This window comes from Phragmites australis, chromosome 20, assembly GCF_958298935.1.
Source record: "Phragmites australis chromosome 20, lpPhrAust1.1, whole genome shotgun sequence".
NCBI lineage: Eukaryota > Viridiplantae > Streptophyta > Magnoliopsida > Poales > Poaceae > Phragmites > Phragmites australis.
The window spans coordinates 5,548,304-5,620,045 of record NC_084940.1 but is presented as its reverse complement, the minus strand read 5'-3'; the positions used below and the strand labels follow the sequence as shown (position 1 = coordinate 5,620,045).

The window sequence follows — 71,742 nt, the reverse complement described above, 5'->3', positions numbered from 1 at the left end:
GCTGTCCAGCACGCGCGCGCGAGAAGGCAAGGCACAAGCCTAGCGCCCGCTCATCTCTGAGACCAGCGCTTCTGTTTTTCTGACCAGCCATTGAATCCCGCGTGCGTTCGTTCAGTCGTCGCTGCGGCGATGATGCGGCGGCCTCCGTTGTCGCGACGGGGCAGAGTCCGCCCTGGAGCTTGCATACATTTTCGGCAATGGGCGGACAGGGCAGCGACGCGTCCAGCCTGGTTGGGATGTCGTCTTGCGCGGCGGTGTGTGGGAGACTTGGCATGATTGCCCTGTGTCCTGTCTCCTGTGTGCCGCAACTAACCACCTACTCCTGCCACTCCGGCTGGTTGCTCTCAGGACAAAAAGATCGAAAGAAAGAATCGAAAAACTCTGTCCGGTTCTCAGAGATGGGATCTTTGTGTGCGTGCATCTGTGATCTACTAGAACGGCGCTGCCACCCGTAGTGCTCCCGAGATGAGGTGCTAGAACGGCACTGCATGCCACTCCTCTTCTGGAAAGAGGAAAAGAGAGCCAAGGGGATTATGTTCCTGTAGTGATGGAATCATGGAAGAACAGTTGATCCCTCCTTTCTTCTTAAAACAAATTCAAACAAAAGAAAAGGGAGCCAGGCAATCAATTGCGATCTGTGTAGCTTTGGAATGGCTATGATTTGCTCTGGCTGGGTCCTTCCGTTCGAGCAATCATAAAAAGTCAGAGAACTATATATATTTCAGTAACATTATTTGCTCTACAGGAGTACTGTGATAGCTACTGTAGTAGTTAACGAGGAGGGGGGGAGGTAGGCCAGCTTTGTTCTGGGCTCCAAAACAATTTGGGTTGTAGGCCGACTTTAGCATGATCAGCGCCCTTGGTTAGAGTTGAGGCTGGCGGCAACGTACTCATCCGCGGAGCATCCAGTGCGCCGCGCCTGCACGCACGGTCCATTCGGTGCCTCCTCGCATTACCACGGATTCGCCGGCCGTGCTCCGTCGGCAGTATCCTCGTCGTGCTAGTGCGTTCGCGAAGAGTGCGCGGGAGCTGGCCCGGTAGCCGCAGGCGATTGCCCAGACGTTGTTGCATTGGTAGAGAAGATTTTTTTTATTTTTCAATATTTGCAAAAATACATGTTGCTTTTAAAATATTGCATATCTAGCCTATCGTTAGCCGTTGGAAGAGCGACGATAAGATGTCGTAGGCTCACAGCAGGGGTGGAATTAGGATTGGATGATAGGGGGCTGAGCAGAGACAAATTTTAATTGATTCTAGAAATTATTAAATTGATCCTTATAAAAAAGCATATTTTTTTCTTAATGTTGGTTAATATATTTTCTATTTTTAGAAAAACATAATAAATGTGTTGCAATAAATCCATATTATATGATTGGTCTATAACATTTTTTTCTTATTTATACACAAATTCGCTCGTAGTAACAAATGTATGGTCTTTCCTATAATAGATGATGATATCTATCCATTATACATCTCGATATTACTTTTTCTAGTTGATATTGGTATACCATAGAAGTTGCTAAGAATATCTATAATATAAAATAACTATAACTTAGATCAATAAAGAGTAGAACAATAAAAAAAATAAATTATAGCCATTAAGAATAAACACTTTAAAATTGATAAAGTTTAGTAAGAAAAAAAATGCTTGGATATATATATATATATATATATATATATATATATATGTGGGGGGGGGGGCAGCCCCTGGTCTCCACCCCTTTAGAAAAATAAAAAAAATAATGTGTTCTATTATAATTAAAATTTAAAATACTATTGAAATAGTCATAAAAAATCCGAAAACTTATATGCTGTAGAGGATGCTACGATCTTGCTCTGAACAAAATTCAAACAAAATATGCTACAATGACAAACAAAAAGGACAACTTTCATTGTACAGACTGTGTACAATAAAATTTATCTTTTTTACTATAAAATTTGTATTTTTTTATTTCTCATACCATAAAATTTGTACAGACTCTGCAACATATATTTTTTTAGAATTTTTCATGACTATTCTGGTAGTATTTTGAATTTTGAGAGCAATGAAACATAATATTTTTTTTTGTTTTTTAGTTGCCATCTATTGAAAGAGCGATATCTTTATTTTTTTTTGGTGTCATTTGTTGGAAGCATAATACCTTGTTGTGCAATATTTTAAAATGGGAATGTATTTTTGCAAATATTAAAAAATAAAAATAAAAAATTGGTGGAGGAGCAGTCCGGCCAGGTTCAAGAGGTGAAATCTGTCGTGCCCGACTCGTCGTTCACGCAGAGCATCAGGCGGTTGTTGGCGCAAGTGATTTGGGGGCCTGACAAGAGCAGTAGAGCAGTTCGGCCCCAAAAAGGGACATTTCGGCCTATCCTTGAATCGGTTTATGGTCGTTTCAAACGAGCTTTGGCACGTGGCATAATACTTGAAAGTGTAAGAGCAGTAGAGCAGTTTGGCCCAAAAGGGGACATTTCAGCCTGTCCTTGGATCGGTTTAAGGCCGGTTCAAACAGGCTTCGGCTTATGACAGAACACTTGAAAGAGTTTTAAAAGTCCGGGCCGGATGTTGCCAGCCTAACGGTTTCAGACCCGTTTGGATAGAATGTGGTTTTAGAGTTTTTGCTAGCTGAGAAAGCGATTGTGACTGTTAAATTTTGCTTGTTGATTTTTATAATAAATTTTTAGTTTTTTATATACCAAAAGTCAGAAAAACTTTTCTCAACTTGTTTCTCAACTTTAGTTCATTTCAATCACAGTCTCATCCTTGATCAGTCAAAAACCACCAGAAACTAAGATAAAGAAACCAGTCGTTTAGATAACTTCTTTCTTTTTTCAAAGAAAAACTAGAAGAAAAAACTATTTCGCAGCTCTCTTAGATAACCTCAGCTGAAGAGCTGCTGCAGTGCTTTCGCAGCTCTCGGACTCCTCGCCATTTCTCTCTGCGAGTAGCATCTCGAGGGAGGCCGGAGGCGAATGAGCACCTGAAAAAGACGTTTCCGTCTCCGGAGCTACCTCAAATCTTCATCCTCAAAATACTATTACAGCATCCCCTATCACTATTACAGCATCCCCTATCCCTAACACTGTAGCAGTACTGTATCACTGAATACAGATTCTGTTGGAGACGAATTTCTAGTGCTACAGTACCCCGCAAAGTACTGTAGCACTGGAATCCTCAAATTTGCCATACCTGTTGTCCGGAGGGAGGACCGGTGCGACGTCCGAGCCCCATCATGCCACTAGTTTCACGTCCAACAGCAATTCCTGAGTGCTATCTATCGCATTAGCGCTTGTGACATTGTTGTCAACGACTTTGCAGCCATGGTATGATCGGCACGAGGCGTTGTGTCGAGTGAAAGAAAAACCTGATCCTTCCATGATGGCGCACCACGGCCTGTGCCATCGAGCAACAAGTGAAAATGCGTTGGCAACAACGGCACGAACAGCGTTGGCAGACATGCACAATTGCACAAGAAAGCAATCATTTCTAGGTTTCACCGCGCACTTTAGAATACGTACGTACCTAAGATCTCCCTACTACGTTTTCGTTCGCTCAAGAACTTTTTTTTTCTTTTTTGAATTGCATTCGCTCAAGAACTAAGATCGAGAGGAAGGTTCATGGAAAGAGTTGATGGGTCCAATACTGCCCCAGATGCTGATCTGTCCACTACTATTCCAATCAGTGTTTGGCACTGACGCACGCAACGCAAGAAAGGAAACCGGTCCCCAAGCTTTAGCTTCGCAACGGGATGGAGCCCGTAAGAAACAGAAAATTCCAACGAGCTTCTTCACAAGGGAGGACGAGACCGGTCGACGAGTACCGTCCGGCTGACATGAGCAAACCAGCTCGAACCGTACGTGCCGCAAGGGCAAACACATCTCTCTGACTCGCCCGCCGTGTCCCCGGCCGGCATGAGGCATGCATGCATTAAAAGAAGACCGGGGCGCTGGGAGCATGCTGGGGGCCGGCGGCGATGCGGCATGCAGGCGCCGGCACAAGCAGATGCATGCACAACACAGCACAGCCCTTCGAGAAAGGAGCAGGCACACGCAGCGTCACATGGTTTTGCTTCTCGCTTTGCCGATGGAATGATGGATGGACCAGCTGCTAGCAAGCAACTCGATCGTAAATGATCGTCGATTCGATTTCAGACTTCCAATTCGCTGTATGTGATCCATAGCTTTCTGCTCACCAAACATTGATTTTTCGTTGTCAACACCTTCCTGATCTCTTATGCATGCGTTTATTGGGAACTGGTAGCATGTGCGCCATTGCCAGCTTGGGTAGCCTAGTAGTAACATAGTTGAACTGCATCTTAGTTCTGATTTTTGAGCAATGCATGAGATATAGTAGTCAGGCATCGATCTGCTGCTGCTGTCGCTCTTCAATTCCAGATGCAGATAGAGTGGCTGCGACTCGTTTCGTAGGAAAGCATAATGGATAGCGAATGAGCCTTTACCAAAGCTAAGCTATATCTCAGTGGGGACCTAGGCATCATACAAGAAGCGTTTGGATCCGGGGTTGCTTTTGACTGCTGGACTTGGGACAGTAGTTCCATTCGATTCAGACCACAACCTTCCTTTTCATATGTTCAGATTAGTACACTTACCTGCTCTTTTTCACTGTGCTATTGCTTTTCCATGTGTTCAAGTCATCAGGTGAGATCTAAGAAAAAGGTGAGGTGCCAAGATATATCCAACTTCATATGTTGCCTCCATTGTTGATTATCCAAGCCTAACACGTGATCGAGCTAGTTATCTGTTCAATGCATAGAAAGGCGATGCAGAGACACGGTTCGGTAAGACCGTAGGAGTCGATCTTACCACGAGCAGTATCTACCTTAACTAGGTAGGGTTCGGGTACTAAGGGTACCGTGCTCGATGAATGCGAACATAGGTACGGGTCTTAGATCTTACTCATGGGTACAACAGATCGATACTCGTGAAATCACAAGTCGGGCACGGGTATTACAATCAGCCACAAATATACTTGTGAAGCACAACAAACGGCCCAGGCGTCCAGCCCAATTACCGTAAGGTATGTAACCCTAGGTGTATATTCTCTGACCCGCTCAGCCACTCCCTAACCACACCGTGCACTCACAAATCTCACACCCTAGCTGCTGCAGACTATAGTATCGCATGTGCCGTCCATAGCCGACCTGCTGACATCGTCCCTGGGTGTAACACCCTATACCCAGGATCTCCTATGCCTCATATATCAGTCCTTAAATCAACTAGTTGATACGTATAGTATAAAATCATGGCATCATAGTTAAACTTCATACATAAGGTATTAAGATTGAGAATACAAAAGATTTACAAACCATATGGTATATTACAAACTTGGCCAACGGCCAACAAAAGCACAACGGAAATAACTACCCGAGACACAGGCAGTTAGAGTGCGAACGCGACTTCTAACTCTACTCTTCATCCGCGTCTCCATCCACGACGTAGTCGATAGTGGCTTACTCATATAAATGATAGCAAAAGTGAGTACATAAGGTATTCAGTAAACCCTATACTACTTCAAATGGTTTATAGATGTATAAAGAGTATTTCAAGAATAAGACTGTATGGTTTAGTTTTAAGCTGTTGAAACCGCTAACCCCAAACAAAGAAGGCCTTCGTTCCAGGGGAAAGCCAAAGGCTCCTGGGTATGACACGTGTGTAGCATCTAGGCCCCTAGATAAGTGGTAAGAGTTTCAGTGATTAATGACAACCATATCATTGTGACTAACATATGTGTTTTGAACGGTATCAAAGAAAAAGAAAAAACTTAGTTCACAATGATGCTTTGATACTCTTTGCCCTTTAAGCGCTTATATGGACGATCAAAGGACATGTGCATGAAGATTAAGGATCTTCTAGTTCTAAGTGTCACAAGGAGATGAATGACACTTAGAGTAGTATAGGTTCTATTTCTTTTTAGTCTTTTGACCGTACTATATAGGGGGGGTTAAGAGTTGTAGCTTGACCTAGGTGAGTCTAGACATAGTTGATGCACACTTGTGAAGTTCTAGAGCTAGGTAGCTCATACAAGCTTTTGATTGAGTGTCCAAGAAGTTAGAACTCAAGATTGTTTGAATTGGATGAATTCAACGAAAATTCAACACACCGGATGATCCTCTGTATGACGAGTGTACTCACCGGAGTTTATTTTGATCGAGGACAGCAAAATTCTTAAGCTTGGTCAGGATGGTCCGGCGCCAAAATTATTGTCAGCACCGGAGCAATTTCCTAAGAGCTCTGTGTTGAAAAATTGTTGAAGTCCACGCCGGATGGTCCGGCGTTCGAGTGGTGAGATCGCCGGAGCAATCTTTGCAGTGCAGTCTCGGTGTGTTTCTACACGCTGGATGGTCCGGCATATGGTCGGATAAACGCCGGATGTTTTTATACAGAAAGGTTGCAAACTATCATCTGGCCGATTTCAATGCGCCGGATGATCCGGCGTTAGTTCGGATGAAACGACGGATCTTTAACGGCTAATGGAACAGTTAACGGCTATTCTGTCAGAGGTATTAGCACCGGATATTCCTATGTGGAGAGAGTTATTCACACCGGACCTTCCGGCGTTAAGAAAAATTCTGGGTTGTTAGGCAACGGCTAATTCTTGATCCTTAGCCTATAAATACCTACTCATTTGGTCTCATATGGTGCTCTTGCGACCCTGTAGCAGCTCATACACTTGGTGTGTCATTTAGAAGTAAGAGAGAGCACTTGTGTTAATTCTAAGTTCTTAGTTGAAGATTAAGGATATTTTTAGTGCTTGGAGAGTAACAAGTGTGCATCTAGCTGTTGTCTAGGCTTGGTCTTTGTCAAGTAAAGCTTAAAGCTTGTTACTCTTGGTGGTTGGCAACACCTAGACGGTCTTGGTGATCGAAAGTGTTCTCGGTGAGCTCTTGGAGGACTTGTGGGAGCCCCGGGAAGAGATGATATACTTGGTTTGATGCCCGCCAATCCGGAGATGGAGAAGGGGCAATCAAGAGGGAGCACTTGAGTCTTGGTGACTCAAGGGGGAGCTACATCCTTGGTGGATGCTCCAACGAGGACTAGGGGGAAATGCCAATTTCTCGAAACCTCGGAAAAAAATTGGTGTTCTCTTCTCCAACTATTTACATTCCCGTATTTTACTTTGAGTATCTTTGTTGTTGCAAGTCTTTCTTTATCGTTCTCTCTCTTAGTTATCTTGTTTGTTTAGTTGCCTTGTCCTATTTTAAATCGCGTAGTTGCATTTACTTTTATATAGGCTAAGATTGTTATTTGTTTTAAAAAGCGGTAGAAGTTTTAATTAGCGCCCAATTCACCCCCCCTCTTGGGCCATTCGATCCTTTCAACATGTTATGGGTAAATAATCTTGATTTCTCCCGTCACTTTAGGTACAGTACGACCCTATTTATAGCTCGTACCCAACCACCTCACGCTAGAATTTACAGTTTAACCCTCTCAACTGCCACATTCCAAGCATATTTAGGGGTATTATGGTACAATCAAGTACATTTATATAATTACAACTGTACCCTAGGCAGCTAAGTGAGCCTCGACGTCCATTTGTGGTCTTCGGCCAGTCTCATGACTGCGCTACAGGCCTCTCTCCGGCTTCCAACCGAAGGTTCACCACGACCTTCACTCCTACCATTCGACGCCATGGGCTGACCTTCGGTCTCTGACCGAAGACACGCCAGTACCTTCGCCCGCTTCGGTGACTGGAATCGCCAGTCAACCTTCGGCTTCCGACCGAAGGCCTGCAGTGGCCTTTGCCTACGCGGGCGGCAGAGGTCGCAGACCCACCTTCAGGCTCCAACCGAAGGTCCGCCGTGGTCTTCGCCTGCACGGATGGGGGAGGTTGCAGGCCAACGTTCGGGCTCCAACTGAAGGTCTGCCATGGCCTTCGCCTTCATTTCCTGAAACGCCACTGCAATACCCATCAGTGCTCAGCCACTGGTAGATTTCGACTTGCCATACGAAGGGGGGGGGGAGAGATCTTCCCTAACATAAGCGTTAAGCAATTTTATACAGTCATTCAGTTATATCTCTACTGGTAGCTTTAAAATAGTTTGAAGTAGTTCAAAACTAGGTAACAAGTTGTATCTGGGTGATTTTTCGATCTTGGGAGCGGCTACACCTCACTCCGCAGTCCCTATCATCACATTTGATATACCTCAAATACTACACAGATCCTGACGGATTGAGCTAGCAACACGGACATCACATCATCACATCTAGTATACCTCGTCACACAGACATCTAGTCCACACACTCACTCATCAAGACACATTCACCCGGAGTATAATCAAGACGGTTACTACTTTTGCATATCTATGACCGTGGACACGACTAGTCGAATAGTTTTACACTCTGCAGATGTTATACACTGTACCCACATGATATGCTCAGCCTCCATCCGTTGTGAGCAGAGGAGCGAATCATACCAAGACATTTCAATCATCTTTCCTGCCGGGATTTTCTACAAGATACCCTAAGTATTAGAGGTCTTGTACCGAATGTCAGCCCCCTTTTAAAGCCATTAGCTAGTTCTCAAAACATTCAAACAGAGGGATAGATGTTCACTTGACCCCTCGCTGCTTCCCAGCATCCTAGTATGATGCCCAACCTAGCCTAATGAAAGAAAAGTCAAGTTCTGCCTATACAGGACATATAGTTCCACTAATGTGGCTAAACATGACGGCACAATGACTCGGTCCTTAAGCGACTAGAGCAGGCATCTTTTAGCAATATATACCACAAAGATAACTCAAGCCCCGAAGAGCATCCACGTCTAGAGTACTACTCTACCTGTCCTCGCCAAAATATTTTTCACCCATTTTTACACGTCACCCTCCATATCCCACACGACGTCAAGGATTTCACAACCATCACGAAATTCGCAACCATCTATGATTCATGGTATATGAGTTAATTTGATAAAGAGTGAAGCGATATCTTTGAAGAGATGCATTTCAAGGTGATGTCTCCGAGGAGACATATTCAATTCTAAGCATGATAGATATTATAGCGTCGTCCGACATTAATATAGTTAACGAGAGGTAATTCCTAAGGTGATATGTATTCTGAATGATAACATTTAAGACATGACAATTGTTTTAAAGAAAACGCAATACATATTATATGCGATAATAAGTCCAATTTTAGTTGATCTTGTAGATTATTTGAAAACATAGGTTTAATATGATCAAGGAGATAGACTTGTCTTCTCTAATGATTTCCTCTATGTCTTGGTCGTAATCAGGATCCTCCTCGGTCATGATGCTTTGTACTCAGCACTCGCAAAACTCAATTGGTTCTACAACATGACTACGATTAATATCGAGCTATAATAGAGATGAATCAATTAACACCAAATGAAAAGCCATATGATCCATAATAGGTCACATTGTGATAGATAGGTAGATCTCGATTTTAGATGTATTTCGGCAAAATCAAAGCCAGAATGGAGAAGTTATGACTCTTGAAAGATTTAACCTAAAATTAGATCAGAAAAATATGAAATTGTACTATTCATAGGTGAGACCCATAGGTGGGGCTCATTGAATAGTAGCCATGGCCACTGAACAGTAACCAGTGGGACCCACATGCATAGCACTCGGTTGGGTCGAAATGGGCTCGGATTGGGCAGGGCCTGAGCCACACAGTGTTGGGTTGCACAATGGTCAGCCCACTCGGGTCGAACCGACTGGTTTGCGGGCTATGGAAGCTGGGCCGACCCATTGGGTTATGACCTTCTGGTGGTTGGGCTGGGCTGGCAGGTATGCTGCTATCATGCTGAACCGCGGCCTATTCGGCCAGGCCGTGCGGCGTGGCAGGGTCCGGCCACACGCTCACGGACGTGCAAGCGCACGACGGAGTGGAGCAGTGAAGGGGATCGGCGACGAGCGATTGCGGTGGCGTGACGCTGGAGAGCTCGCCGGAGCGGGGTTTCTGCCGGAGTTTGATGATCTCGAATACATGCCAGGCATCTACATGCGACGTGGATTCTATTTGGGGGCTTATTGATGGTGGCCTGTGGCCAGAGCGGTGTCAGTCGGTGACCGACGTTTGACCAAAGCGGCGGAGCAAGGCTAGGCAGCAGATTTTAACTACCCACGCGCGATTGATACCCACAACCTACGTCTACGACTGCTATGCAGCATAACAGCGTGAAGGCCAGCTCAGAAGGGTGGCTAAGAGGTCACTGATGGCGACCTTAGCGCGGCGGTGGGGGAAAAACTTGTGGTCGCACGCTGCTAGGCGACGGAAGGGTTCTAGGACAGCAACATGCTAGCTAGGAGGGTGCGCGAGGGGATGGGGATGCTCACCGAGCTCGAAGACGGTGAGAAGTTGGACGACGGCTCATGATGCGACGGAGCGATGGCGGTGGAGTGGCTCAGCTTTCAGCATGAGTAGGCTCCACTCAGGCTCCTGGCGGTGGACGACAGCACTGGGATGACGACGAGTTCATGGTACTCCTTGGTAGCTCATGGGGGAGAAATAGTGATGGCGAAGCAATGGCGCGACGACGGTGCTGTGGTGGTGGCACGGTGGGGAAACAAAGAAATAGAGGATGAACTGCTCTATTTATAGAAGGAGAGGGAGCACAGTAAGGCGGCAAGGAGTGAGACGTGGCACCGAGAGGCGGCAGTGGCGAGAAGGTGTGACGTGACTTTTCTGTGGTGGTGGTAGGACTGTGCAGGCCTTGCGCGTGAGGTCGCAGAAGTCAAGTGGTGGCAGGTCCTCATGCGAAGTGCTGTGAGGGCAGAGATAGTGGGGAGAGAGCAAGAGCATGGAGGGACAAGCATGAAAGTCGTCGGCGCATTGAATGCGCTGGCGAGGAAGAAGGCACGATGACGGGCCGTCGAATGGCGACACGTGGATGGCGTGGCTCGCGCGCGTGGGCGCAATAGAGCGGGCAGGCCAGCACATGGGCGAACGGGCCAGGGAGGCGTGCTGGTGGGCCGAGCGTAGGAAGAGGAGAAGAAGGCCAGGCTGGCTGGGCCACACAAGGAGAAAGGAGAGAGGGATTAGGCCCGGATGGAAAAAGCAAAAAGGAAAAGGATTTGGGTTTAATTTCAAGTATAGTTTTTGAATTTGGATTTGACTTTGGACTTGACATAAATTCAAACATGTATATTTGAATTATGCAAAGGTAGAAAATATCTTAGATTTGGAACATGATTTGAATCCAAAAGATTTGATTTTAACTTAGATTTGAGATGAAAGGAAACTAAGAATAGATTTAAAATTGAGAGACATTCAATTCCAATCTCCTCTCAAAGAACCATAATACAATAAACCAAATGCACATGAATTAATTAATGTATAGAGAACTTTAGATTTTAATTTAGTGCATTTTGAAATGCTTAGCCAATTTAATATTTATGAATATATACATATAGGTATATATACATATACATATTTCCTTGATTTTATATGGATTAATTAATTACAAAAAATTTGGGAGTGATTTTTGCTATAATCTATAGACTAAACTCAGGATGTTACATCGGGCATCACCCCTAGCCGGCTGTTGCTCCCAGTCTGGCGTCGTCCTCAGCGTTGTCCCCCGCCGACTATCACCTCTAGTCAGTCGTCATTCATATCCTACCCGTTGAGCGCCGATCGCTGTCCTAGGGTGCTGTCCATAGTCGACCCGCCAACCGCCGTCCATGGAGGAATCCGATGCTTCTGGCACATCGACAGTAGGAGGCAATATAGGATTGTATCCTTATGTTCCATTCTATAATGCTATTATGTTGTTTGACACTTGAGAGTTAGAGATTTCCCTTGGGACTTGTTATTATGTTGTTTGACTTGTTATTATGCTGTAATGATTAATGAAGTATTGTAATGTTGACTTGTTGAGAAATTGAGTTGTTGTAAATATGTACTGTTGTTGGTTGCTGTTGCCTTGCTTTTGTTGTTGGGTTTCTGAAATTCTGATTTGCTGCTGCTATCAAATATCTATGGGCGATCCGTAGGTTTCATGTACCCGACGCGTATGGATACAATATTCTACCATCAGCTTTGCGGGCACGGATCAGATAACCTGATTCGGGTCTCAAGTCGAACATGGTTCTGCTTGGCTCGCATTTGACTAGTTGTCCTCTCTAAGACCATTCCCAACCATATTCCCTTTACTTCATTCTCTTCTCGATTCCTTTTTTCTTTCTTATTCTCTTTATTTTCTCTCATCTCCAACAGCTTCCATTTGAGGAGAATCGCGAAGGGAAAGGAGAGAGAATCCTGTCCTGAAGGGAATGACCCTGAGAATCCCGTCGTGAAGGAAATCGTGAAGTGAAACCGTTAGAACGCTGCAGAGAACGAAAATTCTTTCACAACGGAATTTTTGTCCCCGAAAGGAATGCGTTAGGTTCAGCCTAATCTTACCTAACTGACAGCCCGAAACAACGTGCGCATCCATGAGGCGATATCGACCGATCGATCTCGAACACACCATGTGCATGCGTCATGCACACCCAGAGATGCACAGCCGCGACCAGTGCACTCCCCAATAATTTGCCTGCTTCACGTACAATTCTGACGAGACCTATCCCACGGAACCTTTGATAGGGAAAGTCATTATCCATGCATGATATATGTATGCATCCCCTCCAAAAAAGACGCATCCCCAGCTAGCTAAATCACTACGCAACGAAGCGCCTCGATCGCTAACAATGAAACGAAGGATATTATTGTGCGTGAAGGACATGCCTGTATATGATTAATCTTCAGTTTTGTGATCCTGACACGCGGGCAAGATCGCTTGTCAGTTTCAAGGATTCGGATAAGCTGGAAACATCGAGTTTCTCTAGTACAGAGAAGAGAGATGATCATGGAGTGGCAGCGCGTAGCGATCTAGCGCTGTTTTGCCTGTTTGATATGGAGATGAAGGGAAACGAACAAAGCCCATGACGGAAACTTTCAGGTAATGGACGGAGGACACATACCGATCGAACGAGAAAAGCAAACCATTCCTCCATCCTGCGCTACCCCAAGTGGTCCGTCCTATATAGATACATCACCATCGATCCCATCAGCCTGCCATGATCCAAAAGATCCTTGTTGATAGCAAACATCCATAGAAATGTAGTTTAGTACTCTACGGAGGTATGCTGATGACAATTTCTCAGCAATATCTGTTTCCATGCTTTTTCGGATTTGCACAAATTTTGAAGTGTAATTCATGGTTGATGGCTTTGCCTAATTATCTATACCTTCGGAAGTTTTAAGATAAGTGCAACTCCCATCACATTTGTGCATCATGGAGGCTGAAGCACCGTAGGACCCTGTTTGTAACTCAGGAATTTCATCGGAATCCTGCAGAATATTCAGAGGGAAAACGGGGCCTAAACCTTTTCCTTTTAAAAGCCAATGATTGTTTTAAACTATCTTGGATGAAAATAATTTTCAGGTGGAGCTTAAGTCCGCTTTTTTAGTGATAACCAATGTTACCTGATCATAGACACGGGTATCGAAATCTAATTCGGAATCGGATGTCCGATTAATTTTTTTTTGGATATGCAGAAAATACAACGTAGAATCTGACGTGTATTTTTTTTGCAGAATCAGATATCCCGAATTCGAGTTGAATTTCTACACGAGCGTCGGAATTCAACTCAAATTTGGGATGTCTAATTCAGCAAAAAATGGTGTCGGAATTCAACTCTGATAGTGTCGAAATTCAACTCAGATTTAGGATGTCTGATTCAACAAAAATAATTTCAAAATTCTACTCTGATTCGAGACGTCTTATTTGACGAAAAAATTAGACACGAGCTTTCAGGTAACACGGGTGATGACTGCATTAGGCTGGACACGTTAGTACGAATCGAGCTGTGGAAGTCTGTAGTCAGGTTACACTCAGATCCAACGTACAACAATCCAATCAGGCAAACGATGGGTATCGGTAAGACTCCAATAGTCAGTGAACAGCCAACAACGACAATCCAACTTCTTCCCCGTTCCCTATCGTATGGCTATATATCCACACGAGAGAGGCCCCTTTGCTTAGGAGAAAAGTATCACTGCACTGCACCAACTCGATCGATCTCACTCGCAAAATGCCGTCTTTCATCGACGGCCCTACTTTCCGCTCGCTGCTCCGGCCGTCCACCAATGGACGCCGGACGAAGATATCCGACAGCGGCGGCGGCGGCGGCGGCGGCGGGCTGTTTAAGATGTTCAAGCTCATGCCCATGCTCTCATCCGGGTGCAAGATGGTGGCGCTGCTGGGCCGGCACAACAGGGCCCTCCTGGCCGACCACGCCACGACGGTGACGCTGTTCGGTCACCGGCGCGGCCGTGTGAGCCTTGCCATCCACGAGGACACGCGCTCACCGCCACTGTTCCTCATCGAGCTGCCCATGCTGACGAGCGCGTTGCACCGGGAGATCTCCTCCGGGATGGTCAAGCTGGCGCTCGAGAGCGACACCCGCAGCGCGCGCCGCCGGCTCGTGGAGGAGTACGTCTGGGCCGTCTACTGCAACGGCCGCAAGGCCGGGTATGCCATCCGTCGGAAGGAGGCCTCCGACGACGAGCGCCACGTGCTACGCCTTCTGCGAGGGGTGTCCATGGGCGCCGGCGTGCTCCCGGCAGCTCCCGAGAAGGAGGGCGGCGTGCCAGCGGGGCCCGACGGCGAGCTCACGTACGTGCGCGCCCGCGTCGAGCGCGTCGTCGGGTCCAAGGACTCCGAGGCCTTCTACATGATCAACCCGGAGGAGGGTGGCACCGCCGGTGACAACAGTGGCCCCGGAGGTGGCGGCGCGCCGGAGCTGAGCATTTTCCTAGTAAGGATGAAATGAACAAATCCAGTATCACTCATATATATAGAACATACTAGACTGTTTTTACTTTGTGAATCTGAACATATACACACACTCATGTTGCACAGAGATGTTTGATGAAGTTGTCAATAGATCGAGGGTGTGTATGTATAATCTGTAAGCTAGAAATACATCTCCATGTTAGATAATTAATTTTGTGAATCATGCGGTGATAAATTCCAGGATGCATGTTGTTGTATTGGAGTTTATAACTTATAATTTTTTTGCAATGCTCATTCTTTTCCATAAAGAAAGTTCTTGTATTTTTTGAACGAAAAGAAAACTCTACTATAGTCCTGGTGAATTTGGCTCGCGTTTTGTGATGAGAATAAAAAGTAAGAAGGTGTTTTGTGATGGATCATGTACATACCATAACAATTTCTCTTTAAGGGATGCATGTGCAAGCTGGTAGCTAGACACAGTGGCCATAAGTTTGGAACATCACTTTCCTTCTCTACCTTTAATTGTGGTATGCATTATTCAAAGCATCTCTAACAATATACTCCCTCCGATTACAAATATATATCGTTTTAGATTTATACACAAGAATTAAGAAAGTAGATCAAATGAGCTTGTTGCCCTTTATTTATTCTGCATTGGAAAAGATAACTCACTTATTTGTGAGAGTGGTAGCATTTATTAAACAAGGGCAAGACGGGAATAAAAGAGAAAAAAATGCATAGAAGTTCGAGAACGACTTATATTTAGAGACTAGTTGAGGAGGCTAAAACGACCTATATTTGCAATCAGAGAGAGTAGATAGCTTCTATTTATAAGAGTTGTACACGTTATTAATAGATAGTACAATAGTCAACTTCTCTAATAGCATAATTATAATATTGTCTATAAAATTAATGTAGATTCACATACAATAGACTATAATATCAATGTATTTAATGAGTAGAATATCTACTTACCAGTAGCTAGCTTGTATCTCTCTCTTCATTCATTCTCTCGTCAACATAAGCAAAAATCTGATGTAGCCTCCCACATAGCTTGCTGATATTTATCATTAGAAACCACCTAAGGTAGGCTGTTTTTGAAAAAAATTAATTTAAAATATTATTGAGAGTAGTGTTTCATGTAAATTGAAAGTATGTATGCAAGATTCATTTTTCTTTATTTTTTAAACAAACTGGCGTACCACACACACATTGTACCATTGGAGATTATACTAGGGGTGTGTTTGGTTTCTCGAACGAGTTTTTTTTAGAATTGTATCGTATAAGTAGGCTGAGGGGAAGCAAGCTGAGCAGAGTTATATTTGTTGAAAAAATATTTGGTTAGTTGTATATGTCTAGATAGGTTGAGTTGGATTTCTATTTAGTTAACTGAATATGAGACCGTATGAGCGGATGTAAGAGCTGAAATTGTTATTGGTTACTCGCATGAAGCTGATTTTGTGATACTAATAAGTGGGTCTGCCTGGATGAGTGAATGTAGAGTCCGCATCCGCCGGGCTAGGATGAGGTCGTATATTAGTACTCGCCGAGCCAGACTGTAATAATGGATGCAGACAACCAAACAATTTTTTTTTCATAATTCTACGCGTCCACTTGGGCAGGATGAGATGATGCAAGGACAAAACACACCCTAGAATTCCAACCCAACCAATACAAGAGCATAGAGTGCGCATGGATTTACCACTATTATGCCCACTGTCTTTGAAAAAAACCTTTCACTATTGTAGAAACCCTCTTCACCGTCAATTCCAAAACCCCCTTCACTGCCAGTTTTGGAGCCGGTAGTGGACGAGCCGGCAGTGGGCAACGAGTAGTGAAAGTCGAGGACTATCACTGCCGGTTTAGTGGATTGTCAATGAAGGGGGTTATCACTACCGGATAAAGGATTCACCCGGCAGTGATACCCAAGGCATCACTGTCGGCTGAAGGTTTTAGCCGACAAAGTTTTCCCTCTCCTCCCTCCTCGGTCCTCCCTCCCTCTATCCTCTTTGTACTCCCTCTCTCTCCTAGATCTCTCCGTCTCTCTCAATACATGCATACAATGATACATATATTTACTGTAAATCAATAATAAAAACACCTTCATTAATATATAGCAATAAACACATATTACAAGTCAGGCATTGACAAACACACATATATACATAATAGTTCTCACAGGTCCCCCCTGAAAAGTCGGTCGAGTTGAGCTAGTCCAGTATCCCTCTACCTCTCCTACGATGAGGACCGTGTCTCCACACTGATGACTGATGGCGTGTGTACGTCTGGGGACGCCGAGGGGCCGACGGTGGTGGAGCGGAGGACCGGCCACGCCTGATCGACCGTAGCGTCATCTATGCTCCAGGCTCGCTGGTGTATCAAAGACATCGAAGTCTGATGCCTAAACGCCTCTACGATTTAAGCCTTCGGCCTCCTCCGTAGCACACTGATAGGCCACCCTCTCATTCTCCCCTCTTAGACACGCTTATGGGACAGCTGCTTCTTGCTCCTATACAGTGCACAGCTGACGGGCCAACCTCTCATTCTCCTCCTAGGCACACTTACTGGCCGCTGCTTCTTGCTCCTCCTTCGCATCATCGTTGGAAGGCCATTCTATCGAAGAGTTATCCGACGATACCAACTCCGCATCATACAAAGTATTTCATATCATTCATTAATCAATAGTAATTAATGTAATTCATTAATATTGTATCAATTGGAAAAATATAATACGTTGTCAAGCCCCTTGGTAGCCTTCCTCCTTGTCGCATATTCTCTACTATAAGGTACGGTGTCATCTGAAGGTCTCTCACGCGTGGACATCATGATCGGTTCATGAAACTCGCCATTTAGGTTGATAACATCTTCCAAGAAGAATCCGATCATTTGTTCTTGAAGGGCATGTATTTATGCATGTTGTAACACACTTGTGTGTAGATTGGAGCTCTGCGTTTGAAGAATCGAAAGAATTAGTCATTGAACACGTGTAGAATTGAAAAGAAGGCATTGATATGTTATTTCATACCTCAAGAACATTGAACCTAACAGCGTCTCCATCTGAGCTGAATGCGTGCATGAAAGTAAGAACATAAAACACGCAAAGATTGTTACCGGGTGGCTGCCTCATACACTTCAAGAGGAACGAATTCGTTAGTGAAATAAATTGAACCTTTTATTAAGTAGGAAATGCAAGACATGAATATGGATTAAGTACCAAAAAATCGGTTTTTATATCGTACTACTTCCTGAATGGAAAGTGGATAACACTCCTTTTGCGGTATCTTATGTACCCCCTGTACGTGAATATGAATACCAATTAAACTTAGATACAATTGTCGAGAAGATTAAATGATCAAGTTAACATGTTTAGCATGTCAATAAGGTGTTGGTAAGTCATCTTATCTCACTTTTGTGGGTCCAAGACAATGATCTTGCTCAAATCTGGGTGGATGACAAAGAGGATCCAATGAAAATTGCAGAATATGTCACCATAGCAAATTAGTACTAGAATTGAGTGGTCCATAAAATGAGGACGCCCTGGCACGCAAAAACGTACTTATAGCTGTAGGGTAAGAGTATGAATTTTTTGTATTGATGGTGAAGCAGACACTTCAATAAGTAGTCCTCGGTGAAGTCTGGATTCTTCAGTACAAGTTTTTGGTTCACAAGCCCAGGATCAATGAATCCTATTTTCTTATCTAAGTGTTGTTTGTATGCTTGGATCTCCATTCAACGAAGGAGAGAAGTTAGCTATGCAATTTCAAGGTACACGATCATATAACGTGAATTATATGCATAAGTTACTTATAGAGTCCACACTCTGACTATAGCCACATCGAGGGCATCTTGCTTATATAGTTCATACAAGCGCAAGATTCCAACCAGAAGAAGCTATCCCCGTTGAGAAAATATTCATTTTTGTATCTTACGGGGAACACCTGAAAACCCTGCCTAAACTGCTCCAAGTACCACTGATGTAATCGGCGCATTTGAGTTGTAAGGTTTCTTTCTATATCTAGTTTGACCAAAGGTTTGCTCAACTCAAACGGCCATGTAACATCCAACTTTGATATATCCACTCCCACAGTAAGCTGTGCTAGTTCCTCTGCTATTATTCTTGAATCAGCTAGGAAGTTTGCAATGTTTGGAGCATCCTTAATGATTGGGTCTGGTTTGCTCTTGGCATGTTTTTTGCTAATGTGTTCATAGTCAGTCGGCGGCTTACTTGAAGTCGCCCCCGTCTGTTTAGCTTTGATCATTTTCATGAAAATTTTCAAGGCATCTTCAGGCACAATAGGCTTCGGTGGAGGTGGTGGAGGATGGAAATAAGATGTGACACTGGCATCCGTAATCTTTTAGGTTTCCTCAGTAATGAGTGAATAGATATCCTTGGGTTCCGCCAACTTCTTAGATGCCACTGACTTCTTAGATAATGTCGTCTTCTTAGATGTTGCAGAATCTCATCTTATTTTTTGAGCTGATGGCTGGCTTTTTAATGGTGCTAACTTCTTGAGCGATGGACTTCTTCGAGACGATGGCTGAGGAGGTGGACTTGTTTTGGAAGATGGAAGAGGAGAGGGAGATCTTCGAGGTAGAGATTCTCAGGAGCTATCCCTGGTGAAAACATTATGTAGATCTTCTCCCACGCGATGAATGTGTGCTCGTTCTCTCCTGTAGTGTTCGCCCCCTCCTCTACGGGGTAGTCCACCTCAACATGGCGGTAGTGGTCAACTGCGTCGTCTACTTCGACCATGACATAGCTCTTTGGTATCGGACGCCCGTGCAAATATTCATGGGAGCCACAGGGATAAGCCACGCCAGAAGCTACCTTGATGGTAATGTTTCTAGCACCAATGTGTAGTTCACACGGTGTTCATGCTGTGATGAGATCCACAGCATAAGTGATGGAGTCAGCTCCCAAAACTCCCGTGGATGCACAACTACTCCGATGACCACCGGGGCTGGAGCACACAACATTAGGAGACATTGCTGGCCGTTCCTGTTCGCTCACAATGGCACCTTGTTCCCCGCATGAGGGTTTATTGTACTGCTTGTGCTATTTTTTCTTTTGTGTGTTTCTTCTCCTTTTTAGCACTTCTTCAAGTATTTTCATCATCCTAGCTTGTTCTGCATCTCGCTCTGCTTGGGATCTCTTTCAACTCTTGTAATTGTCGACGCCGCCTAGGAATCCATATTTCCAACCTATCACCTCAACGCATCGTGTGCGACTACTGTGCTCCTTGTTTCTCGAGCAAAGGTGAGCTCATACCTATCCCTATCTGGATTGAAAGAGCCTTGTACAGACTGCTCGTAGGCTTTCACAAGCTTTTTTGCAAGATCTTGCGTCACTTCCAGGTCTTTAGAGGTTGTAAAGGATAAGCTTCCATCAGACCAATAAGGCACTCCTCTCAAGAAGGAAGTGTGTCGATCATTCTCAGTTCATCTAGTTGTTGTTGCCACTGCCTTTCTTTCCTCACGTACACATGACTGCCGACATTGTGTGGGTACAGGTTCTTCTTCGAGTTTGCTTTGTTCACCTCACTCAACCCCTGTGCTTCTTTCGACAACTTGTATTCCGCAAAGGCTTGCCAATGATCTTCCAGTTGCGGCTATTTGCGGAAATCTAGCGTTGTACCTTTCTACACATACGTTTTGTTCAGTGTCTCCTTCCGGTTCTTAAATGAAAGGCCCATGATCATTAGCATCTTACGCTTAACTACTTCTATATTTATCTCTTTAGGGAAGTCAAACTTCTCTAATATATTGATCGAATCAGGAACCATATGCGGATCACCTCATTCACCAGTCCACAATCTGTAGCTGATGAGCATAAGATCCTTAACAGCAATCCCACAGACTGACTTGTATGGCCCTAGAACTCTCTCTGGTGCAGTTGGCTCCCCTTCTGGTGAGACCTCCATGATCAGAAATCGTTCCGTAGACATCTTCGAGGGGCCTCAGACACGATGCCGCTCCTAGGATTTCTCATTGTTGTGACTCTTCGGAGCATCAAGCATAAGTGAAAAAACTATTGAGAACCTATACGATAATATGTAGAATAGATGCATTCATCTACTTACAAATTACCTCATCGCCTTCACATGTGTCTGTTTAGTCTAGGTCGAGGTAGTGGCTCAGGCTACTTTCTTCAATGTTTGACGACGACACTACATCTCTTTCAAGAACCTAGGCTGGATCAGCGGTTGGTGATGCCATCCCTTCCTAGGAGTTCAGCATACGATGATGACGAGCAGTTGAGTATTTTACATATAAAGAGCAGAGAAAGGAGAGAGATAGAGATAAAGCTGATGAGGGAGGGAGTGAGGTTGTCAAAAGAGTGAGATAACCATGAAGGAATCGATAGATAGAATTCATACACATGTAATATTGTAAATAAGTACGTTACGACCACATTTAACAAAAAAAAGTCACATCTTACATAGCAAAATAGCATAAAGGTACTGACAGTTGACACATTGATCTTACAAGTCAGATTATCTTACATAGTAAAATAATGATGATTACAACCAGAACTAGGATTATGACATCTTTACACATGAAATCGCACTTCTTCTTATCTTCGAAGTTAGCCAATTTTAGCTCGGCTTGGATGACTTGACTGTTGTATGCCGTAACAGCGTCATGTTTAGACTTGTATTCTTTGTAACATGCTCCTTTTAATCAATTAACTTGTGCGTGGCATTCCTCACAATTGAAGAACACTCCACTTCACCAACCACGATGAACAACATACCATGTCATAGCAGTCCTAAATTCTAAAGAATATGCAAAAATGATATACTACTAACCAAACTAACACCAAAGACCATGCATACAAAATTCATAAGCCAGTAATTCTAATTCTAAAACAATATTGAAACAAATGCACCCTATCCACAGCCTAATCAAACAGAGTATCAGTATAGGTAAAACCATTTGCTACTGAAGAGCATGAAACTAACAAGTCGTGCGTATGTTCCACACATAGAAAAATAAGAAACAATGTAGATAACCAGAGTCTATATTAAAAACACATTCTTTTAAGTTGGCTATACACATACATGCTGAACTCTCTTTTGGACTAAATCAATCAATATATTGCATTGGTGATATGCATGTGTAATTACATTGCAATATCGATTTCCATTGACATATGATTAATTCTATTAAACACTTGAACTCTCTTTACAACTAAATAAACCAATCTCTCTGTCCAGCTGGCAATATCCACGCATTATTTCTCTCTTCGAATATGTCAATGATGTACCGATGATATGCCATTTCATAGCACATCAACAAACTTGAAAATAAGAAAGATGATTCAGTTACCCCAACAATCACCACTGGAACCCCCTCTCCTCTCATCCTCTAATCCAACATTCCAAGCTAACGTGGTCCTCATGATCGATCAGTTACCCCAAAAATCACCATTGGAATCCCCTCAGATCTCAAATCGGTCAAATGTAGCACAGAATTAAAGCTTAGAATGGCCGATACCTGCAAGACGACAAGGGTCTAGGCGGCGGGGTGTACGGGCTGAACATCGAGGAGGATATGAATGGCGCCGGGGAGGAGGACGACGATGGTGTCGGGGAGGAGAACGATAGCATTGAGGAGGACAGGGACAGCGGGCATGGGCTCGTCGGTGCGGGCTCGTGGTCCTCCGACGGCATGGGCTCCTAGGCGTTAGGAGGCATTTCGGCGGATGGCACAGGGAAGGGGAAAAATTTTCTAAGCATCAAAGGGCGCAGGGCATCGAGCCATTTTATAAGAGAGGACTTTCGCTGCCGGCTCAATATGACCACCGACAGTGAAATTGTACATTCACTGCCAACTCAAGAGGACTACCTGCAGTGAAACTACTTTCACTGCTACCCTAATAAGTCCACCGGCACTGAAAGTAGTTTCACTACCAGTCCAATATGTCCACCGGTAGTGAAACCCCTTTCACTGTTGGTGTCGCAGGGTGCAAAAATTATTTTAGCTTCACGCGCGCGCGCAGAGACTCGAACCCATGACCTGCACCAAGTAAGACCGAATAAACCGCTGCGTTACTCAAGCGATTTCAATTGAGTTTATACTATCTATATTTATTAACATTCTATTGACTAAAATCCTAATACATATTTATTTAAATTTAATCTTGCTATATACCAAAATTAAGTTTTGTATATACCTAAGTTTCCTGGTTCAATTTTCTAATTCAATAAAAAATTAAAATAGTATGTTCATACCTAAGTTTCTATATTGGGGTTTGCTAATTAATTAAATATATAATTAGAGCTTCCTATATATCTTAATTTCATTGTTAAATATTTTAAATCATTAAAATTGAAAATAAATATGCTCATAACTATAGGTAATTCATTATAAATAAGAAATAGTAATACATAGCAATAGTGCTAGCTTGTGCTATTGCTAATTCATTATTAAAAATTAAAAATCAATATGCTCAAAATAAGTACACCTTCCACCATAAACTACTAATTGAAGCTTCCATAACAAAGCGAGGTATAATTGCATCTAAATCAAATTCATACATAGTAATTAATACAATTTAGCTACTTTGTTTTAAAGGTTCGCCCTTCATTATGATCACGTCGTACATAGGGAAGTTCGTCAGTGTCTTCCATGGGACCTATGTCGACGTCCTCTCCGAAAAGAGGTAGCGTGTCGAATTGATTGTAGTCTTCCTCATCAACAACATTCTCTACTCCGACAATCCTTCTTTTTCCTAAAAGAATCACGTGGTGCTCCTCCTTGTTATCTAGGTCCGAGTCCTTTACATAGAAGACTTGCATAACATCATTCTCAAGTACAAATGGTTCTTCTCTGTATCCAACGAGTTTTTGGTCCACTGTAGTCATACCATACCTGTCGATCTTCACACCCCTGGGAGTCTGACCCATTGGCACCGGAAAAGAGGAACCTTTAACACTCCATAGTCGAGCTCCCAGATCTTCTCTACGATTACGTAGTAGGTCTCCCTATTTCCATTGCAGTCATAGGTATTTATACGGACACCGCTATTTTGTTTGGTGCTCTTATTATCCTAAGCTCTCGTATAAAATGTATGCTATTTATGTCATATTCTTAGAATGTGAGGATTGTAGTTGACGGTCCATGAGCCAACACAATCAACCGAGCACATTCTATCTGCTTATACATCACCCGTCTACATAACCAGGCGCCAAAATGATCTCGGTGCTCTCGTGTGATCCAAACACCGGACTTCCCTGGGTTTCTAGTGCGTAGCATCTTCTGGTGTTCTTCGACATATGGGTCCACTATAACTAATTATTGTAGAACTATAAAATATGTTTGCGTGAATGAAACATGGTCATTAGTGCGGAATGAGTTTGCACCTATCGTCCTTTTCCCCTTTAGCCTCCCCTCATCGAGAGATACATGCACACCAATTGATTTGAGATTTATATAGTCAACACAGAAATCAATGACCTCCTCGATTCCCCAGCCCTCAACCATGCAGCCTTTCGAATGTTTTTGGTTACGAACATATTTCTTTAGAACTTCCATGAACATCTCGAAAGGGTACATCTGATAAGGAAACACGGAGCAAAGAATCTGTATGTCTTTCACAATGTGAACAATGATATGCAACATAATATCAAAAAACGATGGAGGGAACAACACCTCAAGCTGGGATAGAGTCTCGATCACGTCTTCCTATAGCTTATCTAGCTTGGTCGGATCGATGACCTTCTGTGATATCGCGTTGAAGAACGAACACAGCTTTATGATTAGGTTACGGACCTTCGGCGGCAGAATACCTCATCTGTGTCATCCTCATATGACAATCATGAGACTTCATGCCAGTTAATTTCAAATCTTTCATGTTTACTAGTTTTTTTATATTGGCCGAGTAACCGAACAGAATTTTGATTCCAAGCAAGCACTTGCACATTATAATTTTCTCCGCCTTGCTCATACTGTAGCTAGCGTGACTAAGATATTTGTCGTGTTCTTCCATATCTTTGGGATATAGATCCTAACTGAGTTTCAAACATTTTAGGTCCTTCTGTACTTATAGTGTATCATTTGTTTTGCCAGGTATGTCTAGTAACGTAACAATCAAGCTATCACACATGTTTTTCTCAATGTGCATGACATCAATTACGTGTCGAACCACCAAATCCAGCCAATAAGCTAAGTCATAAAAACATATTTCTTTTTGAACACAGGAGCTCTAAGATTATATTTCAAAACCGGTGTACTTCCGCGTCTCTTTTCAAGGATAACCCTAAGTCCCTTTACCATCTCATATACCTATCTCCCAGTGCGATGCTTAGGAGGTGATCGAGTCTCAATTTTGTCATCAAAAGCTCTCCTGTTGCTGCAGTACGGGTGATACTTGTGAAGAAATTTACGATGACCTAGGTACACCATTTTTCGGCTATTATTCAGCCATAAGCTCTTCGTTTCATCCAAATAATGCACGCATGCACATTAGCTTTTGACAGTCTGGTCTAATAGGTTGCCAAGGGCTGGCCAATCCTAAATTTTTATGAACAGCATTACGCATAGGGTGAAGTTCTCTCGTTTGTATGCATCATATACCTGCACACCATCTTTCCATAGTATTATAACATTTTTCATTAATGGTTTCAAGTAGACATCGATATCGTTGCCAGGTTTCCTCGACCCTGGTATCAGCATCGGCATCATAATGTACTTCCGATTCATACACAACCAAGGAAGAAGGTTGTAGATACATAGAGTCACAGGCCAAGTGCTATGACTACTGCTTATGTTGCCGAATGGATTCATCCCATACGTACTCAACTCAAATCTTATATTCCTTACATCTTCTGCAAAGGGCTCCTTGCATTTCCTATCGATGTTTCTTCACTACGTAGAATCAGTGGGGTGTCTTAGTATTCCATCATCCTTGTGCTCCTCGACGTGCCACCGCATCAGTTCGGTATGACTTTTGTTCGCGAATGAACGCTCCAAACAGGGGACTATAGAAAAATACCTCATCACCTTGACGGGAGGCCTTTTATTCTTTCCTTCACCATCGATATCATCACAGTCACGCTTGTACCGTGGCGCACCATAGATGAGACACGCTTCCAAGTCTGCATGCTCTTCGTGATACAACATGCAATCGTTTGGATATGCATGTATTTTCTACACTTCTAACCCCAATGGGAACATAACCTGTTTGACCTGGTACGTGTTTCTGGCAGCACATTTTTCTTTGAAAGCAATTTCTGCAATAACAGTAACTATTTTGTGAAGCTTGTATCAGACCACCCGTTACTTGTCTTTAATTATAGCAGTGAAAGCATGCTACACAACTTTGTGTGCTCCTTCTCGTAGCCCAGAAACAACGGTGTTTTAGAGTGCTCTACTATACGCTAAAATTTTTGATACTCTCTTTCATTGGTGAAGTTCCCCTCCTCATCACGCAACATCTGCTCCAGATCATTAGCGTCGACGTTGGAGTCAACGTCGGCCAACATCTCCTCTAGATCATCATCGACCAACGTATCTCTTGCAGGTGGCATATCAGTGTATTCATCAACCGGCATATCGGTCCATAAGTCTTCGTCTCCTCTGCCAATGTATTATCCTTCCTATACGATCTCAGCTCCACCGTGCTTGGTCCAACGAGTATAGCTAGACATAAAGCCCCTTGGAATCAAGTGAGAATGTATCTGCTGGGTGGTGAAAACTGCTTCTTATTCTCGTAATCGACACATGGATAGCACATGTATTAGACTGTGTATTTGACTTTTACGTCGCGGCTTGTACCAAGAAACAATCCATGTCGTTCTTGTACTCTACGCTGACATGGCTCGCATCGTACATCCATCTTATGTCCATCTACAATTATATCATTATTGTAAATCTAAATTCATAACATCTAGAAGGTTTTGCGATCACCAACAAATAAATTATCTCGACATCTATTACTGGCAATTGGTCCAGGTTAAAGGAGCCGCATTTTACATGCTTTCGTGTCCGCTTACAATGAGTATTTTTTGGTGCCATACATAGAAATTTTCTTTATTATTCAACCCTTTATCTATGACTCATTAAGAAAATATAAAAAATAAATACGCTCATACATAAAGTTTCTATATTGGAGCTTGCTAATTAAATAAAATATCTAAAATACAATTGGATCTTGCTACATATCTAAATATAATGGCAAAATTTTCTAATTCATTAAAAATCAAAATAAAGGATAAGATCAACTTTAGTTTTTAAGGTAATATTTTGAGTTTAAATGCTAAATATTGGATATAACTTGAGGATTTTAACTTACTTGAGCTCAAGAGGCTCCTAGAAGCTTGCTTGCTGTTTGAGAAAAATCCAGGGTTCACTTGCTCAAAAAGTAAAGAAAAGGCAAATTAGCAAATGGAGAGGAAAGAATGGGTTCTGTTTGGATAGCTAGAGAGAGCTTATCTAGACATTTTTCTTGACAAAAAATGAGTTTAAGTGGTGGAAAATCAAAAGGGGAAGGAATGAAGTGGGGTGCTGCCATGTGAGAGTTTGTGAAGAGGAGAGAAAGTTCTAATCGAACTGTCTGTTAACTTGAGCTTGGAGAACGTGGCATCACTGCTGTCGGTGTATCAGGAACCGGGGGTCCCTGAGTCCCGAGATCAGGCCGGCCGTCCACCACGTGTCATCATCCTGCGAGGTCCCTCCTACAGGATGAGGAAAATCTAAGTTCCAGGAGAAGGTGCTCGGGGCCACAGCCTCTGGTCCCCGAGCACCCCAGTTCCCCGATGACCCGCAGAGTCCAAGTACCGGGAAGAAAGTGCTCGGGGAGGTGCCCGCTCGCCCCCGAGTACCATAGTCCCCCGATGGGCCGAACAGAAGTGCTCGGGGCTGCACGTGGCAGCCCCCGAGCACTCGGTTCCCCGAAGGTTCTACAGAAGTGCTTGGGAGAGAGTGCTCGGGGCTGCACGTGGCAGCCCCCGAGCACTCGGTTCCCCGAAGGTTCTACAGAAGTGCTCGGGAGAGAGTGCTCGGGGCTGCACGTGGCAGCCCCCGAGCACTCGGTTCCCCGAAGGTTCTACAGAAGTGCTCGGGAGAGAGTGCTCGGGGCTGCACGTGGCAGCCCCCGAGCACTCGGTTCCCCGAAGGTTCGCGCAAGAACACCCGACGCCCCGACGACCCAGAAAGACCCATCAACGAGGTGTCAACCAGTCAAAGGTTCGAGGCCGCATTTAATGGGCATGCGCGGCCTGACATCCTGACATTCTGACATTCCCAACTGCTCCCGCCGCAGTGTCAGTCCCTGCCATGCTTTGGCAGGGGGGCGTGGGTCCATTAATTGCACGGGTCCCGTCCCGTATCATCCAGGGTGTCTCGGGATAACGTTGCCAGGATCAAAGCGTTCCGCCTGCCACCCTGCCCTGGCAGAAGAACAAGACAGGGTGGGCGCGCCGGGTGCCTCTGTGGCCGCCCGGTGGGCCCTCTCAACGGCGCCAGGACGTCCACAGTGACGGGCGGTCGGATGCGCGCCGCGTTTTTCCACCGCCCCTGTCACTTCGCCCAGAGGGAATGATGACGCCTTTCTCAGTCGTAGCGTCTTGGAACTTGAGCCCCCTCTTTCCCATTTGGGGTAAGTCGTGGTCGGCGAGTGTATAAAAGGAAGTGATGGATAACACAGGAAGATAGCACTCAAAGAGAGATCCAAAATACAAAAGGAGAAAAACACGAAAGCGAACAAGATCAGAGAGATACACGAGAAAGCATCCGAAGAACACCGCAAGCAAGCTCGAGCAGAGCTAGAGTAAGGGAGCCTCAAGCTCTCTGTTAGACAATACACCCTTGTAACCAGATATATCCTTAAATGATTCCCTTCGAGAAAGGATATTGCATCCACACAGGAGTAGGGTATTACGCCCCCGTGCGGCCCGAACCTGTCTAAACTCCGGTGCATTTATTTCTCTTTGCACTAGGTCGATCATCCCCCACCACCGGTCGTTGCATTTATTTCCACTTCCATTTCTTTCTCCGACGAACTCGTTCAGGATCATCCCCCGGCCGAATCTCTAAAAAGGGGTCTCTCAGGATCCCTGCGATAGGAGTTCATCCTCGACAACTGCCATCGCATTTAACCAACCGATAGTAATGTTATACTATTATTAGGGGTTGGTGGGTTAAGGGCTTGTTTGGCACGGCTACAGATTCTCCCAGAAACGTTTCGGTTTCAGATTCTCCCTGGAAACGTTTCTCTGGTGAATCACCCTCATTTTCTGAAAACGTTTGGCAGGGATTCTGGATTCGGATTCTTGAAGAAAAATGACCTGAGTGATTCTAGAAATGGGTGAAACACCATTTTAGGTGATTCTCCTCGTAGTGTTAAAAATGAGAAACGTTTCAGGTGATTCAAGGTGAAACGTTTCACGTTTTGGTGCGTTTGGCAGGGATTCTAGAGAATCACCAGAGAATCTGAAACGTTTCTTGCAACCAAACGGGGCCTAAGTTGGCAGTGATGAGAGAGCATGACATCACTGCCGATCGATAAGTTGAGCCGGTTTATAAGCCACGATGACTGATTCTTCTCGAACGACTTATGAAACGACAGTGATGTCGTATCACTGCTGGCCTATTAAGAACCAATAGTGATAGATCGACATATAAGATTTATTTTGTAAGTAGTGTTTGCTCTTTTTAAATATAAAGAGGTAGCGGATAAGACATGAAGTTTATGTTTTCGCGAAAGGAAAAAGATATGAATTTTTTTATTATGAACCTTATGAGTACCTCATTGAAGACAGTTGATCCTGCTGCACCAAACTTCCGCTGTGTCTCTGCTTGTTTACCTATCGTACGTTGCCCAAAAATGACTAGCATGGATGGCCGACGTGTTAACATTACTCGGAGTACGTGAATCTGAAGAATTGACTAGGGCATACCAAGTGCTACCATGCATGAGGGGTCAGAAAGTACGGATGTTACAGCTCACACAGCAGCATCAGAACTATAGCATATTACTGTACTAAGATGAAGGTACTCTCGTAGCATCGTTGTGTGAAAGGACTTCTCAACCAACGGTAACTATGCTCAGTCAGTTATTGTCCCTATGAACATGTCCTCGAAGTACTAGGCTTAGTACGGATACTTATGTTTTTTTATTAATTTTTAATAAAATAGTATATATACGTGTGAATATGTTTTGTGATTAAAATGTGTGCTCGCGTTAATGTGTGCTAGATCCACCTTTGGTTGCGCCCTGCGTGCATCCCATACTCTTAAAAAAACTAACGGCAACTTTCTGAAACGGATAGATCTACATGATCAGAGTACAATCTCCCAATAAGTACATGATATTTACTCTTCTGCGCCATGTGGATAACGATTAAAGCAGGTTCTCCAAAGATTCTCGCTTGAAATTGAAAAACCAAAACTTCCGACACCTGTTCTTGCAGTTCGAACACCTTCACCAGTGTGTGAGGAACTTTCGCATTCGATCTACTACTGTTCGACGACTGCTGTTGAGTTAAGTGTGATGTCTCACGCTCTTGTTCAGCAAGTAGCTATCATCTGATCATCTGCAGTGATGGAAGAGCTATCGATCTCGATCATCTTCAGCATAGCATGACAGATGCAGTCCCCTTGGACAGGATCTGGTCCTGCAGTTAAGATGATCAGTTTCAGTGGGGCTGCGGGGCTGCTATGTCTTTCGCTGATCGAGATGGGCAACCTATACGCGTAGTGTAGTCCATGCTGGGCCACAATAATGATTCATCTGGGTTGAGGAGAATAATTTATCTCTGAACATAATGTTTAGTTTCTTCTGAAAGTAATATTTAGTTTCTTTTTCTTTGAGAGTGAGCGAGAGGATGAACGTTATTGGAGTTCAGGAAAAGACATGTTGTTTTGCATAAGCACTCGCTTGGACCAACATGTGGCCCAAGCTCACGGCTGTTGTATGGATCAAGCCCAAGAAGACAGAGGAAAAGGAAAAAAGGGGTAAGTGCTCCGTGTTGGCCCATCCAAAACAGTACCACTGTCGGCTATCGATTGTTGGACTGTTACGGAAGAAAATTTTATGAGATTTGATCTTATAAAAAAAAATTTCATACACGTGTCCCACTCTTTCCTTTTGATTGCACATAACAACCATTGGATCAAGTAAGGACGATATAAATCAGTGTCTCGTATGGATCTTTCGGTGAAGCGTCTTTTCTTCCGGCTGCCACGATCTTATCCCGTTGACGCCGCAATGCTCGCCACTCTTTTCCTCCTTTTTCCTTTTTGCAATCAAGCTTCACTCTCGATACCAAATCATCATAAAAAATTTCACGTTAGCATGACGGCATGCTCCGGGTCTCCTAAGCCTCGGACCCCAGTGGCCAGTGCTTTAAAAAAATGGAAACATACACAGCCTGATGCATTATTACCATTTATTATATTAGCACTAGGTTGAAAATTCGACCAAAGAAATAATAGACTAAATAATTGTGACATCTCATCTAACAAAAGTCTATTGCTAAATCTCTATCAATTGCTGGCGAAGAAATGAACCCCGATGCTAACAGCATGCTTGTTTTTTTTATTTCCATTCTTGCCGATTTTTACCATCGAGAAAGTAAACCTTTACCGAGGAGATCAAGCAAATCTTTACACGCCCTTGGATAACAAAGGAACAAAACAAACCTCCATGGATACTAATCCTAATAGGGAAGCTTAAAGAAGGGAGTAACATGTCTTAAATCCCTACTACAGGACTAATGGAGGACACACCTTTGGGCGGCTTTAATTACAGGACTAAATAATTATGATGTCGAAGCTTGCTGCCCTCCGCACCATCAAAACATAGCATGGAAACATGGGTAACATATTTTCTTTTAGCATTGTTTCATGCTATCGGTTCAAGTATTTCTTCACAGTTGCTCTTTTCACTGACACGACTGTCTTTCATCCCCTTTCGCTTCTCTTTCTCCGATCCCTCTTGGACATAGTTCTGAGCGGCGACGCCACTCTATGCAATTACGTCACTGTATCTCTCTCCCTCCCTCTCTCCCGTCCAGTGGTCCTTCTTCACTGCCAAAGCCCTTCACTCCACGGCCACCAAAGTCTTCCACTCCACCCATTACCTTGACCTTCACTTCCAATTGTGAGTTAGTTCATCCCTAGGCATCTTGATTTGCAGGCTAGCGTCGTCCTTTCGTGTATAGAAGGGCACGAGCCAATCTTTAGCCATTTTCTCCCGCCGGCAATTTCTCTGACGTAACTTCACTCGTGATATGATCACTAATATGTGGAACCCACTTATTTGCCTATATATCAACCACCCGTCATGGTGAAGTTATGTCAGACAATTTATTTCCTTTTCTCTCTAATCCCTACCACCTCAGTCATTCTCCGACGTGGCAAGACAAAAGAGATAGCTGATGTAGAACGTTCTACATGCCTTTGTACCATGCTTTCATAGCACAGATGCATGCACCAATTTGTTTCCGTGAATACTTCGTAGCACTACCACATGCTTCCATAGAACCACTACACCAACTTTACTTTCAAACGGAAGGGTAACTAAACAAACCTCGTTACTCATTTGTCTTACTAGGCAAGGTTAAGAAAGGGAATAGACGGGTACGGAGTCCCGATTGAAAAATAATGGAGGACATAATTATAGCTTATGGTATCTCCAACTGTAACATCCTATCTTTGAAATTCGTTTACAGCCTAACCTACTTATTGAGTGGTTCACGTATATATAACACATCTCTTATATTTTTATCATCATTTTGTGTAAAAAGATTAACCCAAAGATTATATATTTAAAACAGAAAGGTTTATAAGCTAATCAGAACCTATTTAAACTACCAATCTATACCCTTATAAATATACATAAGTTATGACAGAATTAATCAATCTACACTGTATATTATACATGATCAAACGATCCACAATTAAAAATTCTCCTCAATTCATATCCTCCTTTTCATTTCCCGCATGTTACGATAATTTATAAATCGCTCGACCGCTTTTAGGTTGATTTGGACGCTTGCCTGCCGCACCGCCATACTCCTCCTCGTCCTCGAACCTACATTCGCATTGTCACCTCCACCTCTGCCTTCGCTCAGTAGACTGTGATTGCCACACCAACACCCGCACCCACACCCAACACTTCTACTCAGTATCCACTCTCCTCCGTGCTCTCTCCACGGGCCGCGGCAAGCACTCATCACGAAAAATATTTGCTTCTGCACACCCTACTCCATGGCGATGGCCGCAAGCTGACGAGACTCAACTCCAAGTTATTTTTATGCCAAACCTACGATAACAGTTCAAACCGGTAGCAAGAAAGCATATCGCCCTACGGATTACTACTACACAGTTTGTTTTTTCAAATTTGGTGGTGTTTGAGAATCTACGTTTGCACCTAAGAATCTCAGGTTTTCTTCGATCCGAGGAGCGCTACCAATGACGACAATCGGTTGATGATAAGATTTAGTATTTATTGAGAACTTAGTTGATTTGAAGAAGATTGAATTGTAATAAAAGGTACTTAGATAGATATATGAGAATTTATATGGTTAAATAGGAAGATGTATTAGTTATAGAAAAATTAGAATTAGAAAGCATAGTCGAATTAAATCAGAAATTTTTATTCGGTTTGTATTATGAGTTCTGATCTTATACGACTAAAACCTATTATTATTTAAATATAAGAGACTTATAGCTGATTAAAATCATCAACCAATCAATCAAACGTAATTTATATTACCTTTTATCTTTTGTCCAGCTATTTAATAATCTCGCTCTTTTTTCTAATCTACATTATTACTCGTTTTGAATCTCTACAACAAGGATAAGGCATTGACCGTCTGCGCTTCGACGGGTTCACGTTCGACGATAAAGCTTCAACAACACAACATCATGATATTGCACACAAAGTATTGAGTGTTTGATGTGGTATCTTTTTGCGTGAACAGAATCCTTGCGTGGGCAGCCAACGTGGTCGGCGGGGCCGGTGCCAGCGACGACGAGGCCGACAACGCGCGCGCAGCTGCTCCGCGCCGCCGAGCTGGACGCGCGGGCGGCCTCGCTGCGGCGCGTGATCTAGGACCTGCGCCTCCGGGTGCCCCCGCCGCACGTGGCGCAGTGGCTGCCGCACTTCCAAGCGCACTCTCTCGCTTCGTCCGCCGCCCTCGCTCTCCAGCTCAACACCCACTCCTCCACCAAGGAGTAATTAACGCATGGCCCCTTGTACCTTTTGGCTTCTAAGTGTTCTTAGATCCTGGTAAATGACGATCTCTAATTGGGGGAGTAACTACATGTGAACACACTCAACACAGCCCATTTGAGCTGATTAAGAAGTGCAATTCGTGGATCTGGATCTAGGTGCATGAATATTTGTTGGCTACAGATTTTAAATCCGTATGAACATGTTCAGGAACAATTGTGCACATACTGATGTTTATATCTATTGATTTTATAATGAGCGGTAGTGGGAGAGGACATGATTTGTTATGGTCATGGATATGAAACATCTCCAGAGACATCATTTGCCTATGTACATTTGTACTTATTCGCTGTTTGCAATTGGAAAATTCCCGAATTGGTCAGCTGATACGACGATAATATTGTTGGTGCATTTGACACCTGCAAGGACCGGTTCAGTTTAATAATATTGATAATTGATTACTTAAGAATTACAATTGAGTGCTATTCAAACTGGGATGGTTGGGCATTCCTATGCATGCCTATTTCTATAGTGGATCATGTAAAATTTCTGTAGGCCCAGCAGAGAGAAATAACTCTCCGAGAAGAAAATGCAGCCTATGAGAAAGCTATATCAAACTGTCAACAGAAAATTCTGGAAAATCGGATGGAGACTAGCCTGCTTCAGAGTAATTTGAAGGTTCACTATCGTGCCCTTTAAGTACTTTGTTCTACCCCTTGCATCATTTTCTTATTCATTTCTTATATGCCATCATCTGATAGTTTTCTTAAATTAGGTGCTACTAAGCATGATATGCAGATTACATCTTTGTTTTTTCATGTTATACTTCAGTGTAATCAGCTTTATCCACTGTGGGGTAGCTACTCCCTTAGTATTGTAAGATATTGTAGACAACAAGTAAATAAAATTACTTTTCTCTATAATCAAGTGACGCTATCGCTGAAAAAAGACTTACGTTGAATGATGTGAGATTGTTGTTCTTTTAGTTTTCCGAACTGCGCCGAAAATCCTTTCATTTTGTATTTCTGAGGAAGTCAATGCTTTACCAAGATTTTTGTTCTTTACCTTAGCCCGTCTACTTCACTTGTTTGTTCTCCCTTCTATTTTATCAAAATGCAAGTAAAAATGGTTGTTAAGTTTATATAAACAGCAAGGCAGCAGTCAGGCATACTCTGCATAAATAAAGTTTTATTTCATCTTCTCATTAGTAAGGAAACACCTTAAATCTGTTTCTTAACAATCCATGCTGTCCAGCTTTAAGGTGAATAAGACATCATCAAGTCTTTAATTGGCCTGTTTGGAGTATTATCTTGCTTTGATCTATGACGTGATATACATCAACTTGGGCTCTACACTTTTGTGATATCTCTTACTTTAGACCATTTATATTTGCCTCTTTCAACACACCTTTTCCAATTATTGCAACTAAGTATAGGGATTTGAACAACAACTTTACTAGGATATGTTTTTTTTCTTCAGGAAATGGAGATAACATAGCATAGTTTGAAGGCACAACTTGAAAATGTTCTGAAGGAGCAGGAAGCTACTCAACATAAAGCATCAACTACAGCTCCTGAAACAACCGGAAATGCTCTACTGGAGGCTGAATCATTGATCAATATTAAGTCTAAAAACTTGGAGAAGAAGAAGAAAGAGTTGGTATGTCATTTGATAGAATCTTTTCATCTTTTGTGAATTTGAAATGCATAGTTGTTATTTTTTATAACTATCCCCCTACACAGGATTTATTGGATAACAAGGTGCAAACATTGGAGAAAGAGTGGTCTGTGGTTGAAGAAGAATCATTAAAGAATCCCAGTCCTGGTACTTTCGATGGATTTCTATGAATATTAACCTTTTCATTCAGTACTTGTAGTATTTTTTCATACTTTGTTGAGAAGATTCTGAATCTTGGAAATTTATATTCGTTTAAGCCTCGCTATATACTAATAGATCATTGCTTATGCACGGCACTTCAGCACTGGATTTTAATTGGTTGACTTCGTAGAGCATAAATTTCCATCATCAAGTTGTGATCTTGAATATTTATGGAAACAAGATATTTTCTGTTGAAAGTACAGAGTTAAAAATCATATTGATTCATGGAAACTAAATGACCATAGTAATCAGGATATTCAATACTAAACCACCATATTGTCTCCAATTTTGGAGGGAGTAAGATTACTCCAGTATTGAATTGGTGCCTTCTTGTTTGGATGGAGTAAGATCACTCAAATCACCATACTGTCTCCATTTTTGTAGGGAGTAAGATTACTCCAATCATTGAATTGGTGCTGCCATGTTTGGAGGGAGTAAGATCACTCCAGTTATTGAATTAGGACATAAAGCCTTTGAAGATTCATTCCTAATTTCCTATATCAGGGTTATTGCCACGGGCAGTGACATTATTTTATGAGGTGACTAACTGTCTATCCTGTCATCCGGTGCGCATGGTTCATGAATCCAAATCCATGTATGGGAGTTTTGCCTATATTCCCATAAGGGCCCAGTCCCTTGTTAAGCGGCAATGGATACATGATCTAATCAATTTGTGAAAGCAAACTGGCTGGGTGTTTTCATTTTAAAACATCAACAAATTTAGTTCTGCCTAATTCATATGGTTCCTCTATGAAAGCTTGTGATGGGCTACCAAAGTATAACTTGGAAAGCAGATATCATTTCTTGTTAGTGATGTGCTGTTATCCCCAATGGAAACCCCAATGGAAACTTCTTTCCGATTTTATGTTAATCTGCATATCTTAGTGGTCAGTTCTCTTACATACGCAGCCCAGAGAAGGTCCTGGAGAAACATCTTACATAGCCTCATTGAGCAGTTGACAGCTAAGCAAGTTAGTTCTATATTTTCTGTCTTACGTCTGAATGGTAGTGGCTCCTAACATCTCAAACTTAATTTTGGCTTCGATATTTTGTAGGCTCAAGCTGAAAGCCTGGTCACTGATATACATGCCAAAGAAAAGGAATTGGAAAGGCTAAACCATTGGCATAGAAATCTTTGCAGTAGCTTCAATGAAATGGGCGCGAAGTAGAACCAGTCTAGCAGAGGTTTTTCGAGAGGTGCTGAAGATTATGATGCAAAGGCCATTTGGAGACTCTACCAATCTGGTGCTAGAACAGAAGGCCCTAAAAGACTAATGATTCTTAGGTCTGCAATTGTTTTGTATATTTTGTTGCTTCATATTGTCATTTTCATAAAGATATCAGTTTGAAAGCAGTGATAAATCCTTATTCCCTTCATAGAAAAAAAAACTTCTCTGCCCAAGAATAAAATGCTTCCCGTTGTGGCAGTATGCGTGATGCCTTTTGGTTGTGCCGCCGGCTTCCTCCCCGGTGTGCCGTTCCCCCTTTTTCTTTTTGGCGCTGGATTTGCTCATACATGATACATCTATCAGGTAGCCACGGCAACGCATTTTCCATTTCATCATCTATGGAGCTTGGCGATCAATTTCTGTGTTGGACTCCTCTGATGAGCACAGAGCTTCATGGTGAACACAATCTTCCCCTGTTCGGGTTGATAGCGCGTTGCTGCTTATCCCCAGATTCAAAGGGGAAAAGTTTTAAGTTAACAAAGTGGAGCCCGGTTAAGCTCAAACTAGACCACCGGCTGATCAATCGATGTGCATGGTGAGGTCGTTAGGTGAGGTCGTTAGGGCCTGTTTATTTCAGCTGGGAATTTAAAAAGTAATTTATAGATTGTGGATTGTAAAATGTAATTTAAAAAGTAATTTATAGATTGTGGATTGTAAAATGTTGAATTGTGAAAAGTTTTTAGATTATAGATTTAAAAAATAATTATGAACAGTTTAGTAAAATGGATTTTCATAATCTATAAAAAAAACTAAGAGAAACTAGCTTCTCAGATTCTCGCAATCTAATAGGCAGATTATAAAAAGTTATAAAAAAATTATTTGTTTCGAATTATAAAAGCTGAAAGCCACAATTCGAAACTGAAACAAACACGCTTTTAGTCGTCTGTGCCCTGGTGGCTCGATGACTCTGGTTGTACACATCAACAGGTCCCAACACGGATGACTGTGCTCTTCGATGAAGTCAGCTGTTCTTCCTTGGAGGAGCTCCACTGTAGTTGTGCCACTGGTTCAAGATCGCTGGCTTTAGATGCGCCATGGCTGGACCAGGATGTAATTTTTATTTTCTTTGGTGTCCTTTCAAATAGTCTGCAAGGTCAAGTTGTTATTTTAGATCCTTCAAAGGGCTTTTTTGTAAAAGCTGATGCAGTTGTACCATGTTTTCGAGAATAATCCACCTGGTGGGCGTGTTCCCTAAAAAAAGAACAAGTTTTCCTTTGACCACAAAATCACGTGATGCCCATTAGGGAAGGTAAAGCTCTTCACGTGATGCCCATCAAGTACATATTCAGTTATCGATGCTAAACCAGTCTAACAATCTCTATTGCAAATGAGGTGGCTTGTTTGGAAGCCAAGAATATGTAATTCTTCCCACTCTTCCTAGTTTTAAGTGACCGACATTTTCAATACTTACTATCGATGAACGCTATTAAAGTTAGCTTGGGACTTATTTTCTAGCACGGTTTATAAGTCCCTCAGCTTAGAGGAACATTTGCAGCGGTAGGTTGGCTTGGCGGTGATAGCAAGATGACGCTCGTGGGCGTCGGAGGCGGTCGAGGTTGGGAGGCAAAGAAACGATAAGCTAATAGGCGAAGGTGGTGGAGCTAGATCTAGCAGTGAGAGAGTTACTAATGCCAGGGAGCAAGATAAAGAGCTGTTCGTGCTGACTCGTAGAGGGAAGAATCTGACTGAAGGAAGAAGAGAAGACAACCTTTCGGCAGACGTACTGGTAGCTCAATGGCCAAACTCTATAGGTGGATGTAGCTGACGGAAGTTCGACTTCTGTTTCGTACATAAAAAATCTTCAAAATAGATCGTGTAGTAGGAAGATGCTGAAAAAAAAGAAGAAGACAATCTTCCGATCCCAATCCCACAACTGTGCTTTGTCAACTGAAAAATTCCATATTCTGAGACAGTAGAAGTATAGCATCTCCCCATCATCCCATGTTCCAAGCAAGGCCTAATGACAGGTAATCACATTGACTTGTGATCCTAAAACCACATTGATTTAGGTCAGGTAAGTGCTTGTTTACTTCTGCTTCAGAACATTGCTACGCTCACTCAACATCTTCCACTAATCCCTATAAAAAAAAAAAACCTTCTTCCACCAATCCATCCCGAAACCCCAGTCCACCACCTCTCCCCCCACCCAATGGATCCGTCCGCCGCCGGCGCCGGCACCCCGAGGCGGCGAGCGGAGCAATGGCTGAGCGTGGCCGAGAAGCTCCTGGTGGCGCGCGACCTCGAGGGGTGCAAGCAGTTCGCCTCCCAGGCCCTGGCCGCGGACCCCCACACCCCGGGCGCCGACGACCTCCACGCCGCCGCCGCCGCCCTCCTGGCCGCCCAGCGCCGGCGCTTCCCCAACGGCCAGCCCGATCCCTACGCCGTGCTTGGCCTAGACCCCGCAAACCCCGCATCACGCCACCCGGATGCCATCCACTCCCACTACCGCCGGCTCTCGTTCCTCCTTAATCGCTCCCACCCCGATCGCCCCTGTTCGCTTGCCTTCGCCGACGCCGCCCGCCTCGTCGCCGACGCCTGGGCTTTCCTCTCTGACCCCGTCCTTAAATCCGCCCTCGACGCGGAGCTCGACGCCGCCGCCGCCGCAGCAGCAGCAGCTCGCGCATACCACTCGCCTGCTCCAAATCGACCGCAGCTACAGCCGCAGTCGCAATCACCGCTGCATCCACGGCCAGCTCCGTCGTCGGCTACTCCCCCACCACGGCCGACTCCGCCGCTGGCTACTCCCCCACCTCGGCCGACTCCGCCGCTGGCTACTTCCCCACCTCGGCCGACTCCGCCGCTGGCTGCTCCTCCTCCACGGCCAACACCACCGCCGGCTGCTCCTCCTCCACGGCCAACACCGCCGCCGGCTGCTCCCCCTCCACGGCCAAAGCCGCCGCCTCCTGCTCCTCAAACACGGCCAACTCCGCCTCCGCCTGCTCCCCAAACACCGGCAGCTGCAATGGCCCCACCGGTGGAGTCTGGCGCGCCGCCTCCGTCGACGTTCTGGACGGTGTGCATGGCGTGCTGCCACATTCATCAGTACGACCGCCTCTATGAGACACGCAAGCTGATGTGCCCCAGTTGCCGCCAGCCGTTTGTAGCCGAGGCGATGGCTGATCCGCCGCCTATTGTGCCGGGCACTGACATGTATTACTGCACCTGGGGATTCTTCCCCGTTGGGTTCCCTGGGTGCCCAGGCTTTGAAAGAATGGTCAATTCACAACCGCAGGGACCAGATCAGCTGAATGCGCCTTGGCTTGGAGGTACTGGTGGTGCTAAACATAATGTTGGCGATAATGCTGAGAATGGGGTGCCAGTTAGTGCTGCAGCAGAGGTACCGGTAGAGGTGCCGGCTGCGACACCGCCAGCAAAGCCTATGAGAGTGAAGGTGGGGGCTAAGAAGCGTGGTCGCCCCAAAGGCAGTAAGAACAAGAGTAAATCGTGATTTATATTGACAAATATGATTGATATGAATTAGAGAAAAATGATCATGAGATCAGATGGCTTAGTTGGGATATTGAATTGATCACATTGTAATTGTTGTCAGCCAAAGCATTTGCCCGCAGGTTGAAGTCCCATTTGATGTTGACAGGATCTTTCACGAGGAGAATGGCAATTTGGTGATGGAAGAGTTCTTTCTTTGCCGGATAATGTTAATTTTCTGATTCATACCACATTGCCTTTCTTGCCACTATGCTTTAGATGTTAGCAACCCCTCAAATTTGACAACAAGATATTGTATTTTCTTGTTGTCTAATTTCATGACTCTTCTAGAGATAGCTGTGTTGATCTAGGATTATGGAGGAGTAGCGCCTTGGTACTGATTGTTGTACATTTAAGTTTGGTGCTATTATAAGCTATGCTCTGTGTAGGAATGTGCGGCAATGAATAAAATGGTTTATTATGTCAATTCTGCTCATGTCAATTTAAAGCACCTAAATTTCACACTTTGGCTGCCCTTATTACAATGTCGTGCTACGAAGATTGCTGGAAAAATCTAGTGACCGGTGATAATACACTAAATGTACATGCTGATGATCTCACCAGGGCACCATGATTGTATCTTCTTCATTGAACCGTGCTGCTGTCGACTTTTTTTTTTTTGCTTTGCTGCTAGGCTGTTCATCAAGGATGTTTCGCAGACAGTTCGTGCTTTCTTCTTCAGTTTATAGTTGAATGAGGCTGTTTTATAGTTGAATCTCTCTATCCTCCCATCTTATGTTGAATGAGGCTGTATTATACACAGGACATTCTTGAGAGCGGTTTATGATGATTGCAGTGGAAGATTCTCCGAGCCCTACAATGCCGTGCAATTGACAGTAGGGATGTTCATTTGTCTATCTTTTGTACAGGAGGAAGGATCAATTGAAGCTCCACTAGCTTACCTGGTTGTTCTCTGATAAATTTCAGGTTCTTCTGCAACTGACAATGTACTAGTATAACTTGCCATCATGGCGGCGAGTCCATCACGCCGTTGCCTTGCCGTTCAACAAATGCCCCAAGCAGCAAACTCTGTGGTCGTTCTCAGGCACTTACAAACCGCTGCGAGATGCTCAAAATTAACTTCTTGCCCACATTCGATGTCCGAGGATCGATCGGCTTCCACAGTCCACAACCCAACGTCGTCGGTCAGAGAGGCTGTTCTCCCTCGCCGACCGACGCGATTGATGCATGCACGTCGTACCTGCCCGGTCATCTTATGACGCGCTTGGCCCGCCTGTCGTCAATGTCGCGATGACACGATGTCTCCTCAGCAGAGGACTCTGCACTGCACGCCATTGACGGCATGTAAGCAGGATTGCACACTCCCTGTTCGCTACACTGCGTGTCAGCCAAAAACGGAGCGAAATGGGTTGAAGGGCCAGGCGGCCGTGTCCCCCTCGTTCATGTACGCGCACGATGTCATCTCCTTGCTCGTCTCTCGATTCTCGAGACGCGTGAACGATGCCGTCGGCCGTCGCTGACCGGACCCTGGAAAGACCGTCGACCAGAACAGACTCTCTTTTACTACCGGAGACGTGAGACCACGGCATGATGCATGATGCACCGGCAACGGCGTGTACTTTTCACCTCGCTTTATGTAACCTAAAGGGGAGTGCTCGTTGTTACAGCGCGAGGGGGCCATGGAGGACATGGTTAAAGAGAATGGCCATCTCCTGTCGTCCATCGCTTTTGTTCGTCAGTGTGCCGGCCGGGGTGACAAATGGTCTCGACATGTTACTGGATCTAGGGGAAGCAACGGCAAAAGCTTGGAGAATTTTGACCACTGTTAGGGATTTACGCAAAGCAGTGCTCTCTCTGGAGGGGCCCGTTTTCGTGCAGCGAGACCCTCGGAAAGAACGCAAGGCAGGACAGAGTTCATACTTCATAGTTCTTTTATTTTTTTTGTGAATCATACTATGTTCGTTAGATCATCTGCCAGTACCCGCAACAAATGAGCTCTTACGTCGATCCATAACCTTTTTATTCTTGGCTAGACCTCGAGCAGGGGCGGATCCAACCCCGGTGACCCTTATCCTCGGGACGTACCTGTCATGAAAGAGGAAGAAGAAAAAAAAAGAGAAGGAAAAATGAGAGCTCCTTACTTAGTAGCTCTGAATCCACCACTAATCTTTAGGTCGGCACCAAGCAACGATATGCCGTAAAGTAAGCCTTTTGCCATCCTTAGAAGTACCATATTTTAGTGCATGGTACAAATTTCGGTACCATAGATATATCGTGCAGAAATGCCATTTGCACATGATTGATCGTGCGCGGGTAAGTACACTGGTATGTGCCAAGAACCGACATATATATTAGTGTAAGACGATCCGAAAAAAGCGAGAAACTGTGGCGCAGCGCCTCCGACAAATCACGCTTCAAATTGAGGCCCGTGAGATGCAGCAGCGATTATTGCAAAGGCGAGAGCTTGGACTAGTTAATCACCCCAGAAGAGGTTACTCGTTGGGCGACATACGTGAAGCCGCTGCAGTTGCCGCTGCCGGCCGATCACCTTTTACTGGCGCGCGAAAGGCGTCAAACCGACGGAAACCACATGCAACTTTTCTTCTCCGACCCGACCACGCCGCAGATCGATACGCCAACACATTCGCTGCCGCTGCCGGTGCCCGCCGAGTCGCAGTGAAGCCGTGTGTCGGCAGCCGGACGCGCAGGGTATTTAACAGCTCGGTATGCACCGGGGAGCAAACGAGAGCTGCACGTACTCTGCCCACTTCCTCGGCTTCCCGCCTCTTTTGCTTTCAAAACCGGTTCAAGCACACAAGCGCGATGGTGCCTGTTCGGAGCGACGAAGCGGAGGCGGCAATGGACGGTGAGTGCTCGGCTCAGGCGGCGACGATGACGAGGAGCAGGCCGAGCAGGAGCCACAGCGAGGCGGAGCGCAAGCGGCGGCAGCGCATCAACGCCCACCTCGCCACGCTCCGCACCCTCCTCCCCTCGGCTTCCCGAGTAAGTGCTTACTCGTCTGATCTGATGCATGTGACGCGCGGGTAGGGCCTGGTGAACACGGTTGCAAACTTTCGCGCATGCAGATGGACAAGGCGGCGCTGCTCGGGGAGGTGGTGCGGCACGTTAGGGAGCTGCGGGGCGAGGCGGACGCCGCCGTGGCTGGCGCGACCGTGGCCGTCCCCGGGGAAGGCGACGAGGTCGGCGTCGAGGAGGGGCACTACTGCTGGCACGGCGGGGAGAGAGCCGCCACCAGGCGCGTCAGGGCGTGGGTGTGCTGCGCCGACCGCCCGGGGCTGATGTCCGAGCTGGGCCGCGCCGTGCGGTCGGTCAGCGCGAGGGCGGTGCGCGCGGAGATTACCACCGTCGGCGGGAGGACAAGAAGCGTCCTCGAGCTGGATGTCGGCGGGCAGAAGGCGGCCGCGGACGGCGAGGGCATGTCGTCACGGCCGGCGTTGCAGGCGGCGCTCCGGGCCGTGTTGCTCAGCCGGGAGGAGCTGCTCGCCACGGAGTGCTACAAGCGACAGCGCTTCTCGGCGCACCTCGCCAAGGTTTAGTAGGACAGTAGCACTGTAGGAGCGAGTGACCTGATGAGAGACGGAAGAGAAAGCGAAGGACTGTTTGTGTTACATGTCAATTACTTTTCTGAGTTGTAACATGTAGATTACCGCAAAACTTCCATTGCTTACTCGTCCAATTGGTTTTGCCAATTGTTGAGCTCTATCTATCAGGAACTGTAATGACGGTTTACAATTTTAAATGCAGTGAGATAGAGAAAAGTGAGTGCATTAACCGCTATTACTCATGAATCAACTGCTAAACTTATGCCAGTGATCTAGCACAGGATGCACGTCTGCTGGAGCATGGTAATGTAAATGATACAAGATGATTGTAGAATGTAAGAGACTAGTCCAAACTGCCCAGGCCTCATCTGCGACTGAAGCAAAATTTGTGAAAAATCATTCACCTACGACATGTTTAATCGTAGCAGTACAGAAGTCAGAAAAAAGATAAGCACACGTGATGCATTGTGATCGCAATGAGCTAAAAGAATTTCCGATGTGGTGGGCTGGTGGCTCCAACATAGGAAGTAAATATTGGAGATGGCATTCCAGCAAAACTTTGCGGAGCTCAAACAAGTATCTAAGACGATTAAATTGATAAGGTGTGCAGTCACAAACCCGGCATGATATCTGTATCTCACTGTTACAATGATACACCAAGTGGTACAAATGTTACAACTTACAACGACACAATGACGCAAAATGTGGCTAGGTTACATGCATCCGTGTGACTGTTTTGCAGCTTATTTGTAATTGCTTAATGGTTTCAATCAGAAAACAACACATAAATAGTTGGATAAAATTCACTTTGTCCCCGGCAGTTTGACAGACTTTCACTTTGCTACCATATTGTTCATTGTGTTGCACCTCACTCTATTGTGGTTTTGTTCTTCTATAGTCAAGAGTCCCTGTATCAAGTAACTGCTACAATGCATGACAAGCTAGTGCATAGTACCATGCGTGTCAATGGATGCTACCGATAGCCTTGTGACAGTTACTTGATACAGGGACTCCCTTCTGCAGAACATCAATACCACAATGGAGCAAGGTGCGATGAAAATGAACAACGTAGTGGCAAAGCAAAACCATGCTAAACTGCAGGGGGCAGAGTGAAATTTACCCAAGTAAACAAGACCTTCATGGGTCAAGACCAGGTAGACCTGTTCTTAATAGCATACTTGCTTCCACCTTCCAGCCTTTCACGGTACACTAATGTCCACTTTTCAAATGTGCAATCAATGAAGTTGTAGTAACCTCCATGAAGGTTCAAAGTACCTTCATTCACCCTTTTCTCTATCCACGGGTATGTTAACAAGTTCAACAGTGAGCTATTTATTGATTCCTGTAACAAAACAATCCATACATGTCAGACGACTGGTGTGGCTTCAAGTATATGAAAACCAGGCATTACTATGTTCAGTTACATCACACAATAATAAAACTAGAAACCTTGAAATAAAAGATATCAAGCATATCTGCCACTGAGAGAACAGATTTGAATTGTATAACCACAATGACACATAGAATTTAATCCTAGACTTCATACTAGGGATGCAAGTTTTGTATTTTTGGATCATTGGGTCGACCCAAAACTAAAAAAATGAACTAAAGATTCACCCGCACCCAATTAAGTTAAAGAAAAAATAAACTAAATACTGACCCAGAATTACCCATTGGGTACCCACTTGCATCCCTACTCCATACAAACTACATCAAGGAAGAACAATATAATCAGTAGGCACATAACCTGTCTAACATATAGACTTGGAATTAGTAAAGACCATGGAGGTGATTGATCCTGTCCACTACTCTACAGGAGCCATATTTTTGTGAGAATTCAAGGCTTAAAACAATTGCAAGAGTAAATAACCTTTTCACAATGTTTGCACTGCATTTCAAAACTCAAATTTCCAGATGCTGCTTTCGTGCTTAACCTTGCACTCTTCCCAATGGAAACCCAGTTTTTAATAAAGCTTCTGTGTGAAGAAACAAACAAAATCAGACATGCATCATATAAAAGTACAGGAAAAAAAATGTAATGAAGAAATGGCTAAAACTTTTACCCAGAGGCTGAGTCATCTTTCATACTCATTAGTGCTTGGATGCCACCACACCGGCTGTGACCTACAACTAATACATTTTCAACCTGAGCAAATGAAGGTAACTACATCAGGACTCAAGAATGACTCAGTAGTCTCTGCATATGTTCCTTTAACATTAGGGGAAACGAAAAAAAAATGCAAAAATTTAACTAAACACAGTATCAAAAGAGATTCATGCCTGGAGGGTGTTGACAGCAAACTCCAGTGCTGCACTAGTCTCCGAAGCTCCATGCTGGTATTGCAGCATTTTGTTTACTGTCAGTACTTCCACAAAGAAATTGCATTGCTTAAAAGTTCAATAAAAAGCCTAAAGTTGTGCCAAATTTGCAATACCTTATATGGTGGTACCAAATTTGCCACATTACGGACTGTGAATGCTTCCCCAGGCTGAAACCCCAAAATACTCGAAGGGCAGACCCTGGAGTCAGCACAAGCAACCACCATGAACTGCGCACAGAAACAGAAAACCAAATGTATTCCCATGAGGCTCAGTAATGACAAATTTAAAATGATTTGCAGTCAATGTTGCTATTATGTACCTTGGGTGTTTGCTGCTGAGCAAGATTTTGATAACTAGAAAAATCTTCCCTGTCCACAGTCACAGATACAACGTCAATAAGCCAAAAAAAAAATGAACACCTTTTGAAATATGAAGGTGCATGATCCATTGTGCACTTCATGATATACTTACACATAGTTTCGCTGTTTGAAGTCCATGAACCTCTCTTTCAACTCCCTGAACGGATCAAGTTCTCCACCTACCCCATCTACTGCATCATGTTGAAAATCTAGAAGTTGTCGGGTCAAGCCAGAATGATCTCTGGAGGCCTTTGTGATGCATGAGAATTCTCTCCTGTAGAAGAAAAAATTATTCAATATTCTGCTGTCCAAACACATTGAATTTCATAAGGAGGGTCACAAAGATGTTTTGCCAGCATACAGGGTTATTCAGCACATAAAAAAATAGAAAATCCCAGCTAACAAATCTGTGTAAGTTTTTCTAACATATGAAAATCACAAAATACTATAGAAACACGATCAATTTGACAAAAGGTGATTAAAGGTGTAGTACACTGTCGGTGAATCAGGAACCAGGGGTCCCCGAATTCCGAGGCCAGGCCAGCAATCCGCCACGTGGCGCCCTCCCGCGGGGGTCGTCTCCGCAAGGTAAAAAAGACTAAGTTCCGGGAGAGGACGCTCGGGGCCACAAACAGTGGTCCCCGAGTACCCAGACTCCCCGATGATCTGCAAAGACTAAGTAACCAGGAAGGGGGTAAAGACCAAGTAACCAGGAAGGGGGTGCTCGGGGAGGCGAATAGTGACCCCCGAGCACTTGAGTCCCCCGACGACCAGGAAAGCTGAGTACCGGGAAGAGAGTGCCCGGGGAGGTAAACAGTGGCCCCCGAGCACTCAGTTCCCCGAGGACCCGAACAGTCAAATCCGGGAGAGAGTGCTCGGGGAGGTGAACAGTGACCCCCGAGCACCCGGTTCCCCGAGGACCAAGAGATGGCGTTTTCGGGAGAGAGTGCCCGGGGAGGTGAACAGTAACCCCCGAGCACTCGGTTCCCCGACGGTCTAGGAAGCCCCCCGTCAGTGGCCCCCACAGGGGTCCAACGATGAGGTGTCAGCCAGTGAAAGGCCCGATGCCGCATTTAAGGGCGCGCGTGACCTGTCACCTCCAACTGCTCCCGCCACGCTCGGTGCCAGTCCCTGCCATCCTCTGGCAGAAGGGTGTGAGGACATTTAATGCACGGGTTCCATCCCGCGCCATCTGGTGCGCCTCGGGATAGCATCGCGAGGCCCGAGGCGTTTCGTCTGCCGCGCTGCTGTGACAGGCGAACAAAACCGGGCGGGCACGCCGGGCCGCTCTACGGTTGCCCGGTGGACCCTCTCCACGGCGCCCGTTGCCAGCGCCATCATGACGACTGAAGACCGGGCGCGGGGCGCGTTTTCAACCCCTCGTCACTTCGCGCAGAGGCTATGATGACGCCCTTTCTATTTATGGCGCCTTAGAGCTCGTGCCCTCCCTTTCCAGGTACGCAACCGCCGGCGGGTATTTAAAGCAGCTGGTAGGCACGGACAAAGGAGAGCCAAGGGAGAGGCAATCCCAGACAAATTGAAGAGGACACTCGAACTCTCAGGCACTTGCTCAGAGATCGAAGAACACCTTCGTACAGGCATAGAAGCTGTGACCACCGAAGAACAAGGAGCCCGAGGCTCTAGGATAGCCAAACATTCTTGTAACCAGCACATTCCTGAGAGACATTCTCAGGGTATTTATAGCATCCACACAGGAGTAGGGTGTTACGCGCAGTGCGACCCGAACCTATCTAAAAATCCCTCCAACGCATTTACTTTCTCTACATTAGATCATTCCACCCCATCTGTCATCGCATTTACATCCATTTATTTCTCCAGCAAACATATTCAGAATCATCCCTCTGGCCGAATCTCTAAAAAGGGATCCCTCAGGATCTCTGCGACAGGAGTTAACCCTCCGACATACACTGTTAACTCTGTTAGCATTTCTTCTTGGAGAATATCACTGCACTATTGTTACAATTCACCAACTGGCTCAGGATACCACACAGAATAACACTAACTCGCCCATAATACTATACATAGTTAAGTGAAAAAGATGTTTTCGGATAGGCTTAAATTGGAACCACTCGTGAGCATACTGACAATAGAAATGCAAGTCCAGCTGTCCCAAGCACCGGCTTAACGAGCACCTATAATATGTTAACACTGGGCAATACGAATAGATCCATCTACAATAGCGTTTCCATCCGACAAGAGTGTACCCCAGAAAATTCAAATTCAAAACATAAAAAAGGGTAACGTTGCTCTAAATTGCAGAATCATGTCCTTGACAAAGCTACACCTCCCGAGATACACAATTCCCCAAATTTGGATCTCGTTTTCCACGCAGCACAACACACCTCCGTCAGATAGGAAGAACAGAGGCATCAACGTTAAGCTACGCAAACTGAGAAGGAAGCTAGCTTAACCCATTCAAATCGTTCATCAAGCAAGCTGACCAAACAAATAGCACTTGGAGCTCCGCCCAGAAAGCTCAGATAATAGCTCAAACATCTAAATTTGCCACCAGATCAGCGGTCCGGAATGGGTTGCTGGTTGCCAACCACGACCACCGATCAAAGCAGAAAGATGCAAATAGTTCCAAGATCCAATCACTCATCCAAACTAAGAAAGATGCAAAATTTATAGATGGGATCGATTCAACTCACCGACTAGATCCTCCCACCCGCAGAGCAACATCGCGCGGCCTCGAATCACCGATCTGCCGCACCCACAAACCCCACAGATCAACAAAAAGAATAACAACAAATAAAAAACCCCACGAAATGGGCAAGCAAGCGGGGAGCAGCTCACCGTCACCGCGCCATGTCCCCGGCCAGAGTCAGCGGAGCCGGCCGCGGCGGGGTGGATGCACGGGGAAGCGGCGCGGAGGAGGAGATCGGGAGCCATGTGAGGACGGGGCGGTGCGGGTTCTCGCGTCGCGGCGTTGGGGTCTCGGGCATTTGAGGGAAAGCTTGGTGCCGCAATGGCCGGTGCTTTTAGTTGGACGAGAGGATAGACAGGAGGCGGAGGAGACGACGGCGATGTGGCGGAGGAATCGAGGACGAGGCGGTGGTTTATTTTTTCCGGGAAAAGAATTAATTAGGGTGATTGAACCGTTTTGTGGCTGAAATTGGATGAAAAAAATCATTCCAAATGCTCCAAGTTAACTTATTTTTTTGACATTAAGTAATAAATTCATAAATGATTTTTTTATGATATGATAAAAAGTTAAAGAAGAGAAAGGGTAAGCTAATACCCTCCGATCATAAATACTTGTTGTTCTGATAAAGATCTAGATAAACTTTTAAAATTTTGATTGTCAATAGGTTCTAAAATATTTAGTTTAGAAACATAAAAATTATATGTGTAAATTGTATTGAAAAATATTTTTATAACATTATATTTTTATTAATATTATAACTATATTTTAATAAAAAAAATAATAGTCAAAGTTGTACATCAAAGATCGTAAAAAATAAAAATGACAAGTATTTTATGACAAGAGGAATTATATTTGATAAGATATAAACTAGGCACAATAGAACTATCAGTGTCCATATTCATGTGTTGTATAAAGCATGCAAATAAATATAGACCAATTAAAACTTAGACGTGAACACATATTTTAAGATCTAAAAGAAAATTTGTATTGGAGAGATAATCTGTTGACTAGTGTCTATATGATGTGGATGAGATAGACATTACTTTGGCCTAATTGGGAGCGACCGCATAGGTGTTAGTTTGCGGGTGAAGTTGAGTCCGTTGGATTGCATGTGGTGGAAGGATCCTGGCCTTCGGATTCCTTGGGAGTTGGAGTGGGTGCTATGGGACCTTGTTGCTTCTTGGCCATACGCATGTGTCGTTTTAAAATTCATTCAAAGCGCTTATAACGATTGGTTTAAAGGTTAACCTCGAATACTAATCCCTGACTAACCCAACAAAAAACGCGCTCTTTTCCTTGTTAAGGTGGGAGATGCTTGGCTCATATCATGCGCCATTCAACAATGAACATTATCGACGATACTCTTCCACGCAAAAAAAAAAAAACGCAACTGCTTGCACGTCGCGCAATGCACAGATAAGGCACCACACACGCGAGACAAAATACGAAACGCAGGCATTTCCGAGAGCAGGAGTGTTCAAACGCAGGCGCACAAGTGCTCACCGGCTAAGTCGAGGACGAGGCAGCTGCCCAAGAGCATCCTCCCGCACGACGGCGGGCCGTACCAGCTCAGCTTCGTGGCCGTCGGGTGGACAGAGCCGCCGCGCCGCCGAAGCCGCGCGCGTGGAAGCAGCAGCCAGCCGCCGCGCCGCTGGTCCCAAGGGCCTCGGAAGCATAGAACGCAGCGAGTTCCGGGGACGGACGGACGGACGGACTCAGGATTATTCCATCGGCGGTAGCGTATTCCATCGGCTCTGGAAAAGGACCGTTCCAGATGTGACACGGACAATGAGTGGCATGCCTATCCTCCTCGCCTACACTTCGATTCCAGCACGGAACTGTGCTGGTAACACAGGGCACAGCCTCGTCATGCGGACGCCGCCGGCACGCGCGCGCCCCGCGGGGCAAAATTCCGTGGGGGCGCCGTGATCCTGACTGACCTGACCTGACCTGACCCCGTGGCGGCATGGCCCGTCGCTGATGGCTCGGGTGCGTCGCGACCAACGGCGCGGGCGCGGCTCCGCGGCTGAGGAACCGGGCACGTGACGGGTGCGGTGCGGAGCTCCGAAGATCTCGGCGGGTCGTGGGCGGAAAACGCTGTCCCGTGCTTGGCGAGAGCCGGATCCAGACGAGGCTGCCAGAGCGGATGAGCTGGCCGGGTTTTACTGGTCGCGCCCCAAGAAATTGGGAGGGGGCGGTGGGGAGGCGGACCCCACCAGAGGATCTAGTATGCTCTGTCACTCTGTGGTTCCGTGTGGCATTAGCTCGGGCCGATCGCTGGGCTAGGTTAGTGTCTGTAGTAGTTGGTCCTGGCCCAATCGGAAGCTCTACGTGGACTTGAGTTGGGTTGGGTGCCGTTGGGTCACTGCAGCGCGGTGTGGACGTCTCAGATGGCCCATTCGGCACTTCATCAACCTAGTTTGGGGTACTCTTATGCATGCAGGCTTCCACATGGTTTCCGTTCTTTTCTATTTACTAGATTTCTATCCGTGCATTGCAACAGCGTTAAAAATTTATATAAAACTATCTAGATACGTAGCATCATGACAAATAACAAAATTGCTTTCAGATAAAGCTTGCAACTTGAATTTCAAATACAACTATAACTTAACTTTGAGTACAAATAAATAGGTTTATAGAAATAGATTTATTTCTATAACTATCTCTTTCAAATCGTCTTGTCCACGATACGGCTAAGATATTCTCGTACACCTGCAAATATTACATGTCAACACGAATTCTCGTCATACGTCAATAGACTGATAAAAAGTGCCTCCTCAGTGCTTGGCCATTCTGCACGTGCATCGTGTGTGTGTATATATATCACGTGTAAAGTATAGTATTGTAACTTAAAATGTACATACGACAGTGCGACAGACTAATATGCTCACCGTGCAGATTGGTGTGTGTAGCTTTTTACCATCCCATGCGCACATGAATTGCAAAATAAAATAACCAAATAAATACCTATGGCAGAAGGAATTATAAACTCTATGTTAGATAAACATCTTTATTACTTATTGCTTCTAATGACGTTCAAAGCAAGCTACTCTGTATTAGATAAACATACTTATTACTTATTTTCTATTTAAGCACGAATCTAGTTTGTACAGAGGACGTGGCTCACATGCTGATACCCCGTAGTTTAGCGGACCTAGTTAAAAGCTAATTGGCCGTTCACGTGGTGCTGTGAAGATGACGAATGTGCTATGATGCTGGATATATCCTATATATCCTGTGTGCTTAGTTTTTCACGCCAATTTTGAGAATTTAGAGAAATGTATCCTATATTTTGAGTTAAAGTAAAAAAAATTATAAAGAAAATACTTATGTCAAGAATAAACTTACAACCATGAGATAATGTAGATTACCACAAGATGTGAATTATGGTTTAGCAATCTACAAGTTTTTTCACTCATTTTTTCTTCACATGGTAGATTAAGTTCATCTTCCATAGCTATCACTAAGTTCAAATCCTCTAGCGTTTCTTTTACTTTATATAGCTCACAAAGACATATGAAGGTAAAATTCATAATAAATTGTAACAAGAGTTTTTATCAATTATCATCCCTCTTTTAAATGTCTCCTGGAACATCATTGATGTAATGGCTTCTTGGACATTTGATGAGCCCTTGAACGAAGCACTTAAAAGTGGAGGTCCAATTTTAACTTCTTTCTTCATCTTAACATACCTCTAACCTTCTGCAGATTTTGTAACTTCCAAATTTAGCTTGGAATATTTGGTTTACAAAGATCGGAACTTCCGAATTCAATCCGGAATATCTGGATTATCCAAAGAGATAAGATGCTTGAGATTTTCTTGATTTTTGATCTTTTCTTGATATTTTTCTTAATGACTAACACCAAGCATTCATAGCTTGTATCACTCACAATATTTTGCTCTAGTAGAGCACTATTAAATGCACCAATTTATAATAATATTAAATTTCATGCAAAAACTACCTAGCCAATATCAAGTATTCATAATCACCAAAGATTGTGAATATTCACACTATATAAGGTTAAGGAGGCTAGAAATTTTAAACTAGATACTTGTTACCGAGATGCCATTGGTTCTTGATATTGGAACAATAATCTTCGTATTTGGCGTTCTTTCCACAAATGATGAGAAATACCACTTGAAAGGAAACTTGATATGAGATATGCAATATAATTCTTCTCAAGTGAGCCAAGTTTTCAATGCATCTCCAAGTACCTATTTAGCAAATTAAGCACTTTATGGTATCCAAACCATGTTGAATTCTTTAAAGTTAGTCACGAGATACTTAGTCACTCAAATAGCCCTTGTATTAGCATAAGGTGAACTAATCACCTTAGAACACAAGTACCACTCTTAACTTTACTAAGCAAATATTGATTATTATTGAAAGAGTTAGGTTTAAGAATGTTACCCTTGGGATAATTTTTACCAACATATCCCTTTTCGCGACATGTGTAGCAAATTTTTTCGCCAAGCCTCTTCACTTGAAGCTTCTCATATTGATGATATTTTTCTTTACCCCTTGTCTTGAGTGATCTTAACTTAGCTGAGGGCCTCTTCTTTTGGTGTTTGTCATCGTGATAAGAGCTTGCTTGAGTTCTTGATGGTGATAAAGCTTCTTCCCTCTTGTAAGGATATGGTACAATTCCATACCCCTTCTTATTGAAATCATAACACTTCCTTTTGTTGATTCTTTATTTCCTTCTTGGAAGTCTGTCATCATATTTTTCGGCTAGAACTGGTCAAAACTTGTCCGGCCAACGCATCTCTCGCAGCCGGGCAGAAAAAGCGTTGCACCTTATCTCCTAATGAGGGGCCACTTGCTGTTGGGCAACTGCATGCACTCGGGGGGAGAGCCAATGTTCTCGCGGCCCTAGCGACGGGACAGAGGAGTATGACACTTTCCTACAAGAGGACAGTGAGTGACAGGGACGCTTGCCCTTTTCTTGCTCTCGCTGGGCGTGATTCTCCTATTTTCGAGTGGCCCGTTTCAGAGGTCGCGGTGGTGAAGCGAGTCGCATAGGTCAGTAGGTGTACTGTCCCGCGAGGTGGAGGTCTCCTCATATTCCCTGCCGCTGAGGGAGCTTGGGTTTCCTCCTGCTGTGGAGCCCACTGTGAACCCTACCAACCACCATCCTACCGTCCCTTACAGTGGACGAGGTGGCAGCTGCCATGGTCTGGCGTGAGGCAGTCCCCACTAAGAGGGCGAAATTATACAGCCATGGCACTACTGGTGAACCCTCTGGTACCGCTATCAGCGGATGACTAAAAAGTACTTGCGCGGTATGCAAGTTCCGTGCAGGGGTCATAGCCTCATAGTCAAGCTGCTGACCACAGAGCGGTGAGACATCACGAGGGGGGAGAGCCCCCGGCGCTCGCGTTCCGTGTGCGGTGCAACGTCCTTGAAGACGACACGACCAAGGTCTCAACCTCATGCATATGTTCCTCCAGGTGGCGTTGATGTTGCAGGGGCAATATAGGACCATCTTCATGCCTGGCGTCAAGCTGGTTTTCCTCTGGGCCTACGGCCTGGGACTCACCTCCAGTTCCTGCAGCACGAGCGTCATTGTTGCCCCCCGCTGCATGAGCCACCATGCAAACTTCATATTCCGTCTCAGAGTTCTCGGACTCCAGCTCGGTGTCCCACACTTGGAGCATACTGGGCTCGTCTAGGTCGCACCCTATGACGAAAACCTTACGACGGCCGGGGTCGTCAGAACGGGACTCTGTAGCCACCATGGATCTGAATGTGGGTAGCCCCATCATAGCCTCCAAACTTGCAGAAAACTCAAAAAACGACCCCCTACCTGGCACGCCAACTGTCGGGGGATAATCATTGACAATGAATCCGTGGTATACCATACGATAGGTGCGTTAATCTACATTTTCTGTGGGTGTATATCAAATTGGACTCAAGAACATAAGGATTTATGCAAGTTCAGGCTTCCCGTGGGATAATAGCCCTATGTCATGTGTATTGTCTTATGAATTAGGTAAACTTGTTACAGAGTGTGTTCCGTATTTCTACAAGCTAGGTCTTCATCCCTTTATATACTAGAGGAAAGATGGTCATACAAATGGACCACACAAAAACAGATGGTAGACCTATGCCTGATAAAGCCTAGTTATTTCTAGCTTATCATGACGATAGTTAAGCACGCACATCTCGCTCTGGTTGTCGTGCATGTCCTGTACCATCACCTAATGTCATCACGCTCACTCGTCAGGCCATCCTGTGACATTAAATGCTACGATACGGGTTACTGTAACGCCACGCCACCCCATGAACATGCCTTGCCGAAAGCAAGCAACTGACGAAGAAAAATACTCGAGTGGATAATATTAAATGAGACTTGACTGATTAGTTAAGTACATACCCACGCAGGATTTTACTCTGTGACCAAGAAGTTTTTTTTACTTTTCACCACTGAATACAGCTGTAGTATCTGAACATAAACACGCGCGCACTCACCCCACACACACGGACCTACTCCATACACATTTAACGCACGCACACATGCTAGCCCTACAACTACACACAGCTTGAAGAAAGCGTCCATCCGAAGATCACCAGAACCCATCGAGAATCCCGTAGATGACGAGTACGTCGTAATCCTTTCTGTAGCGCCACGCCGAAGAAACTGAAAAAACCGAAATAAATCGGAGCTCCCGTGCGTCACTCAGACTTCGAGTCCTGGTGGGTTCGGCTCACATCGTACGTATCTCGCACTAATCGCACAATAAAACCGCGGTCTTCGCCCAAAGGAAACCTTTATCTATTACAACCACAGTACTGCTAGCTAACACTACAGGAAACCAGCAGAAAAAGAGAGAAACCAAGGGGCACGGCATATTGGCATTGCATGGAATGGCAGGAGTGGATAGAAAAGACAAGCTACGTACCTGGCTTTTATTATTTTTTGAGCGGAAGCTATGTACCTAGCTAGGAAGCTCCTAAAGCTCAGTGTCGAGCTTTAGTTTTCCACAGGGATTCAAGATACGATCCTGGGCCCGGCCGCGCGCAACACGGCTAAAGTAGAAGCACCAAGCAAAAGCCCACCAAAGGAAAGGAGAGAAAGACCAGACCACGGAGCCTAGCCTGCCTGGACCGGCACTGCACGCAACAAAAGCCGCGCAGCATGCACCTTCTGCGCGCCTTTGGTTCTTCCTCCGGACTCCGCTTCCTGCCCTGCACTGCATGCCGAGTGAAACAAAGAAACCATCCTCTCTCTCTCTCTCTCTCTCTCTCTCTCTCTCAAAGTCTCAAGTCGAGAGCGCTACGTTGTCTTGTCTTTCCGTGGTAATAGTTCTTTTTCTTTTCGGGCCAAGCAAGATAAGCTCAGCCTTTGCATCTACGTACAGCTTGGGACCGAGCTAGCCAGTAGTATCGTTCAGATTGCACTGAGCTCCCTGAAGCGACGTTCGTCCTCTCCATCGAAACCGCAACGTACACTGGTGCTAGACTTGCATGCATGCGCCTCCGTTGCAGTTCATGCGCGTTGGACCATTACGCCGTTGAAAACTAAGCGGCCGTTCAACTACGCAGACCATCACTGCTGGTCTTGAGCTAGTCCAAGCACCGGCAGGGGCGCAGGGCCGATGAACAGTGCTTCTCATGGGACACGCTATACAAGGCCGGCTAGCTGGCTGCGTAGCTGATGAGCTGCTACGTGCACCGTAAGAGCTAAGCTAGAACGCTCAGGAAACGAGAAAGGTAGCGTTCATGCATGGTGGGTGGCCGGCGCAGGCTACGCGCAGCCAAGTACGTACAGCAGGAAGATACCCACGCGGTCTCGTCCCTCAGAGCCTGCCTGCTCTCTTCGATCCCTTGGTTAATTTCTCCGGTTTCTGTCGTGCGCGCATCCCGGCCCCGGCCGGCTCTGCCGCTGTGCTGCGGGCGCGCTTGCAGTCGCCTCTCGCAGGCAGGCCGCTGTCCTTCCGGCTGCAGGCTTGCGCGGCCGGCCGGCAGGGCAAAGGCAAAAGGCGGAGCCAACTTTTGGACCGGGAGGACCGAGGGTTCTCTCTCCCGCTTCCATGCTTCTTGACGACCGAGTGGCGTACTGACAATACGGGCGCGATGCTGGCCGGCAGGAGAAGAGCACGTAGTCGATCGATGAAGCATGAACAGTTCTTTATTTTCTCGGTATTGTTGACGACGTTTACCTGTCCTTTTTCTCATTGAGGGATGTTTGGGATGCCAGAATTCACCCTATTCTGAGGGGAATCGAAATGTTAACATTTCAACAATGTACACTCACGTATAGTGAGGGACTGAGGCAATGAAGAGAAGCCAATTGCCCAATTGCATCGCTTTTGGAGTTCGCTCATGGTTGCAATAAAAATATCCTTTCTCACCGGTGAAATATTCACGTACCATGTTTGTCTTAACATTGTTGTCTAGAAACAACGTTTGCCTTACATTTGGTGTGTACTGTGTAAATAAAAGAAGCTGTTGATTGGTGTTTGCCTTACATTTGCCTTTCATAAAAGAATTAATGTGTTAACGGTAAGGAGCATGTAGCGGATCCAGGTATTTTGGAAAACGAGATTGTGTGCGAAAAAATGTTAATGGTCATTATTGAAAATTTGTATTCGACGTATCTACATGAATTTGGGAGCTTGAGACTACATGCAGAATGTACTAATACTTATTCCGTCATATATTAAGGGCGTTTGTAAAGTTTCAGCAAGAATTCTTAGAGCTAGGGAGAAACCAAGGTAGGTTAAGGATTTTTGGACGAACTATCTTGTTTTGTTTTTAGATTAAAAAAGACTTAAATCATTTTATTTTAGCTTATAATTAAACTCCATTTTTTTGGACGAACCATCTTGTTTTGTTTTTAGATTAAAAAAGGCTTAAATCATTTTATTTTAGCTTATAATTAAACTCCAAATCATGCTAGAATACAAGAGTTGAGCTCTCCCAAACAGGTAAGCATACAATAGGAAAAGGTGGTGTACCTGCAAAGAGACGCAATAACATGTTTTAATTTAGAGCATATATACAAATAAGAATTAAGTAGACTAACCTTTTAATAAGTTTTGATGTTAACTTTGAAAGATAGATTGATATTTAGTCACCCATTAGTTACTTTAATCGGTAGTATCATTCATACCAAAATATCCAAAGTTTGATGGCATGAACATCTTTATACATAACGCTTAAAGTAGCCAGACCAAACCACGACTTCTTATAGATAAGTCTTCAAATAATAGAACCAGCGCAACCATTGCATGGAGTATATGTCCACAATTCTTTTCTAATATAGTCCAATATTTTCTGTTCTATTCTCTAGTGTTGCTATATGCTCAAAGTCCTAGCTGTAATGAATCATCTTGCATCCTCAAAAGTGTCAATTGCACTATTTGGAACAAAGGAATGCAAAACAAAGAAAGGGTAAAAACACAGGAATAGGATAGATTGAAAAGTCAAAAACTACAAAAATTCAAAACACAACAATGAAAAGTTTAGGTTGTTTGGATCATAGGAACGAGAGAGAAGCAGTGGGAGGGAGAGAGCGAGCGAAGATTCTTTCCCCTGGCTCTGAATGAATGTTTTCTTTCCTCCATTTCATGCAGGAAATCAAGACTTTCCAGAGGATTGCAAAACATAGGAACTGCTTTCCTTTGAAATTCTTCTGCAAAACCTCCAATCCAAACAGGACCTGGGGTCCCTTTGAAATGGAGGAAAAGTCTAGAAATTTTAGAAGATTCAATTCCTATAGGAATATTTCCTATGAGGCCATTTTGGAACAAAGGAATGCTTCCCCACAATTCCTTTGAAATTCCTATGGAGTCGGCTATTCCAAAGGAATTTTGGAGGAAACTAAGCATGAGGTCCAACCTTGTGGATTTCTTCCTTTGAGTTTTGGAATTCCCTTGTTTCTGCATTGCAAATGTTTCATTTGAAACTTTCCTGCATTCTAGATTCATGTAAGTGCCTAGCCATCTCAATTCTGTGTTTCCCCTATTTATGAGTTTTGAGAATCCTGCGTTTCAAATGGACCTAAGAAATTCAAAGTTATAGCTACACCCAATCACCATGCATTAGCGTCTTAGCCATAATATATCCTCGAGAGCCAATTTTTTTAATGGCAATCTAGCTAACTCCCAATCACCTTGCATAGCATCTTAGCCAAAATTTCTCAAGCACGAATCTTTTCAATGCGAATCAAGAGTGATATCAGCTGCATTAGAATCTTAGCCGTGAACTAATACTCAAGCATCAATTTATTCAGTGGCAAATCCTCGATTGCACAATGTTAAGCAAAATAGAATATGTTTCCATATAACACAAACCGAACTAGAACAGCAACTGGTACGTGTAGCAGACAAAGTCAAGGCAGGCCGTGAGAGGTACGAGAACTCCGTCGGATCTACAGTAGAATGAGCATGATTTAGCTTCTTAGTAGAATAAGCACATAGGAAGGGGGACAATAAAAAGACGAAAACAAGGAATTCACGTTATTTTTGGACTTTTGGACGAGATTTGGTCAAATATTTGAATGGTACAATTCGGATCAAAGGTTTTAAAATCTGTAACCAGTACGGTGTAATTGGACCGATTATGCGGAGCTGTTCCTTGTACACGGCCCAGCAGACCCCTTTTCAAAACACTTATTTGGATCCATCTGATCTTCTCAGGTACGAAGCGTCAAAACGGATCAGACGATTGGGAGATGAATTTGCCTCGATCCAACGATCCATGTTGACTGAAGTTACGGTGGTTATCCCAGTTACACCAAAATTGGTGGTCAAAGTTGCAGCGTCGACCTATGCGAGATCCAACGGTCCGGCCAGCGCTGCACTGCAGCCTATACCAACATCCATATTGTCACATCAGGTCATGTCGTTTAGACCATTCCCAATCGTCTAAAATCTCTTTATAAATAAATTTTTGTTTTTTTTTCTTCAACAATTTACCTTTATGTTTTTTTTATGAAAGGATTATTAAGATTATTCTCTTCAGAATGAGATTCTCTTCTTTCCTTTCATAAATATCTTCAAAGAAAAACTAGTAGAGATAAGAGAAAATAAAAAAAATCCAAACAAAGAGTAGAATAAAAAGTGAACAAAAATAAAGAAAATATGGTTAAGATGATCTTATGGTGTGTGCTACAGCCTGAGGGCCAAGCAACGACAAGAGATATCTGGGCGACTAGGCCACACCAAGATTGGGGGCAGCTCGATTTTCTACATACAATCACGAAGGGAGACCTTGTAGTTCCCGTTCGTATTTTTTCTGGCTTTTGCCGAAATCAAACTGTTCCTACAAAAATTTCTGCATTTCAAACAGTGCTAAATCACGGAAGTTCAATTGTTTCTAGGTAGAACATTTCTACTTTTCTAGCACTGCTGAAGGCCCATGCGGAAGAGAGCCAATGTCTCCAGTCCAGAGAACGGGTTGCCTCTGAGATGTTATCCTCTCCCATAATAGAGTACGGTTCATGCACCTGGCTAATAGTAGCGCTACTATTTTGCAGGCGCCTGTTTTTATATTGCTAATCTTTGCACAAATGCACCGTCAAATAGTAGCTGCAGTCGAAGGTTCAGTAACTACTCCGAATATCTTCTGTTCTTCTCCATACCAGATTCGGTTAATTCCATCCTGTTATAAATACATAGTATTCTAGAAAAGATTTGGTTAATTTTTTAAAATTTTGACTATCAATAGTTTTTACAATATTTAATTTGAAAACCTTAATATCATGTGTGTATATTTGTCTTGATAAATATTTTTATAATATCATAAATTTAATAGATTTTATAAATATATTCTAATAGAAAAAAAAGTAGTCAAGCATATGCATGGGAGATCGCGTATTTATGAACGGAGTAATAACTTGTTCGTTTAGTTTGAGATGTGCATGCAACAGAGAAAGAAAAGGTAGCAGTGTGTGCTAGCTTCTTGCAATACAGATCAATGACAGTATCATCACAAGACCAAAAGAAAGAGATCAAGTTAAACCCTAAATGCTAAGGTCGAAGTAGATATAGCGCCGAAGCGCGCATCGTCACATTCAGTAACCTTACATGATGCGAAAGCTGCGGTAAACGCGTACCAGTTATTGATCACCGGGCGTGCGATCAGTACGGTGGCGGCGGCGGGTGCGGCGCACGAGCCACCGGCGGCCACATCACTTCTTGGGGCGGCGGCGGGTAGCAAGCGAAGATGGGCACCGGACCGCAAGGCTGCGCGACCGAGGCGGACGCGGCGAGATGCGGCGCGGGCTGCCGTTGCACGACGTGGCGCTGTTCTTGCGGCGGCTCAGGTTGGTGCTGCTGATGGCCGCGGTGCTCGTCCGCGGCGTCGCCGCTGCCGGCGGAGAAGGAGACCGAGACGGACACCGACGCGTCGTCGTCCGCGGGGAGGCGGTGGAAGGTGGGGTTGGTGAAGGCGGCGGCGACGACCACGACGGTGGTCGCGGCGTAGAGCGGGCCCGTCACGGTGCCGCCGATGATCTGGCCGTGCGGGCCGGCGAGCGAGATGGAGACGCCGCCGGCGGCCTGCGGCGCCACGGCAGACATGGCCGGGGGAAGGAACGTGGCAGAGATGGAGAGGATCTCGTACTGCCCGTGGAAGACGACGGCGGCGGGCGTCGCGCAAAGGACGCCGGGGGTAGGGTGGCGGAGCGAGACGTTGGCGACGGCGCCCGTGCCAGCGAGCACGCAGATCCCGAGATTGCGGCGGGTCGCGAAGCGCGCGAGCGCGTCCGCGACGTCGCGGCCACAGGGTATCTCGATCACGTGCGGCCGCATCGCCGCCGCGGGCTCCGCCTCCCGCGTGATCACCACGGGCGGCTTCGGCTTGTTCTTGGACCCCGGCGGCCGCCCCCTCCGCTTCTTGGCCACCTCGATGCTCGCCCCGTCGCCGCCGCTGGAGACCACCAGGGTCCCGGCACTCGCGGGATCCTTCAGCTCGGCGCTCGCGCGGCTGTCCACCTCATCAGAGAAGCACTCCAGCTGCTGATGCTGGTGCTCACCGTGGCCGCCATGCTGCGGCTGCTGCAGCGGCGGCGTCGGCGTCCTGAAGTGGATGGGCGTCACGTCCTTGCGGTCTTGGTGCAGGTTCTCCTGGCTCATGTCTCTCTTGCCAAATGACATGGAGTGCAAGGCCACTAGAGCTCGGTCGCAACTCACAAGCTAGGCGACTGCGAACGAGCTCTTGTGACGAACGAGGTCGGCGGCAAGTGGCTATGGTGGCTGCGAGTTTAGCGACGCCGACGGGAGAGAGCTCTCTAGGCTTTGGAAGCGGCGGGATAAGAAAGTGATGGGAGAGAAGATGATCAGATGACAGCAGGAATAGTAGCAGGAACAGGACAGGATGAGCCTAAGGAAGAGTAGGCGGTGCTTGCTGCTGTTAGTGAGAGTGACGGCGAGGTGATCCTTTTATCCTTTTGTCTTTCTACGGCTGCTCTCTTTTTGCCCCACCCCAACCGGAGTCCGGACTCCGTAGATACTACAAGCGAGGCAGGGTTCTAAATAGGGTTGGAAAAAAGCTCGCAGCTCGCAGCTCACAGCTAGTTTTGATTCGTGAGGTTCGGTTCGTTGTCTAAACAAGTTGAGTTCGAACCACACCGTTGGCTCACTTTATGAACCGAGTCGAGCCGAGTTAACTCGCGAGTTGTTTGTGAGCCAAACCGAGTCATGAACTGTTGACATACCTGGTCCAGTAGTTCAACACCTTAACATCAGTCTATTTAGTTGTATACTGTGCATGTGTGTATATTTTTGCTCTATTGATTTGATACCCTGCTTATTCATAGCTAGGCCTCATAATGGATGTAATGCAGAGCTATATAGGCATATAGCTGGGCGTGGTGATGAAGACTGCAAAATCGCAGTAAGTCTGAGACCACCTGGTGTGAGCTTGAGCTATATTTTATGACTCATACATGAATGTATATAAATAAATCTAATAGTTGTTGTTATCGTGTGTTTCCTATTTGCGTATGAGGTGTTTTCGAGCTTCTGTTCTGTATTGATGCCTGATGGTCTGGAAGGCTCGCGAGCCGACTCGAGCCAGCAACCGAGCCGAGCCGAGCCTACATTTCACCAAGCTTCTACGAGCCGAGCCGAGCCAAGCTCGGTTCGACTCGTTTCCAGCCCTAGTTCTACGGTACCACGATTCGAGATTTCGGATCAAGATCACCTCCACCCAAATTGCGAATCAAGGATTGTATTTCGATCTAAGTAGTAGTGCTCCAAATCTGACCCGTCCAAAAAAACGAGCGTGGTTCTGGAGTCTGTTCGGCATCCAAATTTCTCATTATTGTCTTGTTAATATTAGAGAGACAGAATCAAGAGCGGACATGATATGAAAATCATATATAATTAATAAATAGTGTTTATATATATATATATGTGTGTGTGTGAGTTTAATGGATATAAACATGTCTGTTTATGTGTCAGTTGCTTTTGAATGGATGTCTCTAACTGCAAACGGTAATTGATCTTGCTAATTGAGTACTTTGGAATGTCCGTTCGTAACACTCTCTCTTGATCTATTATTTATAATATAAAATTTTTGTTAAAAATTTCTCTAAAACTCTATAAAAAAATATAAGAAGAAAATAAGTATTTGATACGTGGATATGCCATTAAAACTTTGTTAAAATCAATGAAAAAATATAAGAAGAAAATGATATATTATATATCATATATTGTCTTATTGTAAGCTCATATAAGAAACCTAGAAGGATAAAACTTATTGGTGAACTTAGAGTAATAATTATGATCTTTTGATCATATTAGAATCTCTGAAAACTACTTGAAAAAATAGCTGAATAAAGTAGATATTATCTTATTTAAATCTTATATAAAAAATCATATAGGAAAATTTTATAAAGGAAAAGAATGTGTTATTATTCAAGGATTAGCTCCTCTGAACCTTGCAAATCTCGTAGCCGTCGCATACCAATTCCATGAACATATTTTTAGAATGTAGGAGTTCGTAAGGACTTAGTGAATAAATCAGCGATATAATCATATGATTTAATTTCTAAGATTTCTATCTCCCTATTATTTTGCAATTCATGAGGATATGATATTTTAGGAGCATTATATTTAGTTATATTACTTTTTATATAACCTTTATATTTGAGCAATACATATAGAATTATCTTTATGGATAATTATTGGTGATTCGATAGAACCAATATCACATGATTATTATATGTGGTTTATCATTCTGCGAAGCCATAAGTATTCACGTAATGCTTTATATAATACAATTATTTTAGAATAATTTGTGGATTGAGCCCCTAGAGTCTATTTTGAAGACTTTTATAAAATGGTTGTTCCATTGTGTAAGAATACAAAGCATGTCTGTGATCCGGTATTGTAGGAATATGATAAGTAGCCAGCATCAGTGTAACCAACCATATTCATATCTTATTTTGTTTAAAGAAAAGACCAAGATCTATAGTGCCTTGAAGATATTGAAAGATATTCTTGACTTTCGCCCACTAGCGTTTAGTTGGAGCAGCGTTATGCCTAGCTAGTAAGTTCACTGTAAATACAATATCAGTCCTGGTACAATTTGCAAGATACATAAGTGCTTCAAGGGCACTGAGATAAGGAACCTCGGGTCCGAGTATGTCTTCTCCTCCTCACGTAGTCTAAATAGATCTTTCTCCAAATCGAACAACCATGGGAGTCTTGGATGGATATGATTTGTCCATATTGAATTTCTTTAATATTTTCTAGGTATATGCGGTGTACTAGAATTTTTGAAGGAATATGCTCGAGTTGTATACCCCATCAAAATTTGGTTTTACCCAAATCCTTCATTTCAAATTCCGTCTTTAGATGATTGTATGTTTCATCTATATCTTCTGTATTTTTGATGATATTCATATCATCAACATAGGCAGAGATAATACAAAATCATGTTGCGGGCTTATTTATGAAGACACATAGGCAATCATCATTGTTGGAGTACTTTTTTTTAAAAGGAACTCTTTTAGTCGGTTATACCACATTCTTACTGATTGTTTTAAGTCATATAATGACTTTCTAAACTTTACACAATACATGCTGCGGTTTGTGTTTGGATTTCGAATGTTTAGTCCTTTAAGGACTTTCGTATATATGTCTGAATTAAGTGACCCATCTAGATATGCGATCACTACATCCATCAACTAAATAGATAGATGATTTTGAACTGCTAATGAAATTAGATATCGGAACATGATTCTATTATTTACTGGAGAATAAGTCTCATTGAAATCAATACCGGGTCTCTGTGTGAACCCTTGTGCTACAAGTCTTGCTTTATATCTCACCACATCATTGTTTTCATTCCGTTTACAGATGAAAACCTACTTGTATCCCATAGGGCAAATGTTTCGAAGAGTATATATTACTAATGTGAATACCTCTCTTTTGGAGAGCGATTGCAATTCTGTCTGGATTGCATCCTTTCATTATGTCCAGTCCGAGCGCTTACGGCACTCTGCCATGGTTTTGGGATCTGTATCATTAAGAACGTCATTTGCAATCTTTGAGAAGTATGTGCTGATAATTGTAGTATTTCTGTCAAATGATTCTCCAAAATCAATATAATTGATGAAAATTTTATCTACCCTTTCTGACTCATCATGATTTCCCATTACGATAGAGTATAGGTGTTCTAATACCCCAGCATCAGTATTTGTGTGTATAGTTGAGCTAGGATGTGGATCTTGAACATGCACTGGATGTATAGTATCCATAGGCCTTGAGTGTCGTTCAACTTAATGTTGATTTGTATTTATTATTTTTGAGGAGGGATTCCTCTGTTTTCATTGTAGCTTGCAAGAAGCTTTATCCTTTGTGGTCATATTTCTCCCTCTCTTATTTTGATTTGGGAGTTGAGTAATTTTATTTGGTACCTCCACTCTTTTCGGCACATTCATAGCAGGAATATAGGATTTAGTGACACATTTGTTATCAGTAAATGCATCTGGCAGGTTATTTACAATATTTTGCATATTATGATTCTCTGAACTTAGAGTTCATATTCCTGAGTACATGGATCTGAGGAGAAAATATCTGTGGAATTCCAATTGATTTTCTAGTATTTTTTCTGGTACTTGAAATCCCCCATAATGTCAAGAAATGCTCATCATCAAATAGGTCCCCTGTGAGGAGGTCGAGGTATTTTATGATTGACGAAGAGCTATACTCCACATAGATCCCTAATTTTCGGTGTAACTCATTGATGTATAATGCGGTGGTGAGATCAGTACGTATACAGTGCAACCAAACTCTCGCGTATGAAAAATGCTAGGAGGATTTTCATGTACTAACTACAGTGGGGAAGCTGTGTGATATGCAGTTGGTCGTAATTGAATTAAGTCAATATCGTGTAAGATTACATGACCCCAATATAAAGTTGGTAGGTTGTAATTATGTAATGATGGTCGTGCAATGAGCTTAACTCTCTTGATGAGAGATTCGACCAAACCATTTTGAGTATGGACGTATGATACTGAGTGCTAGACTTGAATTCCTAGATCCTAACAATAATCATTGAAAGCACGAGACATGAATTCAACCACATTATCCATTCAAATGGATTGTATCTTATGTTCAAAATAATGTGCTTGTAATTTAATAATTTGAACAATTATTTTAGCAAAAGTATGATTTCATGTGGACAAAAGGCACACATGTGAACATCATGTAGATGCATCAATGAGAACTATGAAGTACCTGAACGGTCATGTTAAAGGTCGGATAGGATCACAAATATCGTCTTGAATGCGTTCAAGGAATTTAAGTGATTCAGCTCTAATTTTAAGATAAGAGGGTATTAAAATCAATTTTCCTGTGGCACATGCAGTGCACACAAAATCCAAAGATTGTGGAAATTTGGCAATATTTATGCCATGACCAATTGAATTACTGATAAATTTTCGCATCATCCCGATACCAGGGTGACCAAGGCGATCAGGCCATATTTGGAATGTATCAATATTATGAAAAATTATCTTATAAGCAACATGTGGTACGTGTTTGTTGTATGTTAGTACAATCCTGAAGATAAAGAGGAAATTTTCTCTAGTATTTATTTGGCATATCCGTTATTTTTTGGTAATGAGGATATATTCCTCTTTGTTGTCATCATGGGTTTCGATATGAAGACCATTTTGACGGATATCTCTATAACTTAGTAGGGTACGTATTGAATCAGGATACAATATTACATCATCGATTATAATTTGAGTACCCATAAGGAGAGTGATTATGCCGCGACCAGAGCCAACAATCATAGCATTGTATCCCACGATTGTCAAAATATTTTCTTTACTCTTTTTAAGAGTTCGGAAATATTTAGTCTTGCTTAATATAGAGTTAGTGGCACAGCTATCCACTAAGCACATTTTCTCTTATATGGATTGTCCCCCTATATATATCCCTCTTGAGGAGGATTAATTGCCTTTATGAGTCCGCGGGATGATATGCTTATCTTCATGTTTATTTCCCATGTTAGATAGTTTTTTCCATCTAACTCGAGTTTGTCGAACTCGATGCTTGACATTTTTGTCCTACATATTGACCGATGATTGCATGAATTTACACTTTGGGTAAATTAAAGAATCATAGTAATGTTGTAATAATGCAAAAATTGTAAAGTCAAGTTAATACTTGAATTACATAATGTAGACCTCAAATTATGTTGGTAACATATTGAAGGTAGTCCCCGAAATGGTGTAGACCTTTCAATAATACGGGCATAATATGTAACTCTGAAGTAGATGGTTTGAATCCCACTACCTTGCGTTATGCAAATCTTGTGTTAACACTTTGAAGGTAATCACCAAAAGTTGGTGTAGACCTTCTTTAATTCATACTCAAATTGGGTACACACGTCGAGGATAGTCACTATGTGGTAAACATAGTGTAGATCCCACATTAGTACATAGGTACTACCTTGTGTATGACCAATATGAGATATAAATTAAGGTAATCATCTGAAAATGTGTAGATCTTGGTTTCAAATTTGATATTGGGTATGCACTTTAAGGATAGTCACTATGTGTTTGACATAGTGTAGATCCCACAATAGTATTAGAGTACTAAATAGTGTATGGCTAATATGCCAAAGTTTTGAAAAATTGTGTTATATCAAGTGAAAGAGGTAATAACAAATTTGCATTAATAAGTTTTTTTGCAAGAAATAGAATTTCAATTGCAAAAACGAAGTTAGAAACATAATTGTATGTCATAGGGAATGCACAAGGGTAAACACATGGGACATAACAAATTTCCAGATAAAATAGGGTCTAGAAGATATATTTACAACATAAAACAGTATTGAACATAATTATAGTTAAAGACAGGGGCTATAATATAATTTTACAGTACTATAAACAGTAAATATCAAACTTGGCTATAAATATGAAGAAACTCAAGGGGTTTATTGAATAATTGTCAGTCCACTTGAGTTCTCGACCTATGGGCTAAGAAAACTTGGGCTCTGACCCGTTAGGCCTTTCGGCCTAAGGCCCAGGTGGGCTCCTCCCCCTGCTCCATATAAAACTAAAGAGACCAGCGGTTAGGGTTGCAACCTCTATTGACTGGCCGGAGCCAAGCCATCGATGATGGGTCGGAGCCGAGTCGACCAAGGTGGAGGCTGATCAACCTGGTTTTGTGTCTAGCCGCCATTGGGGAGCCAGCAAGCCGGCTAGGATGGAGGCCCGACCACCGGATCCAAGAAGATAATGCATGGGTGCCAGTGAGGACACCGACGAGGAGGTGTGCCGCCCCTTTCACCTCTCGTACACGCACATCAAAGGAGCCGTGAAACCTCTTCCCCAAGCACGCGCGCACGCTCAGGTGCACTTAGGTGCCATCAAAGGGGAGGCCAGAGGCCATAGGGGCCCACGACCCCAGGTGGAGGCCCGGACGACGATTGACCGCCGCTGTGGCGAATCGGTGAAGGATGCAGTGGCCTGTCATGGTATGGGCAGTCACTGTGGATCCGATAGTCGAGGTCGGGGAACCATGGCGCATTGCCTTCGTGCCTCTGTCTAAGGTGGACGGCGCGACGTCCATGGAGGCTGAGGTTGAAGACTCATCAGAGAGTGTCTCCTCGACCTCAAAGTTGTAGTCAATGAAGGCTTACGCAACGCAGGATGATTAGGTCGGTATGTTAAGGTCAATGCCTCGGGAAGAAGAGGATGGACCGAAGTTCACCATTGCTCCAAGAAGACTCCTACCACTACGGACCCTGAAGATCCAGTTGCGGCATGTAATCGTCACATTGGAGGGCTCCAGAGCCAGTGTTGCCATCTCGGTGAAGGCTCCAGTGGGTGTCGATGAAGGCTGGATGACGTGCATTACAGTGGAAAGTGCGGCATCGTCCCATGGAGGGGTAAGCAGGGTGTACTCGGGGGAGTACATCCATATGCGCTCCTCTGTATCCTCCGAGGAGGAGGACACCACTGTCGTTGGGCCATGGAAGTGTGGTACAGCGCCTCTGTGCGCTGCCATTGTGGGCGATGATCTGATAGCAAGGATGTCTGTAGGAGTGTTTGCGGGAGCGGGTGGAGCCCTTAAAGGTCCGTGGTGGCGGCTAAAACGACGACGACCACGTGCTTGGGCGTGTCGACAAGCACATGTACGGCCATTGCTTTGGGTGCGACCGTGCAGCGAGATGTGACGGAGGATTGCCACATCCAAGGCCATCAAGCAGCGAAGAACATCTCCAGTAGTCAAAGGTTATGCATCCACCCTTACCGTGATCTGGGAGAGGCCATCGTGCCTCTCTGTTGGTGCTTGTTGAGGTCTACTCATGTTGCTTAGTGGTGAACTAGTGTCTGATAATGTATTAATATTAGAGAGACAGATAGAATCAAGAGTGGATAGAGAGTAAAAATCATATCTAATTAATGAGCAGTGTTTACATATATATAGGAGTTCAACGGACATAAACATGTTTGTTCGTGTGTCAGTTGCTCTTGAATGGATGCCCCTTTGGTTGTTAAATACAAACGATAGTTAATCTTGCTAATTGATCACTCTGGAATGTTTGTTCACAATAGAGAGGACATTTGAATCCAAATACATACCCGTTGCCAAACTTGCACCGTTGCACGGATGAGGTCGTGAACAGCGGGTGCAGCGTTGGCGCCTACATGCCGACGTGTGCAGGGTTGCTTCAACTTCACTGCCCCAGGGAGAATGGGTGGGCAGTCGTGTGGGATCCCACCGCACCAGCGCCGCTGGCTACCCCAGCTTTGGCCCACGGCCGTCAATCTGACGGGCAACTCAGCGAGGCCGTGCACGTAGCAGATCCTCTCACCCATGTCTCATGGTCGTGGCGACGTTGGCCTTGCCGCGCGCTTTGGTTGTTGCACCCACGCCGGCGCGGCTCCCCTAAAACATACGTATTCGGCGCGGGGATCCGTCGGAGTGTGGGCAGGAGGGAGGGGTCGTACACTATCAAGCATCAATGCGACCCTTTCCAGGACGACGCGGCGCAACGCGGTCCAGCTACAAAGGGGGCGCAGGGCGCCAAGGCCGGTAACTGGAGACCGGAGATGCCGGTGCAGCCGTGTTAGGGACCTCAATCACAGTCCAATGAATTAGTATTTGGTAGTGTATTAAATGTTCATTCCATCATGTTAATAGGATGAGCGTATTTATAACTATATCCTAATCACTCTAATTCACATTATATTAATACTGATGTTCCCTAAAATGTTCTTTGAATATTTTAGAGATATTTCTGTCACTACACTATTACATGTTGTATCTTCTAAGGATGTGACACGTGTCTACTGTTATACATGTCGGTTAGCCCTCTAGCGCCATGGTTGGCTACATTCAACCTTTCCTTCAGCCTCATTCCCTTCGAGCCATTTGTCTCACATCAAGTGATCCTTCGTTCTTTGCCGACATCTTTGCTAGCCTTTGTCCTTCCGATTGAGACGGTGGATCTTCGGGCCCTTCTTCTCTTCGCTGAGTGACTCTTTGAGTCATCGATACCTCCGGTGACTCCAGCCCTTTGAGACTCGAGACTAGGCCTTCGGCCTCCTCACTTCGCATCGTTTGTCCATTCAACTACACGCCTACACGATAACTTCATAGACCACTTCATTGTCATGTTAGCATATCTAATTCCTATTTGAAGTTGGTTGAGGTGGCTGAAGTCAATTAGGTCACTCTCAACGCTAGTTTCTTAGAAATTAATGAGGTGCCTATCTAACAAAAAAAAGATAGGGTAGTAAGTAATTTAAACATGAAAGAGAAGGTGCTTGTTTCTTATAGAAAAAACTAGCTTTTTGACCAATCCTAGATGATTGTAAGACAATAAATTACTTTAGAAAATATTAAAAAATAGCAAAATA

The 71,742-nt window shown here is 44.3% G+C and overlaps 5 protein-coding genes and 1 pseudogene across 6 annotated transcripts; 4 read left to right on the top strand and 2 right to left on the bottom strand.

Annotated features, from left to right (window-relative positions):
- Positions 1 to 13,905: 13,905 nt before the first annotated feature.
- Positions 13,906 to 14,991, top strand: LOC133902036 (protein MIZU-KUSSEI 1-like). Its single transcript, XM_062343610.1, has one exon. It carries the CDS (start codon positions 14,052 to 14,054, stop codon positions 14,790 to 14,792), a length of 741 nt encoding a protein of 246 aa, XP_062199594.1. The 5' UTR covers positions 13,906 to 14,051; the 3' UTR covers positions 14,793 to 14,991.
- A 15,654-nt stretch (positions 14,992 to 30,645) lies between these two features.
- LOC133901400 (uncharacterized) lies at positions 30,646 to 37,197 on the top strand (annotated as a pseudogene).
- Positions 37,198 to 39,050: 1,853 nt separating this feature from the next.
- Positions 39,051 to 40,970, top strand: LOC133902485 (uncharacterized). The gene has a single exon (XM_062344083.1). The coding sequence runs from the start codon at positions 39,192 to 39,194 to the stop codon at positions 40,488 to 40,490; it is 1,299 nt and encodes a 432-aa protein (XP_062200067.1). The 5' UTR covers positions 39,051 to 39,191; the 3' UTR covers positions 40,491 to 40,970.
- A 1,827-nt stretch (positions 40,971 to 42,797) lies between these two features.
- Positions 42,798 to 44,101, top strand: LOC133902423 (transcription factor bHLH30-like). Its single transcript, XM_062344005.1, has 2 exons — positions 42,798 to 43,492; positions 43,576 to 44,101. Exons 1-2 carry the CDS (start codon positions 42,923 to 42,925, stop codon positions 44,044 to 44,046), a joined length of 1,041 nt encoding a protein of 346 aa, XP_062199989.1. The 5' UTR covers positions 42,798 to 42,922; the 3' UTR covers positions 44,047 to 44,101.
- A 519-nt stretch (positions 44,102 to 44,620) lies between these two features.
- LOC133901752 (beta carbonic anhydrase 5, chloroplastic-like) lies at positions 44,621 to 51,131 on the bottom strand. 2 transcript variants are annotated; one of them, XM_062343228.1, is made up of 9 exons: positions 49,551 to 49,845; positions 49,406 to 49,458; positions 46,846 to 47,007; positions 46,694 to 46,742; positions 46,488 to 46,601; positions 46,333 to 46,386; positions 46,116 to 46,198; positions 45,923 to 46,028; positions 44,621 to 45,394 (listed from the first exon to the last, which is right to left on the bottom strand). In XM_062343228.1, the coding sequence occupies exons 1-9, from the start codon at positions 49,644 to 49,646 to the stop codon at positions 45,197 to 45,199; spliced, it is 915 nt and encodes a 304-aa protein (XP_062199212.1). In that variant the 5' UTR covers positions 49,647 to 49,845; the 3' UTR covers positions 44,621 to 45,196. The 2 variants fall into 2 exon arrangements, with proteins under 2 accessions (XP_062199212.1, XP_062199211.1); XM_062343227.1 differs by lacking the exons at positions 49,406 to 49,458; positions 49,551 to 49,845 and adding an exon at positions 50,905 to 51,131.
- An 8,518-nt stretch (positions 51,132 to 59,649) lies between these two features.
- LOC133902113 (AT-hook motif nuclear-localized protein 17-like) lies at positions 59,650 to 62,748 on the bottom strand. Its single transcript, XM_062343696.1, has 2 exons — positions 61,465 to 62,748; positions 59,650 to 59,778 (listed from the first exon to the last, which is right to left on the bottom strand). Exon 1 carries the CDS (start codon positions 62,504 to 62,506, stop codon positions 61,490 to 61,492), a length of 1,017 nt encoding a protein of 338 aa, XP_062199680.1. The 5' UTR covers positions 62,507 to 62,748; the 3' UTR covers positions 59,650 to 59,778; positions 61,465 to 61,489.
- Positions 62,749 to 71,742: the final 8,994 nt, after the last annotated feature.

Bases quoted from the DNA above. Each gene is read 5' to 3' on its own strand.
- LOC133902036 (XM_062343610.1), top strand. From the start codon at position 14,052: ATGCCGTCTTTCATCGACGGCCCTACTTTCCGCTCGCTGCTCCGGCCG.
- LOC133902485 (XM_062344083.1), top strand. From the start codon at position 39,192: ATGGATCCGTCCGCCGCCGGCGCCGGCACCCCGAGGCGGCGAGCGGAG.
- LOC133902423 (XM_062344005.1), top strand. From the start codon at position 42,923: ATGCAGCAGCGATTATTGCAAAGGCGAGAGCTTGGACTAGTTAATCAC. The intron at 43,493-43,575 runs GTAAGTGCTTAC...TCGCGCATGCAG, and splicing joins TCCTCCCCTCGGCTTCCCGA to ATGGACAAGGCGGCGCTGCT.
- LOC133901752 (XM_062343227.1), bottom strand. From the start codon at position 51,077: ATGCTTCCGAGGCCCTTGGGACCAGCGGCGCGGCGGCTGGCTGCTGCT. The intron at 47,008-50,904 runs GTGAGCACTTGT...TTTCTTCTACAG, and splicing joins CCTCGTCCTCGACTTAGCCG to GAGAGAATTCTCATGCATCA. The intron at 46,743-46,845 runs GTAAGTATATCA...GACTGTGGACAG, and splicing joins TTCAAACAGCGAAACTATGT to GGAAGATTTTTCTAGTTATC.
- LOC133902113 (XM_062343696.1), bottom strand. From the start codon at position 62,506: ATGTCATTTGGCAAGAGAGACATGAGCCAGGAGAACCTGCACCAAGAC.